The 72,089-nt window shown below is 35.7% G+C and overlaps 1 protein-coding gene across 1 annotated transcript; it reads right to left on the reverse strand.

Annotated features, from left to right (window-relative positions):
- Window positions 1–28,111: 28,111 nt before the first annotated feature.
- LPL (lipoprotein lipase) lies at window positions 28,112–54,026 on the reverse strand. The gene is made up of 10 exons (XM_025933075.2): window positions 53,732–54,026; window positions 46,313–46,482; window positions 41,685–41,864; window positions 40,075–40,186; window positions 39,084–39,317; window positions 37,611–37,853; window positions 35,518–35,638; window positions 34,136–34,318; window positions 32,003–32,107; window positions 28,112–29,634 (listed from the first exon to the last, which is right to left on the reverse strand). Coding segments are annotated over exons 1-10 (1,437 nt in total). The 5' UTR covers window positions 53,820–54,026; the 3' UTR covers window positions 28,112–29,633.
- Window positions 54,027–72,089: the final 18,063 nt, after the last annotated feature.

The raw sequence follows: 72,089 nt of genomic DNA on the forward strand, positions 1-72,089 counted from the left end.
CCTATTTATCAGTCACAAAAATCGTCTGAGGCCTTTTGCTTTTATTGTCATGTTTTACTTGAAAAAAATTTTATTTTATTTTTGTTTGTTTTTTAAACCTGCCAGGAAATAGTTAAGCTTATGGTCCAGTTTTATTCTATGAGCTGAATGAACTTGAAGCAATTGCATTTACATTTTTATCAATTAAGGAACTGATATTTTTTGAACACCTATAATCTATTATGAGAGTGATTCCAAAGAAATGTCAGACTTCTCTCTTCCTTAGCTCTAGTGTCTGAGCAAATAAGATACACAAGGAAGTGTTTTGAAGCTATACAAAACTGAGACTTTCAGGGCCAAATGAGTGATGGAACAATAACTATTTGAGTTTAGGAAAAAGTAAGAATCTGGTCTTGGTCTGAAGCCTGAGGGAGGAAATATGCCTTAAGGCCTTACATGCTGGGTGGAATTTGTTTGGCTACAGAAGCCAAGAAATCAGATCATCCTGCTAAAGGGAGATTTGGAATCTGGAATAGGATAGCTGGCCAAAATAGTTCATATTTGGGAATAACATTTAGGCAGTCCAAGTTATTGGATGAGTTATCTTTTTTTACAGTATTTTTCACACACACACACACACACACACACACACACAGACAGAGACAGAGACAGAGAAGAACAGGGAAGCAAATGTCATCTTTTCAAGGTGTTTAGTGTATTAGTCATATTCTCATTGAACATATTCTCTTTTGTCCAGAAGAAGTAAAAGGAAGTTATTACATTCATTTACTCATTTACAAGCTCCTCCTGATACCTTCTGAAGATCAATAACATGAAAACAAACTCATAGGTCAATTTTGCCTCAATTCAATGCTGCTTCACCTTCAAAAAGAGCAGATATCATATTTACTAATTATGTCCGTCATTTGTACACTACATGACAAATTCTAGTTTTAAGAGGAAAAAAAAAATGTGTATTTTTTTTAACATCTTTTGCTTCACTTTCTACCACCAGCAACTAGTACAGCTTTTGCCAAATTTGGCTGTACTGTATTCCCAAAAGACAGTTAACAGAGTTTCACCATTGTCAACCTCAGAAGAAAATCAAGCTCAGAATTAAGCATGCAAAGACCACTGTGTGGACATGAAAAGTCAGACATAAAGTGAACAAATAATATACTTATTTTTAGGGATCTTGAGACTAATAAATGTTATGTACTGAGTTGTGCATAGGTGTAGATTTCTGGGAAGAAAAAAGAAAGTTAAACTGGTATTTTTCAACTCTCTCCACTGATCCCCTCTACCTTCCTCTATTCCTCATGAATTTTCAAAACTGTAGGCTTGGGGACGATTCCTTATTTTTGTACATTTGTAAAACTATTCAATGTCTTCCACTGATTTGGGTAAAGTCTATTGGTACACAGTTCATGTGTGGCTTTGCCCCTGCCCTGGGCACCAACCTCCTCTTGTGCCCCTTAGGCTCCATAAACACTGACTTTCTCTTTGTTCTTTATTCTCCTAACATTCTCCTAATTCTACCTGTCTGAGAACTTTGAATATACTGTTCCCACCACCTAGAATACTCTCCCTTTCCTATCCCAGTTTTTGCTTGAGTAACTTTTATTTATCTTTCAAATCTCAATTTAAATCAACCTTCTTCAGGGAAGTCGTTCTTGGCCCCCAGAAGAGGTTGGCATCCTTGGTAAATGCTCTGAGGACACACTGTCCTCTTCACTCTTGGCACATTATCTATGATTATAATTAATTAAATGCCTATCTCTCCATTAGACCTTTAGTTTCTTGAGAGACAGGGATCTATTTTATTCACATTAAATCCCCAGCACCTAGCATAGACTTTGGCTCATACCAGGTAATTAAATACCCGTTAAATTAATGACTGCATTAATAACTGAATGAATAAAACTTGATATATATTTCAAGCAGAAATGCAAGTAGCTAAACTTTGAGAAATTTTGATAAAACCATTGTTTTCCCAACCACACTTTTAACTATTTATCACTTAATAGTGTCTTTCACATTAAAAAAAAAATTTTAATAGTCTGCAATCAGAATAATATACAGTGCTGCTAAGTCACAAAAGCAACTAAATCCTGGATTTTAGATTCTAGACCTTCCTATGGTAAATTATCTTACGAATTAGCCAGCTTCAGATTTCACAAATAGATATTATAAACAGTAAGCATTGTTTATGTTTTGTCCTCACTACAGCTTCCTATGTATGGAAGATGGGGAATCTAGGGTGCCATCCTGCCTTTGAGAAAAGTACAACTATCTCCAACTACTATTGGAATTCTGGAGCTGCCACAGGCTAAGGCAGCTTTTCTGACAAGTTTATGAAGTAGAGAAGAAGGAAGAAGCTTTAATATAGGGGGTAGGGAGTGGTTGCCCAAGGCCTCTCATTTCTAGGGACAAGTGGCTGCAACAAATTCAAAGAAGTATAATAATCAAAGACAGTTAGCTTTAGGAATAGAAATGCCTCTCAGTTTTATCTTGCTCTTTTGTACTTTGTAACATGGTTTCTTCCTTTTATAAAGACTTTCTTCAAAGGTCATTGTAACCAAACTTCTCCTGGATAAACCATATAAGGAGAAGCACTGTGATGTCATCTGCTACAAGAATCAATTTTCTAATAATAGTCCTGGTCTCTCTAAAGGCAATTGATATAACATTTCTCTTCCATTACTTGGATCTTAAGACCTGACATTTCCCACCAGCCTCTGGCCTACCTCTTCCCTTCTTGTGAGAGTCATGGACAATCCTTCCTCCAGTTTTCAACAGCAACAATAATCTGTGCAGATACAACCATCCTCATGAGCATCATGCACTTTTGGTGCTTTCCTGGTCTCTTGGGAGAGGGTGTGTATTTGAGTATGCACTGCAATTTGTTTAGCCCATTTTAAAGTGTATGTGTGTGTGTGTGTGTGTGTGTGTGTGTGAGAGAGAGAGAGAGAGAGAGAGAGACACAGTACTGAATTATTTTAAATAAACCATCTTTGTATGATTTCATTTTGGACAGTAATCCCAAAGGAATAATTTTCTAGTACACTAGCAAAAAGTTTATGTTTATTATCACTATTATTATTGTTATTTATTATTATTATTATTATTATTATTATGCAGTGCTTCGGTGTATGTTATTATATAAAACTGTACCTTGTGCTTGATAAGAAAGAACAATTGATACATTCATTATTTAAAATCCCATTAAACCTTCTGTTATAAAGGATGATTATTTGTTTTACTCAAAATATTGTGCTTTGATGAAGGCATACTGAGACAATGAAACATGATTGGATATTTGTCTTTAGTTCTCTTTCTATTTTTTTTTTTTTTTTACTTTATGAATAGGCAGTTGAGTAAAATAGTTCAAAAAGTGAAACATCATTGAAAAGATATATTAGAGGAGTACTCTAATTCTACAAAATCCAGTTATTTACCCTTTACTACCATGGGTAAAAACATTTACTATTTATTTTGTATCCTTCCAGGGTTCCTTTATGCTTATAATTTTGTTTATATAGCATCCTGCAGGAATGTCATAGGAGAGGAAAGAATTCACCCTATGCTTTATAAACTACCCTCTTTAATGAAAGCCAAAGATTTAAAGTTAAATTAATAAATTATTACTTTCATAAGAGAACTAAAGTAATAAGTGTTTGTGATATGATTTATTTCATTCCTTATTCTTTTTTATAAGTTTTTATTTCAATTCCAGTTCATTAACATACAGCTTGTATTAGTTTCAGGTGTAAGATATAGTGATTCAACACTTACATACAACACCCTGTGCTCATCACAACAAGCCAATTCCTAAATCCATTACCTATTTAACCCATCTCCACACCCAATTTCCTTCTGGAAATAATCAGTTTGTTCTCTATAGTTAAGAATCTGTTTCTTCCTTGCCTCTTTCTCTTGTTTTTTTCCCCTTTGCTAGTTTATTTTGTTTTCTAAATTCTAAATATGTGTAAAATCCTATGGTATTTGTTTCTCTGACTGATTTATTTTGCTTAGCATAAACTCTCTAGCTCCATCTTGCAAATGGCAAGATTTCATTCTTTTTTTCTGGCTGAGTGATATTCCATTGTAGATGCCTCCCTGTCTGCTTTTATCTTATTTTATTTTTCCTTCCCTTTTGCTATATTCATCTGTTTTGTTTCTTAAATTCTGTATATGAGTGAGGTCATATGGTATTTGTCTTTCTCTGATTGACTTTTATCATTTAACATGATACCCTGTAGCTCCATCAGTGTTATTGCAAATGCCAAGACTTTATTCTTTTTTACGGCTGAGTAATATTCCATCGTGTGTATATACCACATCTTCTTTATCTATTCATCAGTTGATGGACATTTGGGCTGTTTCCATAGTTAGGCTATTGTAGATAATGCTGCTATAAATACAGGGGTGCATGTATCCCTTTGAATTGGTATTTTTATATTCTTTAAGTAGACACCTAGTAATGAAATTGCTGGCTGGTAGGGCAGTTCTATTTTTAACTTTTTAAAGAAACTCCATACTGTTTTCCAGAGTGGCTGTACCTCTTTTCATTCCCACTTGCAAGAGGGTTCCCCTTTCTCCACATCCTTGACAACACCTGTTGTTTCTTATATTGTTGATTTTAGCCATACTGACAGTTGTGAATGCATTGCAGTTTTGACTTCTATCTCCCTGATGAGTGATTTTGAGCATGGTTTAATGTGTCTGCTGGATATCTGTATGTCTTCTTTGTTTTTTGTTCTTTTTAAATTTGCACCTAATATCAATTAATTAATTAATTGTATTTGAATTTTAGTTAACATACAATGCAATGTTGGTTTCAGGAGTAGAATTCAGTGATTCATCACTTACAACACCCAGTGATCATCGCAACACCCATCACCCATATAGTCCATATCCCACCCACCATCCTCCATTAGCCCTCAGTTTGTTCTCTATCATTAAGAATCTTTTGTGGTTAGGGGCACCTGGGTGGCTCAGTTAAGTGTTCGACCTTGGCTCAGGTCATGATCTCGCGGTTTGTGAGTTCGAGCCCCACGGCGGGCTCTGTTCTGACAGCCCAGAGCCTGGAGCTTGCTTCAGATTCTGTGCCTCCTTCTCTCTCTCTGCCCCTCCCCCACTTGTGCTTTGTCTCTATCAAAAATAAATAAATGTAGAAAAAAATTAAAAAAAAGAATCTCTTGTAGTTGGTTTCCCTCTCCTCTTCCCCCTTCTTCCCATATGCTCATCTGTTTTGTTTCTTCAGTTCTGCATGAATGCAATCATATGGGATTTGTCCTTCTTATTTTGCTTTGCATAATACTTTCCATCTCCATCCATGTCATCGCAAATGGTAAGATTTCATTCTTTTTGATGGCTGAGTAATATTCCATTGTATATATATACTACATCTTTATCTATTCATTAGTTGATGGACATTTGGCCTCTTTCCATAGTTTGGCTATTGTTGATAATGACGCTATAAACATTGGGGTGCATGTACCCCTTTGAATTAGTATTTGTTTATTCTTTGGGTAGATACCTAGTAGTGCAATTGCTGGATCATGGGGTAGTTATATTTTTTACTCTTTGAGGAACTTCCATATTGTTTTAGAGAGTGGCTGCACCAGCTTGCATTCCCACCAACAATGAAAGAAGGTGCCCCCTTCTTCACATCCTCACCAATACCTATTATTTCTTGTGATGTTACTTTTGGCAATTGTGAAAGGTGTGAAGTGATATCTCATTATAGTTTTGATTTGATGTTGACCATGTTTTCATGTACCTGTTGGTCATCTGGATATCTTCTTTGGAAAAATGTCTATTTATGTCTTCTGCCCATTTTCAATTGGATTGTGTGTGTGTGTGTGTGTGTGTGTGTGTTCCTAATTGTTAGATATACCATTCTGTTAGATATACCATCCCTCCCTCTCAAAAGAGACCTAATGTCAATCTCATTCCTGAGAACAGACATTGTCTCATTCAGCTGGATACTGAGAACTGAAACCACACTAGGTTGTCTACATAAACATGGCTTTGTGAAATTACCCTGTATTCATTAGCATGACTGTATTCTTACAGGAGTCTCCTGTCCATGCAATTTGCTCCTTGTAGAAACTTTCCAAAGGATTCAATTCTTCAATGAAAAACATCAACAAACAATATACACCTCAGGAGAGGATTAAGAGGGCAGAGGAGTAGGGCAACCCTAGGCTTGCCTCCTCCCCCAAACAGCTAGATAAATATCAAATCATTCTCAACACCCAAGAAATTGATCAGAAGTCTTAGAGAATGCTGAACACCCAAGCAATTGACCAGAAGTTTTAGAGAACATAGCTGCATGTATACAAAGAGAAAAAATGACTGGTGGAAGGTAGCAACTGTAGAGAGTTGATTTGTGGGAGAAAAAAGCAGTGGGTGTTACAGTGGGGAAGAATCCTTGATCATGGAATGAGTAGGTAGAGAGAAAGAGAGAGAGGAACAGTGAAGAAAAAAAGAGTAAAAGCACCTGCAAAGGACTGCATAAAAAAAACTGTTCCCCAAAAACAATTGATAGGAGAAAAGGAGAGGATTTCAATACTGCTTTTTTGCAATACTGCTTTTTTCAATACTGTTTTTAAAAACAGTGAAGCACAGAGTCTGAAGTTTCAGAGTTCAGCACCCGGTGGTGCTCTTGCATGAGAACCCAGAGCAGAGCCCCAGAAACAGGCAGCAAGGTCTAAGGACCCCCTGGGTCACATGTGGAGAAGCAGTTCTGCTGCTTGGAGTGCATTTGGTAAAGGTGATACTACCTCTCTGTGGGTAAAAGACCCAGCAGTTATCATAGAGCTGCCCTTTTCACCAGTATAGAAACAAAGATACCAGCTGAGGGCAGTGAACCCTCATGCTGTCTGTGTGTTACAATTTATCATAAATTGAACCACTGCCACTAGGGGGTGACATGACAATTTTCTGGGACAAGCCACCACCAGCTACAGTGGGGTGAGACCCTCCCCCAGAGATCAGCATGGGTTGCAGCCATGGAGGTCTCTGAAGTAAGGGTTTTTGAAACATAGCCACACCTAAAATTAAATCCAGGAGGGCAGTGTCACCTGGCAGGCAGACAACTCAGACATAGGGTGAAGGCAGGGAAGCCATGGAAATAGGGGTGATTGATTGTACATCTATGAGGGTACAAACTTCCTGCTCCACAGACTAGAGAGTGGGGTGAAGCCATATTATCTCTAGACCACCAACACTGATCCAACTCAGTGAGCTAAATAGTGCCACCACGTAGAGAACCAAGCCACTACCCCCAGCTGTGCTACCCTGCACCCTGTAGGCATACTTCCACTAGTGCAATTGCACCTGAGAATCAGAGCAGCAGGCTCCTCCTCCAGAAGACCAGCACAAACCCCTCACCCACACCAAGTCTACTGATCATAGAGTGTTGCAAAGCTTCAGCTCTAGGGAAAAAAGGATTTAGCTTCCTTTGGGGTTATTTGTTTGTTGTTTCTTTGTTTCCTTTTTTTTTTTTTTTTTTTTGGTCTTTGTTTTTGTTTTTTTTTTCTTTATTTTTTTTTATACAGAAAGAATATTTTTTTATTTTATTATTTTTAAAATTATATATATATTTAATTTTTCAAATTTTTCTAGTTTTCTTTTTATTTTCCACCTTTTTTTCTATCAAACTTCTCACAGCAAATAGACCAGAACACATCTAGGATCTGGCTTCCTTTATGGATTTTATTTTATTTATTTTTTCTTAGATTTTTAAATTCCTATTTTCTTTTATTTTGCTTTTTTGGTTTTTTTCCTCTTTCTCTCCAAAATGACAAGACAGAGAAATTCACCCCAAAAGAAATAACCGGAAGAAATGAAAGCCAGAGATTTAATCAGAGATAAAGTAAGATGTCTGAACTAGATTTTAAACAACAGTTATAAAGATATTAGCTGGGTTTGAAAAAACCATAGAAGACACTAGAGAATCCCTTACTGCAGAGATAAAAGAGCTAAAATCTAGTCAGACCAAAATTAAAATTTCTAAAACTGAGATAAAATCCCAAATGGAGGCCATAAAAATGAAGATGGAGAAAACGGAGGAGCAAATCAGAGATATGGGAGTCAAATTATGGAAAATAATGAAGCTGAAAAGAAGAGAAAAAGAAAGGTCATGGACCATGAAGGCCAACTTAGGGAGCTCAGTAACTTATAAAAATGTAGTATCATTCATATCAAAAGGATCCTAGAAGAAGAAGAGAGAGAAAAAGGGGCAGAAGATTTATTTGCACAAATTATAGCTGAAAACTTCCCTAATCTGGGGAAGGACACAGACATTCAAATCCAAGAAGCACTAAATTCAACAAAAGCCAATCATTGCTAAGACATATCATAGTCAAATTCACAAAATACACAGAGAAAGAATCATGAAAGGATTGAGGTTAAAAAAAAAAAAAGTCCTTAACCTAGAAGAGACGACAGATCAGGTTCACAGCAGACCTGTCCACAGAAACATGGCAAGCTAGAAAGGAGTGGCAAGATATATTCAACATGCTGAATGGGAAAAATATGCAGCCAAGAATTCTTTATCTAGCAAGATTATCATTCAGAATAGAAGGAGAGGTAAAGATCTTCCCCAAGAAAAACTAAAGGAGTTCATGACCACTAAACCAGATCTGCAGGAAATTATAAGGGGAGGGGGGCAGTCTCTGAGTCGAGCAAAACAAAGACGAAAGCAACAAAGACTGCAAATGACTAGAGAACATCACCAAAAACACCAACTCTACAGGTAACACAATGGCACTAAATTCATATCTTTCCAATAATCATTCTGAATGTATATGGACTAAATGCTCCAATCAAAAGACATAGAGTACCAAAATAGATAAAAGAAAATATTCATCTATATAATGCCAACAAGAGACTCAATTTAGACTTAAAGAAACGTGCAGATTGAAAATGAGGAGATGGAGAACATCTGTTACCCTAAAGAACATCAAAAGAAAGCTGAGGTAGCCACACTTATATCAGACAAACTAGATTTATTTTATTTTATTTTATTTTATTTTATTCTTTTATTAAAGTTTGTTTACTTATTTTTAGAGAGACAGCAAGGGAGTGGCAGAGATAGAGAGAGAGAATCCCAAGCAGGCTCTGCACTGTCAGCCCAGAGCCCAATGCAGGCTTAAACTCATGAACCATGACCATGACCTGAGCCAAAACCGAGAGGTGAATACTTAATCAACTGAGTTACACAGGTGCCCCTGACAAACTAGACTTTAAACCAATGACTGTCATGAGAGATGAAGAAGGGCATTACATCATAATCAAGGGGACAATCCGCCAGGAAGATCTAACAATTACAAACGTTTATGCCCTCAACTTGAAAGAACCCAAATACATAAATCAATTAATAACAAATATAAAGTAACTCATCGATAATAATACAATTAGGAGACTTTAACACTCCAGTTACAACAATGGACAGATAATCTAAGCAGAAAATCAACAAGAAAACACTGACTTTGAATGACACACTGGACCAAATAGACTTAACAGATATATTCAGAACATTTCATCCTAAAGCAGCAAAATAAATATTCTTCATGAGTGCACCTGGAACATTTTCTAGAATAGATTTCATACTGGGTCACAAATCAGCCCTCAACAAGTACAAAAAGATCAAGATCATACCATGCACATTTTCACATTACAACACTATGAAATCACAAGAAAAAATGTGGAAAGACGTCATATATATGGAAGTTAAAGAACATCCTATTAAAGAATGAATGGGTTAACCAGGAAACTAGAGAAGAAATTTAAAAATACATGGAAGCAAATGAAAATGAAAACACGACAGTCCAAAACCTTTGGGATACAGCCAACACAGTCTTAAGGGGGAAGTATATTGCATTTCAAGCCTATGTCAAGAAGCAAGAAAGGTCCCAAATACACAACCTAACCTTACACTTAAAGGAGCTAGAAAAGGAATGGCAATTAAAGCTTAAAGCCAGCAGAAGGGAAATAATAAAAATTACAGCAGAAATAAACAATATAGAATCAATCAAACAAACAAAACATAGAACAGATCAACAGAACTAAGAACTGATTCTTTGAATGAATTAACAAAATTGATCAACCCCTAGTTAGATTTATCCAAAAAGAAAAAAGAAAGGACCAAAATAGATAAAATCATGAAAGAAAGAGATTACAATCAACACCACAAAAATACAAACAATTATAAGAGAATACTATGAAAAATTATATGCCAACAAATTTGGCAATCTGGAAGAAATGGACAAAGTCCTAGAAACTCACAAACTACCAAAACTGAAACAGGAAGAAATAAAAAATTTTACAGACCCAAAACCAGGAAAGAAATTGAATCAATAATCAAAAACCTCCCAACAAATAAGAATCTTGGGCCAGAGGGCTTCCCAGGGGAATTCTACCAGATATTTAAAGAAGAGTTAATATCTATTCTTTTTAAACAATTCCAAAAAATAGAAATGGAAAGAAAACTTCCAAACTCATTCTATGAAGCCAGCATTAGTTGGTGTTTTGTTTTATTTTGTTTTGTATTAAATATAATTTATTGTCAAATTGGGGGAATTCTACCAGACATTTAAAGCAGAGATAATACCTAAACTTCTCAAGCTGTTCCAAAAATAGAAAGGGAAGGAAAACTTCCAGACTCATTCTATGAAGCCAGCATTACTTTGATTCCCAAACCTAACAGAGACCCCCCAAAAAAAGAGAACTACAAGCCAGTATCCCTGATTAATATGGATGCAAAAAGTCTCGACAAGATACTAGCAACCCGAATTCAACAGCATATAAAAAGAATTATTCACCACGATCCAGTGGGATTCATTCCCGGGCTGCAGGCCTGGCTCAATATTCGCAAATCAATCAATGTGATACATCACATTAATAAAAGAAATGATAAGAACCATATGATCCTCTCAGTCAATGCAGAAAAAGCATTTGACAAAGTACAGCATCCTTTCTTAATAAAAACCCTCGAGAAAGTCGGGATAGAAGGAACATACTTAAACATCATAAAAGCCATATATGAAAAGCCTACAGCTAATATAATCCTCAGTGGGAAAAACTTGAGAGCTTTCCCCCGGAGATCAGGAACACAACAGGGATGTCCACTCTCACCAGTGTTGTTTAACGTAGTGTTGGAAGTCCTAGCATAAGCAATCAGACAACAAAATGAAATAATAAAAGGCATCAAAATTGGCAAAGATGAAGCCAAACTTTCAAGTTTTGCAGATGACATGATACTGTACATGGAAAACTCGAAAGACTCCACCAAATGTCTGCTAGAATTGACACATGATTTCAGCAAAGTTGCAGGATACAAAATTAATGTACAGAAATCGGTTGCATTTTTATACACCAATAATGAAGCAACAAAAAGAGAAATAAAGAAACTGATCCCATTCACAATTGCACCAGGAATCATAAAATACCTAGGAATAAACCTAACCAAAGATGTAAAAGATCTGTATGCTGAAAACTATAGAAAGCTTATGAAATAAATTGAAGAAGATACAAAGATATGGAAAAACATTCCATGCTCATGAATTGGAAGAATAAATATTGTCAAAATGTCAATACTACCCAAAGCAATCTACACATTCAATGCAATCCCAATCAAAATTGCACCAGCATTCTTCTCTAAGCTAGAACAAGCAATCCCAAAATTTGTATAGAACCACAAAAGACTCTGAATAGCCAAAGCAATATTGAAGAAGAAAACCAAAGTGGGAGGCATCACAATCCCTCCAAAGCAGTAATCTACTACAAAGCAGTAATCTACTACAAAACAGTAATCATCAAGACAGTAGGGTATTATCACAAAAACAGACACATAGACCATTGGAAAAGAAGAGAGACTCCAGAATTGGACACAAAAATGTATGGCCAACTAATCTTTGACAAAGCAGGAAAGAATATCCAATGGAAAAAAGACAGTCTTTTTAACAAATGGTGCTGGGAGAACTGGACAACATGCAGAAGAATTAAACTAAACCACTTTCTTACACCATACACAAAAATAAACTCAAAATGGATGAAGGACCTGAATGTGAGACAGGAAACCATCAACCCTAGAGAAGAAAGAAGGAAAAAACCTCTTTGACCTCAGCTGTAACAGTTTCTTAGCTGACACATCTCCAAAGGCAAGGGAATTAAAAGCAAAAATGATCTATTGGGACCTCATCAAGATAAAAATCCAGCATTACTTTGATCCCAAAACAGACACAGACCCCAATAAAAAAGAGAATTATAGGCCAATATCTCTGATGAACATGAATGCAAAAATTCTCAACAAGTTACTAACAAACCAAATCCAATAGTACATTAAAAGAATTATTCACCACGATCATTGGGTTTTATGGGCTGCTGAGTTCATTCAATATTCACAAATCCATCAATGTGACACACCACATTAATAAAGGAAAGGAGGGGCACCTGTGTCTCAGTTGGCTAGGCATCCAACTTTGGCTTAGCTCATGATCTCTCAGTTTTTGAGTTTGAGCCCTGCATTGGGCTAGCTGCTATCAACGTAGAGGGTGCTTTGTATCCTCCATTCCCCTCTCTCTCTGCCCCTCCTTGTTTATTCTATTTCTCTCTCTTTCTCTAAAAATAAAATAAACACTTAAAAAATTAAAGGATAACCATATGATCTTTTCAATAGATGCAGAAAAAGCATCTGACAAAATACAGTGTACATTCTTCATAAAAATCTTCAACTGGGGCACCTGGGTGGCTCAGTTGGTTGAGCATCTAACTCTTGATTTCAGCCCTGGTCATGATCTCACAGTTTATGACATCCAGCCCCACATTGGGCCCTGCACTTACAGTGCAGAGCCTGCTTGAAATTCTCTCTCTCCCTCTCTCTCTGCCCCACCTCCAGTTAAATGCGCATGTGCTCTCTCTCTCTCTCAAAATAAATAAACTTTAAAAAAAAATCCTCAAAAAAGTAGGACAGATGGAAAATAGCTCGACATCATAAAGGCCATATACGAAAGACCAACAGCTAATATCATCCTCAGTAGGGAAAAACTGAGAGCCTTTCTCCTACACTCAGGAACAAGACAAGGATATTCACTCTCACCATTACTATTTAACATGATACTGAAAGTCTTGGCCTCAGCAATCAGACAACAAAAAGAAATTTAAAAACATCCGAATTGGCAAGGATGAAGTCAAACTTTCACTATTTGCAAACAACATGATACTCTAGTAGAAAACCCGAAAGACCCACAAAAAATTGCTAGAACTAATACCTGAATTCAGGAAAGTTGCAGGATATAAAATCAATGTGCAAAAATCTGTTGCATTTCTGTACACCAATAATGAAGCAACAGGAAAAGAAATCAAGGAATCAATCCCTTTTACAACTGAACCAAAAACAATAAAATACTTAGAAATAAACTTAACCAAAGATGTAAAAGATCTGTATGCTGAAAACTGTAGAAAGCTTAGGAAATAAATTGAAGAAGATACAAAGATATTGAAAAACATTCCATACTCAAGGGTTGGAAGCACAAATATTGTTAAAATGTCTATACTACACAAAGCAATCCACATATTTAATGCAATCCTTATCAAAATACCACCAGCATTTTTCATAGACTTAGAATAAACAATCCCAAAAATTGTGTGGAATAACAAAAGACTCCGAATAGCCAAAGCAATCCTGAAAAAGAAAAACAAAACTGGAGACATGACAATTCTGGGTTTAAAGCTATCTTTTAAAGTTTTAGTCATCAAGACAGTATAGTACTGGCACAAAAACAGACACACAGATTAATGGAACAGAATAGAAAACCCAGAAATGGACCCACAACTATATGGTCAATTAATCTTTGGCAAAGCAGGAAAGAATATTCAACGGAAAAAACACAGTCTCTTTCTTTAACAAATGGTGTTGGGAAAACTGGACAACAACCTGCAGAAGAATGAAACTGGATCACTTTCTTACACCATAAACAACGATAAATTCAAAATGGTTGAAAGACCTAAATGTGAGACCTGAAACCACAAAAATCCTAAAAGAGAACACAGGCAGTAATTTCTCTGACATTGGTCATAGGTTTGTCTAGGTTTGTCTCCTGGCAAAGGAAGCAAAAGCAAAATAAACTATTGGGATTACATCAAAATAAAAAGTTTCTGCACAATGAAGAAAACAATCAACAAAACTAAATGGCAATTTCTTGAATGGTATAAGATATTTGAAAATTGCATATCTGATAAATGATTAGTATCTAAAATATATAAAGAATTTATACAATTCAACAGACAAAAACAAATAATCAAATTAAAAATGGGTGAAGACATGAACAGACATTTCTCCAAGGAAGATTTCCAGATGGGCAACAGACACATGAAAAGTTGCTCACCATCAGTCATCATCAGGGAAATGCAAGTCAAAACTACAACGAGATAATACCTCACACCTATCAGAATGGCCAAAATGAAAAACAGGAAAAACAATAGGCATTGGCAAGGATTTAGAGAAAAACGAATCCTTAATGCTTAATGGGAGTGCAAACATGTGCAGCCACTCTGGAAAACAGCATGGAGTTTCCTCAAAAAGTTAAAAATAGGACTATGCTAAAATCTAGTAATCATACTACTGGGTATTTATGCAACTAATACAAACTACTCATTTAAAGGTATACATGCACCCCTATGTTTATTGCAGCATTATTTACAGTAGGCAAATTACGGAAACAACCCAAGTGTCCACCATTGATAGATGAATGGATAAAGAAGATGTGGTATGTATGTATGTATGCTATCTATGTGTGTGTGTGTGTGTGTGTGTGTGTGTGTGTGTGTGTGTATAATAGAATATTACTCAGAAATTAAAAAGAATAAAATCTTGCCATTTGGAATGACATGAATAGAGCTAGAGAATATAAAGCTATGCAAAATAAGTCAGAGAAAGACAAATACAGTATGATTTCACTCATACGTGGAATTTAAAAAACAAAACAGAGGAGCATAGAAAGAAAAGGAGAGACACACCAAGAAACATACTCTAGATCATAGAGAACAAACTGATGGTTACCAGAGGAGAGGAGATTGGGAGATGGGTAAAATAGGCTATGGAGATTAAGGAGTGCAGTTGTTGTGATGAGCATTTGGTGATGTATAGAATTATTAAATCACTATATTGTACACCCCAACACTAATATAACATTGTTAATTAACTATACTAGAATTTAAAATAAAAAATAATAAATAAAATAAAAAGATGCACAGATTGTTAAACATTGTTTCTGGGTGTGTCTGTGAGAGTGTCCTCAGACAGTGTCAGTAAAGAAAATGACTTTTACCCATGCTGGTGAGCATCATTCAATATGATATGTGTTAATTGTTGTGTGTCTCAATAGAACCAAAAGGAAGACCTATATGCTTGACCTGAGACATTCATCTTCTGCCCCAGAATCCCTGGTTCTTGGGCTTTCAAATTCAGATCAAGACTTACACCATTGGTCCCCAGTTTTCAAGCCTTTGGACTTGGAATAACTTCTATCACCTGTTTTCTAGGTTCTCTTAGAGAACCCTGACTAATACAGTGCTCTTCAAATTGAGAATATACCCTTCTATTTCTAATTTTTGGAGAGTTTTATCATGAATGGATACCAAATTTTGACAAATGATTTTTCATCCTCAATTTTTTTATGGTTGCAAATAGTTTCAATTAATGGACATACGTGTTGTTCACAAATTTGCTATTAAAAACAAAACTGTGATGAGTGGCACTATGCTAATATCTTTTTGCAGATGTGAATCTTCAATATAAAATTCTTAGAAGCAGGGATACTGGAAAAGGATATGCATTTATAATTTTGATAGGAATTACCAATTGCCCTCCATGAGAATTGTACCAATGCACTGTCTTGCCACAAATGTAAGAGAGTTCTTATTTCCTTTCAGGGTTGCTAACAAAGTGTATCTTTAAACTTTATAATTTTCCCAATATAAGTTCATATAAAGTGGCTTTTTGGTTTTTTTCTTTGTTTGTTTATCTCTAAGTATGAGATACTATCTTTCCATCTGTTTGAGGGTCTTTTTACATTTACTTTTCTGTTCCCATTTTTTGCCCCTTTTCCCTCTTTGCGTGTGTGTGTGTGTGTGTGATTTAATTGATTTTTAGAAACTTGTTTTTTACTATCAATTTTTTTCAGCAATTTGTTATCTTTTGGTTTTTCTTTTGGTATGTGTGAAATTCATATTTCAGCTAATCTTAAATGGGTCACATTTTTTCCATTATTTTTATGATAAGATTTTATAAATGTAACATGAGAAAATACGGAAAACATTGTAATTTATCAATTCCTTTGAAAAATCATCTTGTGGAAAGATGTCCACTTATAATAATAGTGATCTATTCCTAATTTCTTTCATAACAAATATTCAATATAGCTTGAGTGTGTCTTCTTTCACCGGTATGAATAAAAAGGTATCATCCTCATTCACTCACATCATACCTTTAAGGTTACAGGAGCGGTAAAGATCAAGGAGTAGACTGATACTGTTTGTTTGTGTATTTAATTTACTTATTTTGAGCGAGAGCACAAGTGGGGGAGGGTCAGAAAGAAGTAGAGACAGAATCCCAAACAGGCTGTGCAACATCAGTGCAGAGCCCGTTGTGGAGCTTGAACTCACAAACTGTGAGATCATGACATGAGCTGAGATCAAGAGCCAGATGCTTAACCGACTGTGCCACCCAGACTGATACTATTTCATGTATATGGAGCTCAAATGTGCCCTTAGAGTCATGATCACCTTAAAATGATTAGTGCTCTAGTTTCAAATAGAATGCTTCATACCTCTGATAATATGCTTGTCATTGGCATCTTAGCCCAAATTCACATATAGAGGAATCCAAGGACCTCGTTTTATAACCCAGACTCTCCAACGTGGGGCTACTGAGAGATTAATTTTCTAGCCCTTAGATAACAAAGTGCTGAGTTCACAATGATGACCTCTTTATTTAATCTCTACTGTCATTGCTCTTGGGTATGACACTATCTCACATGATGTTGGCACACACAGAAAATAAAGTTATTTTTTTCTTTTAAAATTAACATTAACTATAAAGTGTTAAGATATGAATATTTTCCTTCCTTCTTTCTAACTTCTGCTTTCTATTTTTTTTAACCCCAACTCAATTCACCCTATCTTTATTAAGCTTTTTTAGGTCAGCGTCTCAGTTCCTTTTTGTTTTCTTCTTAGGAAATATGGGGAAATCTTTTCCTGAAGCTAATTATGTTCATGTTTGTTACATTCTTGAAAATATATTTTTTTAGTGAAGGAAAAGCTTATGTTTATTTCAGTGTAAAAACAATGTAAAAAACAAAAAAAGCAAAATCTAAAACTACAGCATCATGAGAAATACATTTTAATAAATTAAAGAATATATTTTTAGAACATCCTAAATGCCCTGTTCCCAGAAAGAATGAATACTGGTCAATTTCTTTTTTTTTTTTTTATTTATTTTGAGAGAAAGAGAGACCATGAGAGGGGCAGAGGAGTGAAGAGGGAGAGAATCCCAAGCACTGTCCACACTGTGCAGAGCCCACTGCAGGGCTTGAACTCATGAACCACAAGATCATATAACCTGAGCTGAAATCAAGAGTCAGATGATTAACTGACTGAGCCACCCAAGCACCCCAAATGCTGGTCAATTTCAATTATACCCATTACTTGTAGAAACCTATAGAGGTAGAGATAGGGTGAAGTGAAGAGTCTCATTCATTTAAGCTACTAGTCAGAGTTTGAAAAGTTCTTATTCCTTTGCTCATTTGTTTTGTTTCTTAAATGAGAGACAAGCCAAGAAACAGACTTTTAACTATTGATAACAAACTGATGGTTACCACAAAGGAGGTGTATGGGGGATGGGTGAAATAGGTAATGGAAATTAATGAGTCCACTTGTCATGATGAGCACTGGGTAATGTATGGAATTGTTGAATCACTATATAATATACCTGAAACTAATATAACTCTGTATGTTAACTATACTGGAATTAAAATTTAAAAAATAAAGAAAAAAGTATTCACGATAGTCACCATCCATTTATTTGTGCAACTATTTAACAAAGAGTTGTTAATATAAATGTAAGTATATTTATTTGTATACTCTGAGGGTTTTTTTAAGTAGATATATAATGTAATCATTATTATTAAAGAAGCCCAGTATCCATCTCAGAAGGCAAGACAAACTATGTAAATTCATTTCTGGGAAAATAGAATGATGGAGGCAACATAGAGCCAGAGCACAAATATAACAGCATTTTCTAGCCCCTACTTCATAGCCAGATACCTCCCACATCTTTAAATCTTACCTAATTTTGGTGAAGGACAAGGCAGTAAGTAAAGTCAGTGCTAACATGTACAGTGCCTTTAAATGAATTACCAAAAAAAAAAATGCCCACTGTGGGCAGCTGAACTAAAAAAAGGCATCCACTTCTGGGCACTCGAAGCATATGAAGATCCATGTCACACATAGCTTTCCTATCTACTCCCATAAGCCTGCTAAAACTTGCCATAGGTACTATGATCCTAGCACCTTACAAATTGCCTGCACGTAGGAGATGCCTACTAAAATTTGTCAGCCTGAAGTGACTCTACACTTTCCTTCCTCTGTACCTCCAGCTGTTAACAATATCATTTGTTACAGCTCAACACCAATGAATTATTTAAGTGACAGAGATGTCAAGGTTTTCTGATTGAGTCCCCACTGAAACCAGTGAAGCTTTCAAAAAACACCAGAGACTCCTGTGCACTAAACTTTACTGGGAAAATGTTTGGCCAAAGGTGCTACGAGACACCACACTATGAATGCTAAATTTAGCCAACCACAGATTAATCCCTTCTCCCTATATCTCAGGAATACCTCCATAGGGGCTGAGGTGCAAGATAATAGGAGAAACAGACACATGGCAGAACTCAAACGTCTCTCTTTTCCATCCTGATCCCTCATCTATGAGTTGTTATTGTGTATTCAAGCCTTTTTTTCCCTTAGGAGAATTTTTTCCTGCCAATATATTTCTGGTGGACCATTCTTATGTGCACTGACATGCTCAAACAGGCTTAAAACTTAGAAGGAAAACGATGACTTTGAAGCCAGACATGGGTTTGAATGCCAACTTGTCCACTTACTAGCTATGAGTCTCTAATTTCTAAGTTACTTAATTTCTCTTCTTCTCAATGTACTCATCAATAAAGGGGAGATTAAAATACCTTTCTTAGAGGACTTTTGTGATAATAAAACAAAGTGACTTGCACAGTGTGTGGCACATAGATGATGCAGAGAAAATGGTATCTACTATTTTTATTAAAGCAATATCTGAACAAATACATGCTACATTTATGCTGACTGATCTTAGTGGTAATGTGGTAATGGAAGAAAAAAGATTGAGGGAGGGAGTTCAGAACAGTGAATGTAGTCATTAAAGATACAGAGAAGATACGGTGGTTATTCTAGGCAGGGAGAGCCACATGAGCAAAAATGTGTAAGTTACAGTAAGAAGCTTTGTTTGGAGAAAGATTAAGAGCCCATGCTGTCTCGGGCAGAGCTTCCATATTAAATTAATGAAGAATTACTTGGCTGAATTAGAAAAGTATAGGAAATAAAATAATTTATTATCTCTCTACTTATCCACTTCCCTTGACTTGCAGTTTGGACCATTATATACCATTAAGGGGCTTAAAGAACTCCTAATTTCGATTTAGCTCAGCCTGATTCTGGAGATGGTCTTGGGATTACACCTCCTGGCAGCCACATTCTGGTAGTGTGAGCCTGGACTTTATGCATAACATTTCCTCAGCTATAATGGGGCAATGATACCAATATCAAGGATTATTATAAGGATTAGAAAATAAGATGCATGTGAGGGCCTAGAATCATAACTTCTAGATCTCAGGTGCAGATCATATGCCAACTCTCAGAATCTCATCTATGACATGATTTATGCCACCATACTATCCCCTTATAAGAAAACTAAGACTGTAAGGAAAATTTCACCATTCTTGGCTTACGAAGTCAAATCATTAATTTTATTACTGATCTTATTCCCGTAAACAATTTCTTCTGTTTTGTCCTAAGAATGAGTTTCATTTTTATTGTGAAATATTTGTGTATTACCTTTCACTAAATAATTGCCTTAATTTAGCAATTAAAAGATTTCTAAGCCTAAAAAAGAGTCTCTCTAGACTCTTTTGGAACCCTGTCAAAGGAATGGGAAAGGTCAGAGGAAGAATTTAGGTTTAGGTACTACCCTTAATCTCACATCTTAGGCAGATTTCCATAGTAGGTCCAGAAGCCTGGGATGAGAAGGTAAAACAAAAACAAAAACAAAAACAAAAACAAAAACAAAACAAAACAAAATCTTGAGCCATGATAAAATAAGGAAATCTCCACATGAGAACTTTTGTGCAGGTTTTCTGAGTTTAGCCTGTTCAGAGTCCAAATATGCCAAAAAATCAATCATTATGAGTAAATAATCTGTGAGGATCATAGAACAGATTTGCCAATGTGACTTGATGCAGAAAGGGCAGTCATTACAACAAATACTGTTGGAACAATTTGACTATGTTAAATAAAAGAGCAATCACCACCATAACAACAACAAAAATCTCTATCCATAGTTTGCACTGTATATAAAAATTAACTAGAAGTGGGCTAAATGTAAAATGGAACAAATTGCATATACACATATGTGCATGCACATACCTGCACACATATTTGTTCACATAAGGCAATAACAATTTAAAGTTTTGTTGTTAGTAGAGAGATTAAGTTTTGAGTAGAGGAATGGGATGTTATACTATATTCTGAAAAGTTCATGTGGTTGTTATATTATTACTATATCAATGGGTAACCAAGGCAATTGCAGAGAAAGGGAAGACTATTGCAATAATCCAGGTAAAACTTGATAGTGATTGCATTAACAAGAGTAAAAAATGGTCAGATTCTGGATATACTTTGAAACAGAGTTGGTAGGATTTCTTGACTTATTGACTATATCTGTGGGGGAAAAAAAGGATTCAAGATTAAATTCCAAGGTGTTCTTTCTGAAGAACAGGAGGAAGGAATTTGCCATTAACTAGGTGTGAAAAAATAGGAAATTAGTAGGTTTTATAATCAGTAGTTATGTTTTTAACATGTTAGATTTTAAATGCCTATTAGAAAGCCAAGTGGAGACATTTATTTATTTTTAACTTTATTAAGGAATAATTGACAAATATATATCTTTAAAGTCTGCAATGTGATAATTTGATGTACATATACATTATAGAATAATTACCAAGATCAAGATAATTAACACACCGTCACCTCAAACAGATAACACAGTTAACTCTGTGTGTGTGTGTGTGTGTGTATATGTGTGTGTTGAGAATGCTTAAGATGTACTCTCAGTAACTTTCAAGTACACAATACCATATTTTTAACTATAGTCACTATGCTGTGTACTAGATCCCTAGAACTTCTTATAACTGAGTTTCCAACTGGGGATTTTTAAATTTTTTTTAATGTTTATTTATTTTTGAGAGAGAGAGAGACAGCATGAGCAGGGGAGGGGCAGAAAGAGAGAGGGAGACACAGAATCTGAAGCAGGCTCCACGCTCTGAGCTTTCAGCACAGAGCCTGACACAGGGCTTGAACTCACAGACCATGAAATCATGATCTGAGCTGAAGCCAGAAGCTTAACCAAATGAGCTACCCAGGTGCTCCCCCCCGTCTACCCCCCTACCCCCCCTCCGCCCCCCACCAACTGGAGATATTTAATTAGCAATTGGGTATATGCAAGTATGGAATTTAGAAAAGAGATATAGGTTGAAGATATAAGTTTTGGATTCATCATCAGACACATGGTGATTAAAGCTATGGAACTAAATTAGGATCATTTTGAAGAAAGGGCTGAGGACTGAACACTGGCACACTCAAACTTACAAAGGTAAGGAAGATGAGCAGGAACAATCTCATTGAGGAAATTGAGAATGAGTAGATAATTAGAGAGGAGGATAATAAATAGTTCCAGAGATTAATGAAAAAGTGTTTCAAGGAAAGAGCAACTAGATGGATCAAATTATGCTGGGAAATCAAGTAAGCAAGAGGAGAATTACCATTGGGTTTAGCATCATGGTAATCTTAATAAGAGTAAGGTTGGTAGAATAAAAGTGACATTTTGATTAGACTTTGAAAAAGGAAAGGGGGAGTAGAAAAAGTGAGTAAAGACAAATCAGACAGTTTTGTCTTAAAGGAAGACATAGAAATAGAGATGGACTGGGATCAAAGAAATTTTGTTTTGTTTTTAAGCAGAAACTTTTATAGTTTGCTTTTGTGCTGACAAAATGATTTAGCAGAGAAGCAAAAACTGAGAGGCAGAAAAGAACAGGGACAACATTAGAGCAATGTCTGGGTAGGAGATACACAGGAATATACAATGAATATACACAGGAGATACAATGCAGGAATTGGCCTTAGATAGGGATAGGGAAAACATCTTATATCAGGAGAGAAAGCAGAGTACATGGACATAGTAGCAGGGAGATTGGTAGATTGAGGAGTGGAATACATGGAAGTTCTCCTTATGATTGCATCTGTATCTTCAGTAAAATAAGAAGCTAAGCCATCAGCTGTGAGTGAAAAGAAGTGAGGAGCTATTGAGGGTTGAGATGAAATAATCATCCGGGAGAGTAAAAAGAATGTTTGTAAACGTAGTAGAATTACTGAGCAGTCATAAGGGACATTTTAAATGACATGGTGACAAATTTAAAGTGAGATAGTGACCAGAGATGTGTGTGTGTGTGTCTATGTGTGCCTGCACACATGCACTCTCATGTACATATTTGTGTGTTTCCAGTCACACTCTGCTGTTCAGATGCAGTCATTGAGAAAGTGATAATTTGGATTTATTCAGGGTTTGCATTTTGCTGTAAGAAATTCTATTCAGGGACAGAATGGCAAGGACCTTGGAAGTTTGGGTAGTAGAGCAAAAGTGACCTTGGGCCTTAAAATCTGAGTAAGGATCAAAGTGAGAATATGTAAGGAAGCAAGAGATGGATAAATCAATGAACTGGAGGTTCAAAAACATTTGAAGAATTGTTGGGGTGGGAACAGTAGATTGATTAGATAGAAAGACAGGAAGTAGTGGTCAAAGACGGGAGAACTTGAAATGGAATATATAATCACTAATCAACATCCTGTCATTATAGATTAATTTGAAATTACCAGAATTTTAGATAAATGAAATAATACAGTATGTACTCTTACCTGGCTTCTTTCACACAGCCATAATTATTTTCAGATTCATTCATGTTTTTGAGTGTATCAGTAGTTCACAATTTTTTTTTTACACATTCACATGTTGATAATTACTGGGCAGCTTCCAGTTTCCAGCTAGTACATATAGATCTGTTAAGAACATTCCTATCAAGTCTGTATGAACGTATGCTCTCATTTGTCTTTGGTAAATTCTAGGAGTAGATAGGCTGAACTATATGGTAGGCATTTGTTTAGCTTTTTAAGAATTTGCAAAATTGTTTTCCAGCATCCATCTGTTTCCTTCTGTTTTCCAAAAGTCTTTCCCTAATGAACAAAAGAGAGGTTATGTCTGGAACATTTGTAACTATCTGTCTCTAAATATCTTAGGAGGTTACAGATTGTATAAAACCATACTTATTTTAGTTTAAGGTAACTATGAAAGCAAAATATATGACCCATATCACTTAATTTTTTAATTTTAAATTTTTTTAATGAAAGATCAATACAACTGACAAACCTCTACAAAAACTGACAAAGAAAAGAAGACACAACTAGAAATATCAGAAATGAAACAGAGAATATCACTAAGGACATAAAAGATATCAAAAGAATAATAAATACTATAAGTAACATGAAACACAATATTTTTATTGAATTACAGTTGACATGCAATGTTACATTAGTTTCAGGTGTACAGCATAGTGATTGGACAAGCATATGTATTATACTATGTTCACCATCAATGTAGTGACCATCAGTTACCATGCAACACTAGTACAATACCAATAACTATATTCTCTGTGCTGTACCTTTTATTCCCCTGACTTTATTTATTTCATAAGTGGAAGTCTATACCTCCAGTTTCCCTTCACCTACTTTGTTTATCTCTCTATCCTCCTCCCCTCTGGCAACAATCAATCTGTTCTCTGTATTTATGAATAAGTTTCTACTTTTTGTTTGTTTATTCATTTGTTTTGGTTTTAGATTCTGGATATATGTGAATCATATGGTATTTGTCTTTCTCTATCTGACTTACTTCACTTAGCACAATATGCTTAGTCCATCCATATGGTTGCAAACAGCAAGATCTCATCCTTTTTATGGTTTCCAGTGTGTGTGTGTGTGTGTGTGTGTGTGTGTGTGTGTGTATGTGTGTATTCTCTCTCTCTCTCTCTCTATATATATATATATATATACATATATACATACAGTATATATGTATATATATAGTATAGTATAGTATATATATATAGTATAGTATACATATAGTATATACATATAGTATATATAGTATATATATAGTATAGTATATATAGTATAGTGTATATATAGTATATATATACTATATATAGTATATATATATAGTATATATACATATAGATATATATATATATATACAGTATATATACATATAGATATATATATGGTAGATATATATGGTTGTGTATATATAGTATACATATATGGTGTGTGTGTGAATATATATATATATATATATCTTCTTTATGCATACACACACACACACACATATATATATATACATTTTATTTATCCATTTATTTATTGGTAGGCACATGGGCTTCCATATCTTGGCTATTGTAAATAATTTTGCAATGGCATAGAGGTGAATATATCTTTTCAAATTAGTGTTTTTGGCTTTTTTGGATAAATACCCATTTGGGGTACCATTGGATCATACGGTATTTCTATATTTATTATTTTGAGGACTCTCCATACTGCTTTCCACAGTGGCTGTACCAACTTATATTCCCACTAAGAGTGCACGAAGCTTCATTTCTCTCTAAATCCTCACCAGCACTTGTTTTTCTTGTCTGTTTAATTCTAGCCATTCTGACAGGTGTAAGGTGATATCTCACTGTGGTTTTGATTTGCACTTTCCTGATGATTAGTGGTGTTCATCTTTTCATGTGTCTGTTGGCCATATGTATGTCTTCCAAGTTTATTCTTGTGGATGCTGAGAAGAGGTGTTAGTCTTTCACTACAATAGGCTTCTCCATAGGGACACTCACAACATGGTTTCCTCCAGAGTGAGTGACCCAAGAGCAGAGACAGCACGAGAGAACAACCAAAACAGAGCTTGTGCTTTTATAGCCATCACTTTTAGAAATGACGTACCTTTTCCAACTGTTACTGTTCACATAGGTCAACGTGGGAGGTGACTACCCAAGGATGGGAATATCAAAGCATGGGAATTTTGAGGGCCAATTTAATGGCTAATTGCTACCCTATTCCAGTTGTTCTATATATGTGTTTGATCTGCAGACACATAGTTCTATGCGTACAATACTGTGATAACAAAATAAAGAATTGAGGTGTAATTAACTACTGGTATCCATGGTAGAGAGTGTGCTTAGTGGGAAGCTTCACCATTACATGCATGCTGTGTCAATAGTCACAAAAGGTGTGATGGGATTAATGTAAATCCATCTTATCCTAGTAGAAGTCCCAGAATGTATCTTCTAATGGTAAATTAACTGTGCTCTGTATATGAGGCAAATTTAAACCTAAGCACATATTTTTAATGTATTTGGGAGGCCAGATAATGTAAACATAAGTTATTAACCAGTAAAAATCCATTCTAGTTTCATGTGTGTATACTTGCAGTATAACATCAGGCAAATCACTTAACCTCTCTGAGCTGATTATATCAACTAAAAAATGAGAATATTGTATTAAGTGATTTCTAAAAAGATGCTACTTGTAAAAATGTGTATTTGATGACATTCTAAATATAGGAAATTCCCAATAAGATTCATTTAGAGGATGGTTATCTTTATGACAGCATTTCTACAGTATGATCAATGCATCATAAATGGGCCCATTTATGTCTAACTGAATCAGGGCTAAGATAAAACATCTTTAATAGAACAAGGATATGGCAGTGTTTACTTATAACAAACTGCCATGTGTTGGGCCTCTGGATAAACAAGGCTGGTGTTAGAGGATACTAGATAAACACTGAAGATTCCTTCTGTAACGGCAAAAGGGGAGTGCCCCTAAATTATAGTTTTCATAGGTTATATATGTAAAGTGGTTGTGTCTATCCCCACAGTTCTATGCATATACATTTTTAAGACCTTTATTGAGGCATGCTATAAAAGTCACCTACTTTAAGTGTATAATATAATATTTTTTAGTGAAGTACAGAGTTGTGCACTCATCACCACCATCTAATTTTCATCATCCCAAAAAAGATCCTTTATATCCATTTGTAGTCAATTGTTCTTCTAACTCCCATTCCCAAGCAACAGCTAAATCTACTTTTTGTCTCTATAAATTTGCCTTTTCTGGATTTCATACAAATGAAATCATACAATATGGAGTCTTTCATATCTGGTCCTTTCATACAGCAAAAGTGTTTGAGATGCACCCAATTTGTAGCAGATATCAGCAGTTTGTTCTTTTACTTTTCAACAATATTCCTTTGTATGAACATACCACATTTTCTTTATGTCTTCACCCATTGATGGATGTTTGGGTTCCTTCCCATTTGGAGCTCTTATGAATAATGCTGCTATGAATATTTTGTGTTAAAGCTTTGTGGAGATATGGTTCACTCCTCTTGGGTGTATACCTAGTAGTGGGATCAGTGGGTCATATGGGTTAAACTCTATAATTAATTTTTCAAAACACTGCCAAACTATTTTCCACATCGGCCACACCACTTTACATTCCCCTCAGCAATATATGCAGGCTTACATTTCTCCGCAGCCTCACCAACTTCTGTTATTATTTGTCTTTTTGGTTATATCAATATGCATTGATGGGCTGTGAGCAAAATTCAAACTGGAGAGTCTCTTCCTGTCAGGGAGACCCCAGTCCAGAAGGTCTTATGCCTAACTAACCATGAAATTTTGGGTCAGTGGCCAATGAAACAATTGTTCTGTAGATTAAATTCTTCCTGATTGTACTAAGAAGCAATCCCTACGTAGATGCATATATGGCTGTATGTTATTCTTTTCCCCAAAAAAAGTTTATAAAAAATTCACCTTCCAAAATCAAATAGTTGATTTTATCACACAAACTCACTTTGTAGGTAATAATTAGACCTCAGAAATAAAAATAATTCATTCTAGAAAATGGTCAAAAATTTTTAAATTAATCTAATATTTTACTACTTAAAAAGTAAGTGTAGACAAGTAAAATTCATGTATTTTATTTAGGGAAAAAATCTGTATTATTTTCTTTTATAGTTGGTTTAAAGGATCTCTAAGGCTTTGTACAAATGTAAATATAAAAATAAAACACAATGTGCACTGTAATTCTTAGAAGCTATATTTTTTTCACCAAGCATAGTAATTTTACTCAGCAAATTTTACTCAGTAAAAAATATGCTGAATGAATCTTTCCTAAGAATAAATATCTATTTAGGGGACTAAAACAATACAAAATAATGACTTAGTGTTAAAATAACATTTTGTCAATTTTATTAAAAGCAGATTCCATTTCTGAACATAGTTAATTAAGTTTCCTTAAAGAAAAAAGAAGCCTACTTTATGGTATTATTTCATCAGAGTAAGTTGGCTCATTGAGACTATCACTGATAAAGACATGTACAAAAGTTAGCACCACCTGTCTATAAACGCAGATAGTCACAGCCATTCCAATATATATAATCTCCCTTTACTTATACACACATATATTTACAGCTAATAAATAACATTTAAAGCCAAAGCATTGTTAATATACACATATAGTGAAGTCTGCAAAAGTCAGAGTTCCTAGGCCCATACACTGATTTGATCCATATTTTTTCAAGTTTATGTATCCTTGTTCAAAACCCAAATCCAGGAAATTAATGAATTAGCAATAAAGGGGGAAGACAACAACAAATCTCCAACATTTTATTTTTAGAGAAAATTCATTCCAAGTTGGCTGACATTAATCACAGTGTTTGTATTACTTTATATAGGCATAACTATATTTCTCAAAAGAAAGGCTGAAGTTTTGGCATCTCTGGAATAATTTCTACTCCGATATGTCCCAATACTATATCTCTTGATTTTTTACTTTCCAAGCTATGCTGAATAATAAACACATATGCAGGGCTTCATATGTGAATATATGTTAAGATATCCACACATGTTTACAGTTTGGATTCCCAGCAAGAGCCTTTGAGATATTTTACTTCTTTATCAATTCATATTAATATAGAGAAAATCATTCTGAAAGTATGATACCTAATTTATAAATAACTGTTCACTCACTATTGACTAGTTGTTAAAAACAATAACTCTCATGGCATTTCATGTAACTATGGCGATTGAGGATTCTTTTAATTGCCCACAATGGTTTTAACCACTGTTTATGGAAATACACTTTTTCATCTCCTAACTTAGTAAAATGGTCCTTGTCTAAAACTTGCATGATTCAAAATTTGATCTTGAACACATATTTTCTTATCAAAACCAGGGAAGAAAGAGACATCCTCAAAGTATGACTAAAGCATGACTGAGATAAACCTAAAATTTAATAGGGCTTATAAGATATTAAATGACCCCAAACTGATGAAAACACTTTCAGAAATCTGATAATGAAATTGTGGTATCATTTTCTTTCCCCATGTTTAAAATTATGTGTGAGCTGGCAATAGCAGGCTCATAGAAGATGCTGTTAAAATACAATCTTGAGACAAAGGAGGGGGAGAGATTAAACTATAAAGCCTATTAAGACTGAATTGATCTAAATTTTATATTTCTTTTAATTAGTAACTTAGAAATGATGCAACCAACTGCAGGGATGTTTTAAAGTTTCAGTGATTTATCAACTTCATCTTCTATTCCTCTCTCCAAGTCACTAGTCCCTGGTTAAATCCTGGAAAACACAGAAACAAAAAAAAAAACAAAAAACAAAAAAAAAAAACATATTTTGCACTAATGGGTGCAACTCATGCCACCAAAAAAAAATCATTTTCTATATTCAGACTTGGAGAAAACTTTGAGAAGGTATCAGTCCAGAAAATGCAGAATTTCAAATAAAATATGAAATTCTACTCAACTTTAGGCTATTGACTAAACTTACTATATAAAGAAGGTTTATTATTTTACCATGGGCCCAAATGGCTCTCAATTCTTTCTCAAAGGACAAAACAGTGATTTTCAAATCTGCTATCTTTTGATGTTGGAGGATGTGCTATTTGGCCACTATACCCTTCAAATTGAATTAGTCACTTTTTTTTTTTTTTTTTTTTTGTATTTGAGATTATATCCTAAAATAACAAAGCAGAGCTGGGATTAATACTCAGGGAACTTGTCTTTGAAACATCCAAAGCACTGGGCATCTGATGTAAAAGTTACTCCATTCTTCATGGAATTCGTGTTCTGTTCTTCCTTCTGTAGATTTGCCCAGTTTCTGAGAAAAAGCAGAAGAGGAGGAGCAATTTATTACCTTTTTAGTGTTCTACAATCATCCCTCCTCCCACCTTCATGATATAAAAGCATTCAACTGGAAGCTCAGTACAAAGGTTGTGAATATATACCCAGGAAGATGTGGACGATGGATCACATGTGGATAATGGCAGGTTTGTAGGAATGAAAGACACTCTAATACCTACTTAGCTATATCCCAATAAGGACTATCATTTTCAGAGGACTGAACCAAATGATTTCAAACAAGATATGATTTAAGATTTCTTAATTCTAAAACTTGCCAAATGAAATGGCTGATTATTTTCTTTTCCTGAGGAATGAAACTTCTGAAGAGTTTTATCAGAAGAAAAGAGACAGAGAAATTTTGATTGATATAGTCACAGAAGAGAAAAACTGCAGAATGTTACAAGCCTTGTTCATAATTACTTCCGCATAAAGTTCAGATGTATAAAAACAGCTGCCTAAATATCTGTGGTCTCAGTAATCTTATTATCAGATAAGGAATGTACCCTTAGATTTTCTCAGATATATTATTGTGACTTATATAAATAGTATGACCAGAAATACTTTTAAAATAGCTGGAGATATTTCCTAATCTTTCAGGTTTTGCTTTTACATTTACACAGAGATTTAAAGTTGTATTTGATTTGGGGAGAACATATAAGTATATGTGATTTTGTGTATGTTTGTATGTGACATAAATGCATGTTTAAAGCTTCATATAGTATTCCTTTTCTAAAAGTTAAAGTAAATGTGAAATTGTCTCAGATTTTTGATGAGGGAAAACAAAGCAATGAGCCTCTGAGTAGAACAGTCTCCACTTAGGTAAATATTCAGTTATTCTGCCTGGCTGAATACCATTAACTAACTACTCTATTTCAAATTTATCTTGAGTGCTCTTACGTTAATGTTTTTCATAAAGTGGCTTCATCTTATCATTCAAAGTATGTCATAATTCTATTTTTGTAAAATATGAAAAAAATATATAAATATTATATATACATAGAGAAGGTCTAAAACAATATACATTTAATGTTAATTGGGAGTTGTCCCTGGAGGAGAGAGTCAGAGTGATTGTATTTTCTTTTTGCCTATTTTTTCCTAATCTATATATAATCCATAATTACCCATGGATAAATTACATCATAAAATAGAAATTTACAATAATAGAGATATTCCCTATAGGGTTTTTAATATGATTTTCTGATTAGGAAATTCTTATTCTGTACTTTTGTCTATAAATGTAACTGAGAGAAGACAAATCAGAAGTAAGTGTTTTTCCTACATCAGGATTATGTTGTGCCTAGCCTTTCCCCTCTTTTCTTGTGCCACTGGTTTGTATGACATGATCAAAGTTTTCCTCCCCTTTTACTTTAACCCATTAGTACTCAGAATCTGGCAGGAGAATGAGCAGAGAAATGTGAGAATTCAGGAGGGGCTGGGAAAGGTCACATGTGAATCTCCACTTAATATTACACTCTAGAAAGATTTGGCTGACAACTGTCATGTGGATTAGTCTTAAAGATCATGTAGGTAAGGGCCAGGGGATTGTTTTGAGATAGAAAAGAGAGCCGTCTCCTGAATTCTAACTCCATTAGCTCCCCATCTTCGGTGATTTTGAGATGGGTACTTGATGGCTGCCCTTTTGGCTCTCTGTCCTAGAGTCTGCTGCCACTTGGAGCATCAAGAAGGACTATGTGAGGGCACCTGGGTGGCTCAGTTGACTAAGCATCTGATTCTTGATTTCGGCTCAGGTCATGATCTCAGGGTTTATGAGTTCAAGCCCCACATGGGGCTCCATGCTAACAGCATATGGAGCTCTGTGTTGTCAGCACAGAGATTCTCTCTCTCCCTCTGTCTCTGACCCTACCCCACTTTTTCTTGCATGTGCATGCATGCACATACTCTCTCTCTCTCTCTCTCTCAAAATAAAAATAAATAAACTTAAAAAAAAGAAGGACTATGTATTGCAGCTGATGTTTGCTCCCCTGGGTACATCTGGGGAGGGGCTACACCCTCAGCCATGATTATAACTATTGTGTCATATGCTCTGTATACGGGATCCATAAAGTTAGCAGAGATACAATACAGAAAATGCAGCAGTGAAGATTTTGTGGCAGCCCAAAAAGTAAAATAAAAGAACAGAAAGAGGAAGAAAAAAGAGGAAGTATTGAGAAAAGTAAATGGGTAAGTCTGATGTGTAAATATGGAAGGGCTAAGAAAGACCACCTGAAGATTCTAACAAGAATCGGTGCAAGTCTTTAGTCATAAGATGAAGAGCAATATATGAAGCAGTGTCCCTCAGAGGGCAAGCTCAGGATGTCCAGAGAGCTTTAGTCCATAATGCTCACCAGCCAGACTTTTTATTCAGGGACTTGTCATGGCATTTCACAAATACCACAGATGCCTTTCCTTTCTGCAGATGAGATACTTTCTCCCTGGAACAGAAGATTACCCTGTAGAATAAAATGGATGTAAACATATAAGAGAAAATAGAAACAACTGTTCACAAATATATGGTTTGGTCAAGGATCTTTAAATCCTACATGATCAGTCTGATTAATTGTTTTGATATTTCTAATAGCTCACTGTTTAAAGTTAAGTCATTCTGGTCAGCAATACATCTGAATCATAGGGTTATTTGAGGGCCTAATCACAGTTCAGCAATAAAGGTAGTCAATCTGGACAGCTTGGAGCAACCTTAAAATCACAAGGCTTTCACCATGAGATAATACAAGATCCACTTTACCACTTCTTTGTATCTACATTAAGGAATTCACAAATCATCCTTCAACTGGCCCTGTTAGAGAAACAAATGCTCTGCAGAGCCTCTCCATCCACAACCTCCTTTTTGTTTGTTTTGTTTTGTTTGTTATAAAAGAAAATGACCAGAGGGAAATAATTTATCAATCCTAATTTAAAGAGTCATTTTTATATGAAATTTATTGTCAAATTGGTTACAACACCCAGTGCTCATCCCAACAGGTGCCCTACTCAATGCCCATCACCCACTTTCCCCTCTTTCCCACCCCCCCCATCAACCCTCAGTTTATTCTCAGTTGTTTTTTTTTTAATTTTTTTTTTCAACGTTTATTTATTTTTGGGACAGAGAGAGACAGAGCATGAACGGGGGAGGGGCAGAGAGAGAGGGAGACACAGAATCGGAAACAGGCTCCAGGCTCTGAGCCGTCAGCCCAGAGCCCGACGCGGGGCTCAAACTCCCGGACCGCGAGATCGTGACCTGGCTGAAGTCGGACGCTCAACCGACTGCGCCACCCAGGCGCCCCTATTCTCAGTTTTTAAGAGTCTCTTATGCTTTGGCTCCCTCCCTCGCTAACTTTTTTTTTTCTTCCCCTCCCCCATGGTTTCTGTTAAGTTTCTCAGGATCCACATAAGAGTGAAAACATATGGTATCTGTCTTTCTCTGTATGACTTATTTCACTAAGAGTCATTTTTATTACCAATAATGGAACACTATAGTTTGCAAAAATCCCTATAAATTTAGTGTACAAGTTTTCAAATCCCTGGGGCTCTGTATTCAATTTCTTTATAGATATATGGGAGGTGGGGTTGGGGAGATGGATGAAGATACCTTGGAATCTCATTCTTCTTGAAGATGTTGGTTTTAATCTTTGAATGTCAAAGTGACATCTCTAAGGTTCTTTCCACAACTGTTTTGTACTTGCAAGAAACAGTGCTAAAATAGGGGCATTTGTACCCCAATGTTTATAGCAGCACTCTCAATAATAGCCAAATTATGGAAACAGCCTAAATGTCCATCAACTGATGAGTGCATAAAGAAATTGTGGTTTATATACACAATGGAGTACTATGTGGCAATGAGAAAGAATGAAATATGGCCCTTTGTAGCAACGTGGATGGAACTGGAGAGTGTTATGCTAAGTTAAATAAGCCATACAGAGGAAGACAGATACCATATGTTTTCACTCTTATGTGGATCCTGAGAAACTTAACAGAAACCCATGGGGGAGGGGAAGGAAAAAAAAAGAGGTTAGAGTGGGAGAGAGCCAAAGCATAAGAGACTCTTAAAAACTGAGAATAAACTGAGGGTTGATGGGGGGTGGGAGGGAGGGAGGGTGGGTGATGGGTATTGAGGAGGGCACCTTTTGGGATGAGCACTGGGTGTTGTATGGAAACCAATTTGACAATAAATTTCATACATTGAAAAAAAGAAACAGTGCTAAAATAGAAGCTGAGATCCTCATCTCAGCTCTCAGTCAATAATCGTGACCAGTTCAGGGCTTATGTTTTCTTTCATGAAATTCAGAAATACTATTACTTCCCTAGTAATGATAATAAAAGAACACTCCTCCCCCAAATTATAGGTGTAATTATCTAGATGATATAGTTTTAAATACAAAGCTTACTAAAGTTCCACCTGAACGTTGAAGGCTCCAAGAGTACCCTCCCAAGGTAATGACAGGGTAAGCCTAACGTGAATGGAAAGAAATTGATTTAATTACTTTTTTTGAGTCTCTCCTGCTTTTACTCTGATCTTCTCAATAGTAAACCCAGGGCTGCTCCACCAGTCTGACCAGCTGAAGTATGAATCGCTCTTCCATTTGAGTTTCAACATTAGCAGTTCCCCAATATCCACCTCCGTGTAAATTAGAAAGGAGTATGTCTTATTCGCAGAAATTTCAGGCCTGAATAAAAAATCAGCATATTTGGTTAGTTCTGTGTGTTTTTTTTTTTTTGGGGGGGGGGGGTTGTTTTTGTTTTTTTTGTTTTTTTGTTTTGTTTTGTTTTGGGTTTTTTTGCTTTTTTCTTTTTCATTTTTCTTCCTCCCAAGGCATAAATAGCTTTGTTGTTTGGGAGATATCTTAAAAATACAAAAAGTGTCCAAAAAAATATTCCAGATGAAGATCAATGGCATTTAGTGACTTTTAAAAGACATCTACACCCTTTTAATCTATTCTAACTTTTACACTAAAAGTGTGAACTATTTAATACAATTCTTAAGAAAAAATCCATAAATGAATCATTCAGAGACATTATATTCATTTTCATATATCCCCTTTCAATCTGTACTGCTATGTGAACATTTTTACTTTGTTACAATCATAGCATACATACAATTCTCTATTCTTTCTTTGTTTACTTCATATTTTACCTTCCATTTTTCACCATGTTTTACCTGTTTTTCTATAATTATAGGTTTTAGAAACTAGATAGATTTTAGTGACTTATTAAACCACAATTAACCATTGCCTCAATGTTGGGTACTTATTTATTTCTAATTTATGCTATTGTATGCACAATGTGAATATCTTTTGTCATAGTTTTTTTTTTAATTTTTTAATGTTTATTTTATTTTTGAGAGAGAGACAGAACATGAGTAGGGGAGGGGCAGACACACAGAATCTGAAGCAGGCTCCAGGCTCTGAGCTGTCAGCACAGAGCCCAACGCAGGGCTCGAACTCACGAACCGCGGGATCATGACCTGAGCCGAAGGCAGACGCTTAACCGAATGAGCCACCCAGGTGTCTCCATAAAGCTTTTTTTTTTAAAAAACTTCTGTTGTGGGGCGCCTGGGTGGTTTAGTTGGTTAAGCATCTGACTTTTGATTTTGGCTCAGGTCATGATCTCACAGTTTGTGAGATTGAGCCCTGTGTCAGGTTCTGTACTGGCAGTGTATAGCCTGCTTGGGATTCTCTCTCTCCTTCTCTCTCTGTCTCTCCCCTGCTCATGCTCTTTCTCTCTCTCAAATTGCATAAATAAAACACTTTTTAAAAATTCTGTTGAATATCTCTTTTTCTACTCTTCTTCTGTTCAAGGGACCAAAGGCAGTTAGCAGGGCCATGATAAACCCACATGCTGGAGGTAATGCCAAGTGGTTACTCACAGGGTGAAAGGAATGTTCTCACTCTCAGCCACAGTGCCATACAGAGAAATCTCAAAGACCTGGTTGGTCTGTGTATCACTCTCAGTCCCAGAAAAATGTATCTTTACTTGGTAATGGAAGACTATAAGGAAAAAATTGGAACAAGTGCTAATCAGTTTTTATGGAAACATCACAGCCCCCAAATAAGCAGGCAATTCAGAACCACAGACTACCTCACTAGTGATTAAATAAGAAGTGCTCGCACACAACCATCACTGTGGCTTGGAAAGATTTCTTCATGTCTGTACAGTGTTTGTTACTCAAATTATCAGACCTTGAATTCCACTCCTTTTTAGAAAAGTGTGATTTCAGTGCATAGGAAGAATCTAGGTATATCTGAATTGTCAAGCAGCCCTAGATTGTAGTCATCTTTGATTGGGTACAAGGGAAATCAAATCAAGAAACCAAACTACACATGATTCTTTCTTCATGAACTATACCCTTCCTTGGCCATCTTGTCCCTGAATATCTGTATAAAGCATATTTGGCATTTGTTAATGGAACACTGTGATTGTGTTTTTTCATGCTTTATGAGTATGTCTGACACTCTACCCTATGTGTAAATTCCTTCAGGTCAGAGGATCATGTTTATCCTTTTTATCCCCCCATCATCTAGCACAGAGTAGATATTATAGCAGGCTCACAATAAAACTTATTCATTGAATCATCAGTGAAGCTATAAAGACTGCCAGTTCTTAAAGTGTTTGGGAGAGCTTCTGGAAGCAAGTACTTGAACTTCTACATCATCTCCTCCCTGTTCTCTCTATCTCTACTAAAACCCCTGTGTAGATGGAATGGAGGGAGGTTAAGGAGATAAGAAACACAGCAGGCTTAACACACAGCTACTAACGAGTAGAAGAGAAACTGTTTCTCTTCAGTGGAGCCCTTGCAGGACTCACCATAGACCAGAGCAGGAGAAGTTGATACTGCTGCAGTGACCCCAAGAACAGTGATAGAGCACTGCATGGCACTGAGCAGGATGCCTGGGGATGAGTAATACCCACCAGGTCTCCAAAAGATTCCACCCTCCTCTCTACCTCACACACATTTTCTCATTCTGAAAAGTCAGGGAAACTAAGGGTTTCCTCGTTGCTTAAAAGGTTTCCTTGAACTATTGCTGCTCTAAACCTCTGGGCAACCAAATGCACCTCTACAGAAGTTCTAACACACTTTACAAGTGGGTGCCTCTATCAGATACATTTTTACCTTGGAAAACTGTATTTCAGTATCATCCCTTCCCCTGGACTTCTCCCTGGACTCCACATAAATTAGCTTTTCTGGATTAGTTCCTCTTGCTAGATTTACCTAATTATCTCCTTTCTTGTCTCCCCTCAATCTGTATAAATCTTGCTCTAAATAAGCTGCCAAGTTTGAAATTCACCTGGGAACAAATTAATGACAAAATGGAAATATCTTACAGGTTTGGTATATTCTCTCTCCCAGGAATAGTTGAATTTTAAAATACAGATAGCTCTTGCCTAAAGCAAACTTTAGGAGTTGGCAAACCTTTTCTGTGAGGGGCCAGATGGTAAATAATTTAGGCTTTGTGGGCCATACAGTCTCTGTCCCAATTACTTAACTGTGGTAGCACAAAATCACCCTTAGTCAATTAAAAACAAAAAATGAATGTGTGTAGTTGTGTTCTAATAAAACTTTATTTACAAAAGCAGGTAAGGGGCTAGATTTGGCCTCCTGGGCCTTGGTTTTCTGGCCCTGGATAGACAGATGGTTTCAAATGAGCTCTGAGCCTGGTTCTAATGGGCTAGCCCATGCTAATGGTCACAATTACAGAGAAGGGTGGCAAGCAAGACTATTACAGAGGTTAATGCAGGTTGTACCCTGGGCCTTACTGGCAATGTGAATTGAGAGCTTCAGTAAAATGGACCAGTACAACTCCCTCTCTAGCAACAGAAATACAGTGAGGGTTCAGGGTTTAATAAAATCATTGCACTACTTCTGTTGTAATGGACAGACTCAGTACATGTGATGCAATGAGTGTGATAAAAAAATATGATCAAACTGATTTTCCTCATTTACAACATTCTCCAGCCTACCTTTGTAAGGCATCTGAGACCGAGTCTTCAGGTACATTTTGCTGCTTCTTTTGGCTCTGACCTTATTGATCTCATAACCCAAATTGTTGCAACGGTTTTTTCTACAACTCAGGCAAAGCCCTTTCTCAAAGGCTTCCTTTGAATTGCACCGGTAGGCCTTACTCGGGTTTTCTTCATTCAACAGAGAATCAATAAAGAGATGAATGGAGCGCTCATGGGAACACTTCACTAGCTGGTCCACATCTGGAGAACAAGAGACAAAAAGAAAATTTAATTCCATGAAAGTCCACAATGAGTGTTTCATCTCACATGTCTAAACTAGTTAAATGTGGTGTCAGAATAAAATTACCTAAGAATCTAGTCCTATGACTCCTTGATGTAAGTCCTATTTAAGGAGGTACTCTTGATGGGAGTTTCTTACCTATCTCTAAGAGTGTTAAAATTGCAAATTTGCAGAGAATTTTTGACTTTCTGCTGTCTTATATTTGTATGTTTATGAGGATCTAAGTAAGAGACATTCAAGGCAGAAGTTGACTTCCCCCAGTTTGTCACATCCTTCTCTTATATTGAAAACATAAAATACTTCTACATGGACCTAGAAACAATATCACAAAAGGCAGAATTATTAAATGAATAGTATTTTAACATAGATTCTATGTATAATTGGAGGTTGTGTCACTACTGATTTTTGCATTAAATGAATCACAGAAATAATCAGTAATGTAATAAAAGTGTATCTATTACCATAAGCTTCTATAACAATTAAAAATAGTAGCATTATGCTGTAAGTCCTATAACATGTGCACAAAAGACCTATAGTCAATATCTACAGGTAAGTTTAATTGCCCACAAAGGATGCAAAGATCCCTTAAAACAAATTACAAATTTAACACAAACATGATTATTCAAGTAAATATTAGGACAATATTAAATTATATTTTCTTCTTTAAATTTTGGAATATTTATTTTTAGAGAATGGCGATTTGTTTCCTATTTTTACTTTCTCTCTAAAAGGCTAACAAAATTAATTTGGACTAATTAACATGCCCTTTATTTTCAATCAATTCAAAATAAACCTTATGGTTTCACAACTATATTCAGAATATAACAACATGTGCCAGAAGTCATTTTATGCTGCTATTATCCAAGGCAATGGAGTTTTCTTGTATAGATCTCACCTTTCTTTTCTTTTATCTCTGGAAGCTCAGTACTCACTCACTCAGTATTGTACTCTATAATATAATACATAAAAGAAAAAAAAATGTTTGTCTATCTGATCAAAGGAAGTACTAAGGTATAAAGGCGATTATGCTGAATATGATAGCTTCTTCAGAAATTATCTTGGCTAAATGTGTATACTTTAATATACACATTTGCATACACATTGCATACTTGTGGGGAATGGGTAGAAGACTGGGTCAATAAGAATTAAGAACAACACTTATGTTTAATTAACTTCTAAATCATATTTACCTCCAAGGCCTCTCTCTGCAATCACACGGATAGCTTCCCCAATGTTACATCCTGGTTGAAAAGTGCCTCCATTAGGATAAATGTCAACATGTCCTACTGGTTTCTGGATTCCAATACTTCGGCCAGGTGACCCTCTGGTGAATGTGTGTAAGACATCTACAAAATCTGCATCATCAGGAGAAAGGCGACTTGGAGCTTCTGCATATTCAAAGTTAGGTCCAGCTGGATCTAGTCCTTAATGAGGGGGAAAAAAAAAGACTTCACATATTTTTTAATTCCCATTAATTTTAGTCTCCATTAGCATTAGACAATGCTAATGTCACCTTGGCATTCGATTGTTCATCATTTGAATGTAACTGGCAGCCACATAGATTTTTATTAGCTCCTTATCCTAGTGATTGGATCATTAAGTTACTGAGAGTCATAGAAGTAGGCTTAGCTCTTTCTGAAAGGAATTTGAGTCTCTGCAACTTGCTATTAAATAGCAATTTCATTCAGAACAGCTAGATCTCCTTTTGTAAATTACTTTTGAACCTGTTGAGAAGGACTTCAAAGAGTGGTGAGTTCGTTCTTTTTCTTTATGCATGCCAAATCATCTACTACCTTTGCCCTGGTTGACTGCCTTCTTTTTTCCAAACAGGCTCTGGTGTTGGTCCTTTTTCATTTATCCCAGTACTGATGTGAAATGTGACATACATAACACCAAAGCACAGAGCCCGGGAGGATGGAAATGAGCTTCCCAGAGACCACTGGGCTTTTTGTGCTTAACTCTGCTCTTTCTTCTGACAGTAGGTGGTATGTCTAGGACAGCTAGTGCCCATATTCTCTCCTTCTCCAGAAAAAAAGTGCTCCCATAATATAATCAAATGGCTTGGCAAGCAGAGAGGAACACCACACACATATAGATATATTTGACAAACATTTTTATTCTATTTCCAAAGGACAGGCATCTCGACTCTTCTGTGATAGACTACTGGCACTGCTTTCTTACCAGTAATTCTATTGACCTTCTTATTGGTCAGACTTCCTGCAATGCCAGCAGCATGGGCTCCAAGGCTGTATCCCAAGAGATGGACATTGTCCAGAGGATAGTGAAATTCCTCCTTTGGAAGAGAAAAAGAAAAAAGGGGTTCTTACAGTTCTGTACAAAAGATCAAAACTAAATGAAAAATATTGTTTTGGAAATGCAGGCTATACTGAAAATTAATTCTACTTATTTAAATTTTGTGGTATAGATCAAAGAAACACTTTAGTGTTGAGATTTTCTCTTTCTTTAACAACATATTTAAGTTACAAACTTTTTCCATACATCTGATATTGAAATGTATGGAAATGTGAATTTTCATTTATCTGAAAATATATGTATGCATGTACATGTGTATGTATAGCTGTATATTTATATGTAGATATATGTATATGTGTGTGTATCTATATGTAGATACACACATATATTAAATATATATTTAACTTTAAGCCAGTATTCCCTACTCTAAATACCCTACATCACTTTATTCTTTAAGTTAGCCAGGAAATGTCTTAAAACCAGAAAATATTATAGCAGGAATGGATCGCAGACACATATAGTCCATCCTCTTTATTCAATAGATAATAAGCCTGAGGTCGAGGCAGGTGATCTGATTTCCCCAGGTTCACTTTCCTGATAGGCAAAAGAGTCAAGAAAAGAGCTTTAATCTTCTTTTTTCTTTAGTTTTAGAGACAGGGAGTGTGCTCAAGTTGGGGAGAGGGGGAGAGAGAGAGAGAGAAGGAATCTCTAGCAGGCTCCACACTCAGGGCAAGAGCCCAATGCAGGGCTCAATCCCACAACCCTGGGCCCATGACCTGAGCTACAATCAAGAGTTGGACACTCAACCGACTGAACCACACAGGTACCCCAAGAACTTTTATCTTCTAACAGTCAGTCCAATAAACACAGCTTATTTTTTACCTCCACATATCTGGCTTAAATATTTTGGCCCTGTCAGAGTATTAGCTTCCTTTCAACCAATGCCAAGATACATTTCAAAGATAATTTTCAGAGGATGACCTCAGGAAAAAAGTGAATAAAAGTGGCAGCTAAGTCAGAAGTCCTGACCCTTAGCCATCTCATATCTACAGACTTTTCTTGCCAGTTTCTTCCCAGCTCAAATCCATCACTCCCCTAACCCTCAACAAAAATCTGGATCTTTAATCTACACTAAGCAATAGGTATTATTAATACTTTCATGAAAGAGATTGGTATTCTAATGGGTCAAAGCCAAGATAACATTTCCATGTGCCAGTCAACTGGGAAGGAAGGATTTGGCTGAACCTGACATCTTCCCTTTGCCCTGAAATAACAAGCTTTTGTCTGTTTTGCCCAGTCACTTCTTGGTCTCACCAGATCCATTCACTATGAGAATATCGATAGGGAAGGGCAGGACTATGCTTTGGCTTTACAGTTTTATCATTCTTATCATAATACTGCTTTCTGGCTGAAAAATAACCATGCTTATTCTGAAGATTTGAATTTCCCCAGATGAAAAGTAACAAAGACCAGCCATTTGTCCCACTCTGGCCAAGAGATCTGTTTTGGACATGTAAGGCTTCTTCCCCCAATCTTACCGCCATCCAGTTGATAAACTTGGCCACATCCTTTCCCACCAGCTTGGTGTATCCCGCAGACACTGGATAATGCTGCTGGGCCCGTGACAGCCAGTCCACCACAATGACATTGGAATCTGGTTCCCTCTTGTACAGGGCAGCCACAAGTTTTGGCACCCAACTCTCATACATTCCTGTCACCTGAAAAGGATGATGCAAGCTTTCTTAAAATACCCACATACAACTTGTTATAGATATGACAGCCTAATATACTTACGCTGAATGGAAAGAAAACAAACAAATCTGAAAGGTTGTCCATTAACTCAGGAAGAAAACTCAAACTATGCAAAACAGTGTTCAGAGACTTGTGACTCCCCTTTATGAGGCAAATTTGAGTATGCCAAAGAAGGGTGTTGAGGTGAGGAATGGCAGACTAGGGTTCACACCACCAATTTTTAAAAGCTTGGTTTATGAATTCTGTAAAACCAGTAATTTATATGAAAGATCAATCTGAATAAGTTAAAATTTTGCACTGGAGCTATAGACTATTTTATAATAATTTAATTAAATTACTTTCAACTAGGCTAATAACTTATTCCCAACAAAATTAGTTTGGAGGATGTGAATGCACTTTTTTTTTCTTAAGAGTCATTTATTTACATACAACATTTGATGTGCTGATGAAAAAAAGTTTTAAGCACGCTAATTCTAACAGAAGGTAAATTTATTTATCAATCTGTTTGTTAATACATAAGAAAATGATCAGTTTCAGTTCAGATTTTTTTTTACAGTTCTCTCAAATTCTTAATTTTCAGAGTGGAAATTAATGAGGTTTAATAGTCACATTTCTCAAATTAGATTGGCTCTGGAGATAAGGATACTGCCAACTGTAATTCTTTACCTCTTGTTTAAGAAAGCCCCAAAATTCAAAGTCAAAAGAACTATAGAGTTCTCACATTAACTTTTTTTATGTAAAATTTTAATTTATGCTTTCAGAGAGGACATCAGACACTTCTGCAAAGATGCACACTTTAAAATAATCAAAACACATTTTTAAAAAAGCACATTATAAAATTCTCCACCATCGTTCCATGAGCCTGCATGTAGCAGTAACTTGATTCAAATCCCCAAATCTCCCCACCTCTACCATGACCTGATAGAAATCATATTGTAGCCATAGTAAAAGTTACTCAAATACGTACTCAACAAAGAAGGTTCTGAAATATATGTTTAAGGCAGCTTTTGAAGGGAGATCTATAAAACCTATATTCTTCTTAGAATAATTCCAAAAGCAAATATAGGAGTCTTGAATTCCCAAACCAGTGGGCTTCATTTGGAACTTTGATCTTATATGGTGGATTCTTTCAGATTTATGCTTCCATTTTGTTTACTTTATTCTCTAGACTAAAACTATCAAAACCTGAGTTCTTGTTTCACTCCTGACACTAACAACTGCACAATTTTTCACCTCATTGCTGTGGTAGGAAAAAGCAAGCCTGAAACTCAGGAGATCTTGGTTCCAGTCCCAGCTCTTCCAATAATTACTTCTATGAATGTAGGCACTGTTTTAACCTTTTAGGACACCTACAAAACAAAGGAGTTGGATTCAGATGATCTTGAAGTTACCCACCACCTAATAAATGTCTTCTTGCAACCATTCTGACTTCCAATCTACCTGCAGTGATATAATTAAAGCTATTGCCATTTCAAGCATAAAGAGAAAAAGAAAAAAAAAAAGAAAAAAAAGGTACAAAGGTGACGTTGGCTCATTAGAAACTCATTTAATAAACCTTCTTTGAACATGTTTCGGTGAGGCTGCTTTAAGTCTAAGCACAGTCTGGGTCTTTGAGGAAACAGGCTAGAACACCGACCTAGCCTCAAATTCCTGTGAATTGGTCCTGTCTTCTCTTCTCCTCTCTTAGTGGTTGGGGGTTTGCCACACTTTTCAACTGCCTTTCAAGAGAGGATGATGTCAGTTCTTCAGAATGAAACATTAACCACTCCTCCTTTCAGCTGGCGTGAGGGCCTCCTACCACAATGAGAACTCTGTGCTTAGTGCACTGGTCTATGAAACCTAAGCAGGTGGCAAAGCTCCAGGACAGCTGTGTCTAAACAGCTTTCTGGGATGTGCCCTAAGCATACTACATGCTAAGCATTCTTTTGGATTTTCCATGGCAAAACTAAAGAATTTCCCCATTTCCCTTAGTCTTATGACCTTGAGTTGCTGAACAGCTTACCTCAGATAAGGCAGAAAAATCTTGCTTGCTCTAAGCTCCTATTATAAGTTTTTCCATACTATCACTGTTTCCAAGTTAAGCAATCTATCAAAGAGCAAAAAACCCAACTTATTTCTACAGTGACTGATACTTTTATTAACTGTCTAAAAATGAATCTACTCCTTTCTCTTTTTTTAATCATAGGAAGAACTTTATTTTTTGTATTATTTTATTTTATTTATTTATTTTTTAATAAGAGATTTATTGTCAAATTGGTTTCCATACAACACTCAGTGCTCATCCCAACAGATACTCCTTTCTTTTTTAATTCAACATAAAATACTGCTGTAAGTACCCCTGAACAAAGGGGTGTAAAAGAAACCTTCTTTAACTCTAAAAAGTTTTTCTAGGGTTTTTTTCTAAGGTTCCTTAAATCAGCACAAAGTTTTTAAATCTTTGATTCTCAGATTCACAGTTGAACTGAAGCCTTTCTATGGCTAGATTAGTTCCTGAATAGACCAACCAGCTAGCTTTTTATGATGAAAGTCAGTCCCACAGCCAATGGCCTAGCCTCTGAGCTCAGGCATTCAAAATATCAGGACACATGATATGAAGAATATGATGGGTTTAGTGGGCAGAAGGACCCATAATAGAAATTGGCACTATATACTGATACTGGGTTAGTTATGTCATCTTTGCATGAGAAGGAACTATGCTTTTTAAAAATTCTTAACGCATCAAGTTCTCTCAGGGGATAAGAATGTGAGGTCTGAGACATTCAATTTATTGTGCCATATAAAATGTTTATTAAGCTTATTATACTTTTTACAAAGGTATTAAAACTCTATATACAATCAAAACATCTCTAAAACTACCAACAATTACTTTTTCTTTTTGAATCTCTTAAATATAAAAAGATCCATGTTAATAATTTGAATATATAATTTTATCATAAGATATGTAATTTATGTTAACTTAGTAAATAGATGTTTAAAAAATAAACATCCATCTAAATTCTGTTAGTAGTCACCTTCATCTCCATAAAGTTATAGCAATTATCCTATATTGTTAATAAGAATGGTACTTAAGTTACACAGGAAAATAAGTCAAGACTAGAAGTCTATCAATCCTTCTCTAATTCATCTCATTAGAATATATTTAGTATCTTTACTATATTCACAAGCTCCGACATAATGGAAAGATAATTTCTCTTTAACGTCCCATTTTATATAACTCCTTTTTATATAAAAGATGAAATCTGCTAACTGGGGTTTTAAAATATTAAAAACCAACTGAAGTAGTTAAGTAAGAACTGAACCATGTAAAGTGACTGCCACATATTTAGAGAGTACTACTTTATTCACATTCTTTATTTTGTTGTTTTTGTTTTCTTTTTTTTAAGAGTTAATTTCCAGTTACTTAACATACAATGTAATATTAGTTTCATGTGTAAAATTTAGTGATTCAACATTTCCATACAACATCTGGTGCTCATCACAAGTGCACTCCTTAATCCACATCACCTATTCACATTCTTTAAATGTAACCACAGTTTTCACCTTTTCTAATCATTTTGCATGACACTTCCCTGGCTAGCCCTCTGTCATCTATAAAAAAGTTCCCTAAAGTTTACAATTGGAGAATGTTGGAAGTAGAGGGACAACTAGTCTAACCTCTTTGTCTTACACATCAGTCAACTGAGGCCCAGAGATAAGAAGTAGCATCAGTCACTTCACAGAGCTGGAGAATGGCAAAGCCAGAGCCAGAATCAATACTTCCTCACTCCACTCTAACCCTCTCCTCCCTCTGACAGGTTGTTTCCTTTAGGAAAGCATGTGCTTTGGCAATGTGCTACATGAATCAGGATCATACCAGGTGTGTACTGGTTTCCTAAACTGAAAATGTACATTCTGCTCTGTAGGTGAGCAAAGCCTTGTTTTCCCAACTCACAAGAATGGCTGATTCAAGGGCACCAACTAGGGACTGTGGTAAAATGAAGGTAGGCACTATCTGGGGGAAAATACTCATGAACCTGTGATTTTAGATTCCATAATCCCACCCTGAGCCAGAATTGCCTGTACTCAAGTTTAAAGTAAAGCCATAGGAGGGGCGCTTGGGTGGCTCAGGTCATGATCTCACGGTCCATGGGTTTGTGCCCCGCACCAGGCTCTGTGCTAACAGCCCAGAGCCTGGAGCCTGCTTTGGATTCTGTGTCTCCCTCTCCCTCTGCCCCTCCCCCACTCATGCTCTGTCTCTCAAAAAGTGAATAAACATTAAAAAAAAATTTTTTTTTTAATAAAAATGAAGTAAGGCCATAGGAAAGCAAGCAGAAGTACAGGATATATGAAGACTCATCACAGGGTTCCCAACAACTCATCACGGGGTCAAGATGCCTGGGTCACCCCAATCTCTTTTCTAAAAAGACTGTCTTACCGTCCAGCCATGGATCACCACAAAGGTTTTGCTGGTGTGGTTGAAGTGGCAGTTAGCCACAGATTCTGTCACTCCAGGAATGAGGTGGCAAGTATCTTCAGCTATGTCTTCAGGGGTCCTTAGAGCAAATTTACTTTCGATATCTATAAAATCTCTTCCTCCTGTAATTCCTGAAAAGGAAAAATTGGATAGGTGGCTAATTGGAGGGTTGTTTGTTTTATTTGTTGTTATGGTATGTTTTAGGTTTATAAGCAACTACCACCAATGACATTTTTATTTCTATTTTTTTTAATAAATGTAGATTGAAAGAGAATGACTTGGGGTGCCTGGGTGGCTCAGTCAGTTAAGCAAGAGAATGACTAATTCTCCATTAGTAATAGAAGTTGACAGAGACCAGAATCCAGGTCTCTTGGTTACAATTCAAAACTCATTCTTCTAAAGAACATTGGCTCATGACTCTTGCATTGTAAAATTCCACTTATTTCATATATTATTTTTCACCCTCTTTCAATATTGGATTATATCAACATAATGCTTTTCCCAAAATGTTGTATAATAGGCTTGAGAAAAGGTTGTTTCCTTTGCAATAACATAACTTTAAAAAATAATAGCAGTAACAAAATTTGGAAGCTTGAGGAAGTTTTTATATGAAGTTGTTCTCACCCCCATAGCAAGGTACCTCAGTTAAAAATATTTTTGAAAAATCATTTAGTGGGTTGTTCAAAAATGCATATACTATGTGTGAACTGGTTAATACTTTACCCAAATATTTTTTTCTATTATTTCTTATGTCTTTACTGTCTTTTACACAAAGTCATAGCTTATAGCTTTGTAGTTACAAAACTACAGCAAAGCAGGTTTGGGAAAGAATCCACTTTGATTCTTCATAGTCAATCCCAAAGTGAATAAGGAGAGAAATAAACTTCAGCCTACCATTTGAATCTCTTGACAATAACTCTAAATTTTGATAAACCTTCATCTAATACCACAGTGAATGCTTGAAATAAATTTTGCTGCAAATAAAATCAAACTCTTCTACAAAGCAAACACAATCAAAGGGAAGTTATATTAGGGGAAATTATTTACTTTCTTGTCAAGAAAAAAATTAAAAATTATTTACTATAAAATGGTAATAATTTGTAGATTTTAGATTCCTCTACTTAAAACTCAGATGATAAATAATTGGTACTTCTAATTTCTTAATCTAAATTTACTCTTTTCACAATTCAAATGCTGAAAATCTGTAATTTCAAATAACATTGAAAAAGCCAGGCCAAAATAAAAACAAGAATGATATGGTATAATGAATATACAGGTATTCATGTAGCTAGCTGAGTACTGGTCAACTTTTTCCTTTTTAATTATTTTCTAAAATTCCTAAAGCAATATTGTGGCTACTTGCTAAGTCATTCATTATAGGTGACAAGTTGATATCTCTCTCTCTCTCTCTCCTTCTCTCTCTCTCATCTCTAGCACCTGAACATTCTAAGATAATTTATTCAAATAAGAGAGTGTGGTAAACTATTGCTATTTAAGGCTTTTTTAATTTACAGATAGTAAAATTGCACTTGAAAGCCATTCACCCATCAAAAATACACTTGGCCTTCCATCTTATTTGAAGATGCAGGTCTTCCTTTTCCTTCCTAACCAGGTAGTACTCTGATGGCCTTATTATTTGCCTGATAGTAGAAAAAAAATGTAGATTTTTAAATCTTATTCTGCTCTAAATACCCAAGAAGGTTTTTTTTTAATTGTTAGGAAGCGCTTTAGAAAATTTCAAACTAAATTAGTTTCACCTTGTCTCATCTCTCCACATCAAATAACTCATCCTTCCTCAATAATCTTATTTTAACATATTTGATTATCAATCTTTTCAAAGTAGAAATCATCCAAGTGACCTGGCAGACATATCCCACCCACCACCTATTTGTTAAACTGTTATTTAAGACTACTGCTTTACATAGCTCCAGAGGATGCCACTCACTTTGGTCTATTTTCCCCTAGAGTTATGCAACATGATGGCCCTAGAGTTGCTGGTGGTTTTGAAATAACTAAGGATATTCTCAGAAATTATTAAGGCTAGCTTTGTGAATTTCCATGAAAAAAAGTCTATTAAATTCATAGATTCTATACAGATTATCTGCATAGCCCATTGAGAGGTCCAATTTTCCACTACCAACATTTCCTGTTCGGTACATAACTTCTACATTTAAAAAAAAAAGGAAATTCCTACATTCTCAAACAAATTTGTATTTGGAGACTTTTATTTCACTTCTCAAGGAGATTAGTTTTTATTTTAAGTTACAGAAAGCATAATGAAGCATTTGACAGGAAGATTGCACCACTCTATATGCTATGTGCTGTTTTCAATTCTATGTCAGTTCTATACATGATCATAAATGGTATTAGTGTTTAGTCAGTTTTTCTTTCTCTTTGGCATGCTGACAGAAATGTTCACACTGCTGGTGTTTGTAAGAGTGTCTCAGCATCCTAAAGATGAATGTACTTTCCAAGCCTATCTTTTCACACAATTGATATGGGCCAGCTGTTACTTTTAGTTGTTCCAATATATACTAGAATTGCTCTTGCCAGACATATGAAGTGATTTGACTCAATTGTTACTAAGGGAATTACTGATTTCCATACATGAAAATGATATTGACTGCACTTATCTTTCTAAGGGGATAAAGATCTTTTTTATCAGATCCCCTTAGAAATTAAAGCTACCTTAGGGTAGTCGGAAGGGGGCTGCCTAAGGTATATTCCTTTATAAGTGCTTCCATCCTGAATTCAACTTATCATAGCAACGTAACCACTCTGACTTGTTCCCATCAGATGGCCTTATTCAGCACTAAGGTAGGACTTGGATACCAGGCAAGTTACAAGTTAATGTATTTCTTGACTATGTAATCTTTATTTCTAACTTCTTAAATAGCTAAAATTCTAAGTGTATAAACAAAGACAAGGTATTTACTTAACATGGATAATAACTCACAGAGATGAAATTAGATTGAGAGGTGAAAGCGCTTTAAAGGTAAATTTATGGAGGGTATGTTATTGTTCCTAGGAAAGAAGAAATATTGAGCATCCCAGAAAATATATTCTTTTTTCTTTAATTCTATTTTTTTTTTAATTTACATCCAAATTAGCTTATACTGTAACAATGATTTCAGGAGTAGATTCCTTAATGTCCCTTACCCATTTAGCCCATCCCCCTTCCAACAACCCCTCGAGTAACCCTCTGTTTGTTCTCCATATTTAAGAGTATCTATGTTTTGTCCCCCTACCCTGTTCTTATATTATTTTTACTTCCCTTTCCTTGTGTTCATCTGTTCTGTGTCTTAAAGCCCTCATATGAGTGAAGTCATATGATATTTGTCTTTCTCTGACTGACTAATTTCACTTAGCATAATCCGTTTTAGTTCCATCCACCAGCATTCTTCACAGAGCTAGAACGAACAATCCTAAAACTTGTATGGAGCCAGAAAATACCCCAAATAGCCAAAGCAGTCTTGAAAAAGAAAACCAAAGCAGGAGGCATCACAATCCCAGACTTCAAGCTGTAATACAAAAGTGTAATCATCAAGACAGTATGGTACAGGCATAAAAACAGATACTCAGATCAATGGAACAAAATAGAGACTCAAGAATTGGACCCACAAATGTATGGCCAATTAATCTTTGACAAAGCAGGAAAGAATATCCAATGGAAAAAAGACAGTTTCTTCAGCAAGTGGTGCTGGGAAAACTGGGCAGCGACATGCAGAAGAATGAACCTGGAGACCACTTTCTTATACCATACACAAAAATAAACACAAAATGGATGAAAGACCTAAATGTAAGACAGAAAGCCTCAAAATCCTCAAGGATAAAGCAGGCAAAAACCTCTTTGATCTTGGCCACAGCAACTTCTAACTCAACGCATCTCCAGAGGCAAGGGAAACAAAATAAAAAATAAACTACTGGGACCTCATCAAAATAAAAAGCTTCTGCACAGCGAAGGAAACAATCAGCACAACTAAAAGGCAATGAGAGAGGATATTTACAAATCCTCTCATTACAAAAAGGAATGAGAGAAGATATTTACAAATGACATATCAGATAAAGGGTTAGTATCCAAAATATAAAGAACTTACCAAACTCGACACCCAAAAAACAAAGAATCCGGTGAAGAAATGGGCAAAAGACATGAATAGACACTTCTCCAGAAAAGATATTCTAAAGGCAGTTCACAGTTACCAGATGGATAGGATAAGCATGCATTTGAAGATGAGGTACAAGAGTTCAATTACAATGCAATTCCCTTTAAGTTTCTAATCACCCCCCCCACCCTCAACACACACACACACACACACACACACACACACGCACACCTAAAGGACTTCATCAGTAATTCACCTTCTCTCTGAAACTGATAGTCATACTTACTGACTCAGGCAGCTTCTGCAGAGTGCCAAAAACCAAATTGAATGGGTAAAAAAAAAAAAAAAAAAGTTTGGTGAGGGGAAAAAAAGTCAACATCCTATTTGACGGAATTGATTAGTCTTTTCCAATGTAGACACCTAACAGATTTGCTTTTCATTTGTATGGAAAAGATGTTTGTGAAAACAGAAGCAGTAAACTAGATAGCCCAATTTCTCCTCCCAAAATAAAGCAAAGAAGGAAGGCTAAGCTAAAAGTACACTGCCTGAAAGAAAGTGAAAATTTCCCCATTGTTAACTCTTCCCCTGTGTCTCACTCCCACCTTTCAATACTACTATTCATCCATCCCTCCAGTGCTGAGCTCTATTTATGTGGAATCTGCTATTTTGCTGTCATCACCCATCACATTTAATTCACATGTTAGCCTGGAAATTCACTATGGCAGGTCAAATAGAAGTGCAGTTACTGAGCACTGACCCATATGCTCCTTGCTTAGCTCTTCAAGTTTCCTAATGAGGCTCTGCAGAGACTGAGGTGGCTCCAAGAACAAAGAGCCGAGGACAGTGCCTCATATCCTTACTTTCATCTTAGAAAAAAATCAAGAATAAGTAAAGTCAGAGCCCAGAGAAGGTGCTGCTTACCATTCTCTCACACTTGTATCCTTTGGCTATGAAATTCTTACATTCCTAGATGAATTCATTTGGAGGAGAAAAGGGGTAGAAATTTGCTGTGATGGGAAAGGCATAATATAAAAGGTGGGGGGTGGTGGATTGAGAGTGGGAGGGAAGGATAGGAGGGATTAATTTCAAGTGTACTTAAAAATGATTCTTCCCTTAATACATTTACAGCCAGGAAAAGCACGTGTTGGTTAAAATCCAATTTAATTCATCAATCACAAAGTGTCTACTTAAATCAAAGAGTATGAATTAGAGGCACTTACAAGAATTGTTTTTCAAGATTTTATTTATTTTCTTAAGTGATCTCTACACATAATGTGGGGCTCAAACTCACAACCCAGAGATCAAGAGTTGCATGTTCCATTGGCTGAGCCAGCCAGGCACCCCAGCCTAAGAGAATTTTGAGTGCAGTCTGAACTCCTCATTTTAGAGTTAGGAATCTAAAAACCAGAAAGGTGACACTGACTAGACCAGGAATTTAGGGTCATGAATTGCTAAGGAGCCAGCAAAAACAAACTGTGGACAACACATATTCGGGTGTTTATGGTAAAAGGAACATCACACCATCGTGTATTTTCTTAAATAAGAATTTGGAGTTTGTTCCTACCATTTTCTTGGAACTATGAAGGGAACATGACACTATATAAGATATTTAAGACTTTCTAATTGAACCTCCAATATTCTTAAACTGATCTGACAGAAAAGATACTTTTTTTATTCAATCATATTAATGAAATCTACTTTTTTTTAAATAACCTTAACAAAAATGTTCTATCACAACACACTGCTGAAATAAACTTTCAACTGAAAAGTCATGGACAAACTTAACTATAACTTGAACGTCTGTGGACATGCCACCTGAGAGCACATCCAAGTGACACTGACCTAACTGCAATTTTACCAGGGAAGAGAGAAAAAAATGTTGCCTCCTTTTATAACTTGCTTCAGTTGGTTTTTGGTTGTTGTTGTATATTAGATGAACCAAAGTTCAAGGGCAGGCCTGCTGCCTCCATAGTGGAAGGGTCTGGAGCTGGGCCTGTGTGTTCCCTACAATAAAGAAATTCACATCTCTCCTGTAGCACCTTAACCCTAGCAAGCCAGGGGCTCCAGGGTGGTGACTGAGGTTCAAGGGTAAACTCCCTGAAGCCCCACTGCTAGCAGCTGCTTCTCAGGTCAGAGCAGGACTGAGTTCCCAGGACATTAAGGGTAGCCAATTGCAAAACCCGTAACCCCCAAGTCAGTGGTGACAGACAGCTAGTCCCTGCGACACGTTATCAGGAGGGTCAACTCTTCCCTAGGTTTTCTGGGTGCTAAGAAAAGTTGCATCTGCAAGAATGGAAGCTAGGGAGGGGTGCCTGGGTGTCTCAGTCCCCTCAGGTCATGATCTCAAAGTTCCTGAGTTCAGCCCAGCGTGGGGCTCTAAGCTGAAAGGGACTTGCTTGGGATTCTACGTCTCCTCTCTCTGCCCCTCCCCGACTCATGCACGCTCTCTCCCTCTTCAATAAAAGAAAGAAAGAAAGAAAGAAAGAAAGAAAGAAAGAAAGAAAGAGGAAGAGAAAGGAAGAAAGAAAGAAAGAAGAAAGAGAAAGAAAGAAAGAGAAAGAAGAAAGAAAGAAAGAAAGAAAGAAGAAAGAAAGAAAGAAAGAAAGAAAGAAAGAAAGAAAGAAAGAAAGGAAGGAAGGAAACTGGCGAGCTTCCCAGCTCCGGAAGGGGTGCAGGGTGCTGGCACAGCAGGACTCGCTGCCACCTACGCGACTCGGTCCCCCACTACGCTGTCAAGGCAGAGAGCTGGTGCCCGGTGCTTCTAAGATACCCACAACGCTTCTTCCCCTCCTCTTCGTGGCCTTCTCTTACAGAAGCCGCCACTCTGTCGGTGCTCACGAAGGCCGGAGCCCGGGTCGCGGCTGCGCCAGGGTCACCTTGACCCGCGCGCCTTTCATTCCAGAGCCCGCATGCGAGAGAGTTATTATGGATCTCCACCATTTAAGTCCTTCCTCCGACCTCTCTTTGTCCGCCCCTCATGCTACCCGCTACTCTTCTCTGAGCCTACGTACCCGGAAATATGGCCTCAGCCAGATCGGAAGGATCAACGAGGGAAAGACTCCAGCAAGACTCTAGCAAGATCGGAGGGAGAATTCCCTCCCTGCCCCTCCCGGATCCCAGCCCAGTGACTCTTCTCCCGGCCTGGCGCTCTGGCTAGGAAAGTTTCCAGGGTGCCTCTGCAACCCCTTTCAGTTTCCTCCTTCCCATCCTTGTAACTTGTGGAAGTGGCCACAGAGTGAAGTCTGCAGGTGGAGGGGAGTGTACACGCAAAACTTACTGTCGTCGGCAGCCACCCATCCACGGGTAGTGGTCAGACTCTGGAGCCATATGCCCAGAGCCATCAGGAACAGGGTTTTGCTCTCCATCTCCGGGCAGGGCTCTCTGTAGGAGCTACAGGGCTCTGGCAGGAGCGCGAACAGTGTTGGACCAGCTGAGCCTGAGACGGGAGCAGGCTGGAGGCGCGGTTCAGCGTGAGGCAAGTTGCCCTTTAAAACGGAGGGCAGGGCAGTTAGAAGTGGCAGGTTCCCTCTGAGGAGGAGAAGGGAGAATGGAGTCTGACACTGTTTCCACTGCACGGCTGCTTATGTGACTGGAAATATGCAAATAAACCTCATCATCTATTGGCTTTAAAATCAGAAGTTGGGGGGAGGGCTCTAAATTCTCTTCCAAGTATTTGAGCAAACTGTAATGAGTATCAACCCTGCCAGAGAAAAGAGGGGGAAAGGGCAGAAGGGAGAATTTACTTTCTCTGTAAAGTTCCTATTTGCTTTTCCTAAGGATTCTAGCTCAGAAAGGCCCCCTATCCACGAAACACAAATTTATGTGGATTTATGTTAAATACTCTGCAATCACCAGTTTTCCGAAGATGGGAAATTAAACTGTTAAACTACATTTCATAAGTATTTAAACTACACTTGTCTTTTAATGGATCCTGTTTGTGACTTGCAGTGTTTTTGTTGTTGTTTGTTTTCCCCCAAAATTCTCCTGGACAATGTCAGTTTAGGGATCCATGGACACACATTGTTCCGTGGCTCATGCTTGCACAATCTTGTATATTAACATTGGCAAAATGGATTAACATACCTGGCGCAGAAAAGCCCTCTTGCTTTAACCAGTTTTTAAGTTTTCTGTCATGAAAATTGTACCCAATCCTCAAACTCATAAAAGAATTCAAGGATGACATTTTATCCTCACAGACAGAATATTGAGGTCAAACAACTTAAAACTAGATTGTCGTGTGAACTGAAAGAAGCCCATTTAAAAAAAAAAGAAAAACACATATTGTATGTGTTTATAGAAAACACATTTATATAAAATATCCACAAATAGGCAAATCTTAGAAACAAAGTAGATTAGTGTTTGCCTGGAGATGGGGAAGAGTGGAGGAGTTTTGGGGGGAAGGTGATAAATAATATTCTAAAATTACATTATGGTTTTAGTTAAATATACTAAAAACATTGACTTGTTTATGTACCTAAATTTATGGTACCTAAATTACATCTTAATAAAACTATTTAAAATGTTCTATTGGGGCACCTGGGTGGCTTAGTCAGTTAAGCATCCCACTTGTGCTCAGGTCATGATCCCATGGTTCCAGAGTTCCAACCCCACGTTTGGGGCTGACAGCTCAGAGCCTGGAGCCTGATTTGGATTCTGTGTTCTCCCTCTCTGTCTGCCCATCCCCCCGCCTCTGAAAAATAAACAGACATTTAAAAAATGTTGTATTGAGGTATGCAAGTAAAATAAGAATAATGAAATCACATTGCATATTTTTTTCACCAAAATGTTCATAATACTTTCAAATATCTTTCTATATGTAAAGAATTTGCATTAGCATATGGGTTAGTGCTCAGTAGCTGCACTTCTATTTGACCTGCCATAGTGAGTTTCCAGGCTAACATGTGAATTAAATGTGATGGGTGATGACAGCAAAATAGCAGATTCCACATAAATAGAGTAGAGCTCAGCACTGGAGGGATGGATGAATAGTAGTATTGAAAGGTGGGAGTGAGACACAGGGGAAGAGTTAACAATGGGAAATTTTCACTTTCTTTCAGGCAGTGTACTTTTAGCTTAGCCTTCCTTCTTTGCTTTATTTTGGGAGGAGAAATTGGGCTATCTAGTTTACTGCTTCTGTTTTCACAAACATCTTTTCCATACAAATGAAAAGCAAATCTGTTAGGTGTCTACATTGGAAAAGACTAATCAATTCCGTCAAATAGGATGTTGACTTTTTTTCCCCTCACCAAACTTTTTTTTTTTTTTTTTACCCATTCAATTTGGTTTTTGGCACTCTGCAGAAGCTGCCTGAGTCAGTAAGTATGACTATCAGTTTCAGAGAGAAGGTGAATTACTGATGAAGTCCTTTAGGCATGTGTGTGTGTGTGTGTGTGTGTGTTGAGGGTGGGGGGGTGGTTAGAAACTTAAAAGGGAATTGCATTGTAATTGAACTCTTGTACCTCATCTTCAGATGCACGCTTATGCTATCCATCTGGTAACTGTGAACTGCCTTTAGAATATCTTTCCTGGGATGCTCAATATTTCTCTTTTCCTAGGAACAATAACATGCCCTCCATAAATTTACCTTTAAAGCGAAATAAGTCATACAGAGAAAGACAGATACCATATGTTTTCACTCTTATGTGGATCCTGAGAAACTTACCAGAAGACCATGGGGGAGGGGAAGGAAAAAAAATAAAAAGGAAAGAATAAATAAATGAAGTGCTTTCACCTCTCAATCTATACTTTAAAAAAAATAAGTAAATAAAATAATAAAATAAAATAAAATAAAATAAACATGACACCAGATTTGGAGCTGCCTGTGCTGTTATGCTGCATGTCTACAAGAGTTGCAGAGATTTCCAGGAAGAATGAACTCATAGCAATTCAGCCTGGTAAAAAAGGAGACAGTTGGCTCCAATCAGTGGACAAGCAGTGGACAGGTGGGTGTGGTGGCAACGCGCTCTCCTGATTGGCTGTTCTCAAGGCCTGAGTTGTTCTGAGGAGGCCCAAGTTGGTCTCCACATGTTAGCAAAGTGCCTCAGTGAAATGCCTAGTCCAAACGTCAGCAAAGTTATTTGATTACCCATAGCATGACGCATGACTGTTTCCATAATTGGCATTTCCTTTATAACAGATTTTAAAAGCTTCAGATTAAAAAAGCTAAACTTTTTATAAACGTTTGACAAACCAGCACTCAACAGCACGACGCTTGCTCCTAGTATAAGTTTAAAATAATGTAAATAAAAAGTTCAATGGGCATACCTAAAAAAAGGACCAGAAACTCCAGTAGTGAAGTTCTGTCTGCATATCCTCTATTATTTAGATTAAGGGACTATTTGCACACACTGAGCATTTTACAACCCTTTCTGTGTTTAATCACTACAAAAAAATACCCTGGACTTAATAATATTCCCATTGCACAGTTGAGGGAAGATGAAACTCAAGGAAGAATAAATAACAGTAACCACAAGTCATAAAATACGTTTTTTTCTTTGGCAATCCCAAGAAAGAAAAAAATGTATTTGATGGTTATATGTTAATCATGCTGCAATTATAAGCTAGGAAAGGCTGAGAAGCAGATGTGTGTTGTACATGCATAATTTAAGGCATATATTTTTTGCATATTTTTTTGTTACATTAAAATATGATGGAATGTCTAGGGTCTAAAAGAACATCTGTACTGAAGTAGATCTGGTCTCTATCACAAAAATTACATTTAATGTAGAAAAGAACTTGGTTAATGAAAATAAATATATATAAATATATTTAAATAAATAAATATATATAAACATAAACTTATAAATACAAAAAGTACTTGAAGTCTACTGACTTTTAATAAGAAAAAATAAAACCAAAATGTTAACCAAAAATGGTCATAAAAGACTTTTCCAGTGCCACTTAACCATTAAATTGTAGACAGGGAGGAGTACAAGTTGCATCTGTCAAGGATGGTGATGTGACAGTGAGAGTGAGGATGAAGTTGAGATCATAGGTCTGGGATGTGGTGCCTGAGACTGGAGTTGTCCTACTGGGCAGTTGTTAAGTGGGGATGCTGGTCTTGTAGACTTCTTTTATTTATTACCTAGCAAAGCTATTTTGAAGAAATTCCAAGTAGCAGTTCAAAAGATGGCTAAATTCAGAGAGTATAGCTCTCCATTGGTAAAGTGGATGTTGTATTTTCAAAAATATAAACTACAAATAAATATTATATTTAGCCAATTTGCTACTGTCTCCTTCCTTTACCATGTTTGAATAAAGGAACCAGTGTTACTTTCTTTGCTTTGGGGTAAAGGAATTGTGGAGTGTGGAAAGAATTGCTTCAAACAATAGAAGTATGGTGTTAAATAATCCAGACACAGTTTAAGGATTTTAGTTTTCTTGAGTTGGGGATATTCTACCCTTCCCTTATTCTAAAAACAAAAGAAAGCAAACAAACAAAAAAATAAAATAAAATAAAAATAAAAATAAATAAATCATTAAAATCATTAATGCTTTAACATTAGCATTAAAAGATTTTTCTAAATAAAGTTCAGAAGAGAAATAAAAGATAATTTTTAAAAGAAAGAGAGAACAACAATAACAAAAGCCAATGCATTTCAATGGCATGTCTTGGAACAAGGCCTTATGTTGAGGGAGACACATCAGAACATACCAGATAGATGCTGTCACAGCAGAACTGTGACTGGCTGAAGGGGAGAAGGATGTAAGTCTTTTCTAGAAGACAGGTCATAAAAACAAAAAAGGAATGTCCCCACAAATAACCTACTGGACTTATAATCCATGTTCATTTATAAGTAGTTTTATTTTAAATTTTTTTCAAAAAAAGAAAACTTAAAATTTAAATCCATGTAGGAAATAAAAGAACACTTTTTTTGAGACTTAGTTCATGACTTGAATATGTAAGACCATCAGTGTTTTTCGCTTAGGGCTTCACATTCTGAGGTAACTTCAGACAAAACATCAAAGCCCTAAGCTGAAAGTGAGCTAAGTCAGACTCAGCACAAGATATGTTTGAAGTGCCCCCTGCTGACTTCCTGGTGACACTAACATCTCCAAAAAGCTTTTTCAAGGGCCTTCAGACAGAATTGACTTGAGTAATCATTAGGCTCTTTTATTACTTGAGGTTTTCTTGTTTATTTTGTTAAATTATATGTAACATGAAGGAAAGTATTATTCTTGTTACCTCTGTGGTACTTCCCACAGCACCAAACTGCGCTGGGAAGTTAAGAGGTTCTTGGTCAATAGTTGTTGGGTGAATTAATAACACTGAGTAAAAGATAATACAGTGCTAAATGGGGGCGACAACAAGATTTTTTTTTATTTTTAATTTTTACTGAATTTTGTAGTTATGAAACTTGTTGTCATAATCTAGTCTAGTTAAGCCAAATTATTTGCGTTAGAGAAATGAAGGACAACTTTTTTCTGACTGGAGCTTTCTGCTGGCCTCATATATTTTGGTTCTTCCTTTTAATTAGCCTTTTGTTTAAAAATGTAATATATTCTTGACCAAAATAAAACCACAAAAGACAAAAAATTTAAAGCAGTCCAAAAGTGTGTGCAATCAAACAAAAGTCTTTCTCTGACCTCATACTTTCAGTCTTCTAGTCTTTGTCTAGAAGCAACTACCCATAGCAGTTCCCTTTCTTGTTTACCTTTCTAGAAAAGTCTATGCATTTACAAGCATAAATGTGTACATATGTATGTTTTATTCATCTACAAAGTCACATCTTTTTACCGTAATGTGAGCACACCATAACCACTGTTTTGCAATTTTTTTTTATTTAATATGTGACTTATAGATGAGCTTATGAAGAAGAGTTCCCTGTTTGAAAATTTTTATGGCCATATTAAGTTTTTCTTACATAGTTGTACCATCATTTATTAAACCAGGCATTGTTCACAGTTATTTAGATCTTTAGATAATATAAGCTAGGCTATAATGAAAAAAGACAAATTCTTCAAAATTATTGAGTAAAAAAGTATGAATATTTATCATCTTAATAAGTAAAGCAACTTGTCCTTTAATGAAACTGCACAAATTTATATTCCTACCTACAGTGTAGAAGAGTTGAGTGATTGTGGAAATTCCGGCTGTCACTATGTATTACTGAATTACTTAATCTCTAGCAACCTGGAATGTGAAAAATTGTTTCTCATTTTAATTTTTATTTTAAATAATAACAGCTAGTTCTCATGTAGCACTTGCTATATGTGCCATTATAAGAGCTTTTCATATATGACTAATGTAATATAAAATACCTTTATTAAGATATGTCATGTGTCATCCAATGTATCCATTTAGAACATACAATTATATTGTTTTTAGTATGTTCACAGAGTTGTGTGAACATGACCTATTTTAGAACATTTTATTCATGTCCAAATAAGGTCTGTACCAATTAACTGCCATTCCCCTCTTCTCCCTCCCCCAGTCCCAACCCTAAGCTACTTTCTGTGTCTATAGTTTTACCTATTCTAAATATTTTATAAAAATGAAATCACACAATATGTGGTTTTTGTGGCTGGCTTTTTTCATTTAGTATAATATTTTCAAGGTTCATTCATGTTGAAACATGAGTGAGTACTTCATTTCTTTTCATTGGCAAATAATATTTCATTGTATGCATATAACATATGTTATTTATCCATGTATCAATTAATGAATATTTGAGTTATTCACACTTTTTGGCCATCATGAGTAATGCTGCTAATACACATTCATGTACAAGTTTTTGTGTAAGCAGTATGTCTTTAATTCTCTTGGGTATACATGGAGGAGTAGAATTGCTGAGTAATAATGGTAACTAACTCTATTTCTAAGCCTTTGAAGGATGCCAGATTATTAAGTAGCTCTTTATTTACAGAGTCTCCCAGATTTCCCTCTGAGAGTTTGTCATGACCTCCTTTGCTGCAAAATAGTATTCATTTGTTGAGTATTATACATATAATATGATGTTATTTAGTGTCTATTAATTGCATGAGATTATGCCCTCACAAAGTTGAGGATGAAATCTCAATCATAGCTTCTGTTTCCTTAGCATAGAGTTGGGTACCATCATAGGTAATCAAGCATTTATACAAACAAATGATTGAATAGAGAAAGAAAGGAAAGAAAAGTTTAAAAGACAAAAATCAGTACATACTGCAAGGCATTCATATTTATCTTAAAATTTATTTTCTAGTTTCTTTAGAAAAATAGTTAAGTAAAAAATCCATAATTAAAAGGATAAATTAAATAAACCTATGGATTACTGAACATGACAGTGTAATGCCATTCACAAACGAAGTAAAGGGAAATGCAAATCAGAACCAAATCAAGAGGATCTATCTGAGCTTGCACTGTCATAAATATTTGCAATTATATGGTAGTGCTTTCTACTTTTATTACATGACTTAGATACGTTATAGCAACCAATATAATTTTATAAGTGATTTTTTTTCTCCTACTTCTATTGATATTTTAGTATGAAACTAACCTTAAAAAAAAACTAACCTTGCCATTTTTATGATTTTTTTTGTCATCACTAGTAGAGTTAGAGTACTATTTTATCAAAGATTATGTATATGTTTTCCAGTACATACTAGGCATTTATCCAAAGAATACAAAAATGCTGATTCAAAAATGGCACATGCACCCAGTTTTTATAGCGACACTATCAACAATAGCCAAATTATGTAAACAGCCCAAATGTCCATCAACTGACCAATGGATAAAGAAGGTGTATTGTGTGTGTGTGTGTGTGTGTACACACTCACACACACACATGCACACACCTATATATAATGGAATATTACTCAGCAATCAAAAAGAATGAAATCTTGTCATTTGCAACAATGTAGATGGCACTAGAATGTATTATGCTAAGTGAAATAAGTCAGTCAGAGAAAGACAGGTATCATATGATTTCACTCATGTGGAATTTAAGAAACAGATAAACATAGGAGGAGGACACTTGGGATGAGCATTGGGTGTTATATGTAATTGATGAATCACTAAATTCTACTGCTGGAAACCATTATCACACTATATGTTAATTAACCTAGATTTAAATTTTAAAAATTAATTTGAAAAATAAAAAGACCAATAAAAAGACTATAATATAGGGGCATCTGACTGACTCAGTCAGAAGAGCATGTGATTCTTGATTTTGGGGTTGTGAGTTTGGGCCCCATGTTGGGTATAGAGATTACTTTAAAAATAACTTTAAAAAAAGGACTACAATATAATTTATCAGCTATTATTCTATTAGTCTTTAGCTTAGAGTTCCCTTGTTTGTGAAGCTAAAATTACATAAAATTGGGGTAAAAAATATGTATATGTTGTTCAGTATCAATTCTAATACTTTTTGTTCAAGATATGTAAACAATTTAATAATAATACATTGTGAGAAATGTGAACAGTCTTCACTATTATAAAGGCTAAGTCATCATAGTCAGAATTGAGAATTTGCTTAGATCTGGGCAATTCTCAAAGAACCACCAGGAAAGTCAGCACGCAAATTGATCTTTGGAATTATTTCTAAAAGCTTTATTCTCTGACTTCACACACCAATTGCCATATGTCCTCTCACTACATAGAGATTTAATTGACCCTTGCCCAAAATTCTGCACAACCATCCCAAACCAGTGCACATACCTTACTCTAGATGCACTTTTTGGACTATTTTAAGCTACAAGTCAACCCAGTTGACTTATTACCTAATAGCATTGAAAGAGGGGTATAAATCTGCCAGGACCTTGAGTCCACATTATTAAGGGCTTTCTCTAGAGGCCATGAACCCAGTTTGTCTGCTTGACTGGCCAGGAGAAAATAGGCAATCTCATCATCTCAATCCTGCCTGAATGCAGACTTTTCCATCTTGGACTTAGCTGTAGTAGATTTAGTGAAAAATTCCAAGGAAAGCAAATCTCATTGGATCTTGATAGAGAAGATTGAGACTAGGTGGCGAAGTCCACAGTGAAAGGAGAGGAGATCACAAAAGTGGGAACTCTGGGCCTATTCCTGGTTGCTAGGATCCTGGCACAGGGATCACTGGCATCAGCAGTCTCAGCTGGAATGCTCTATTCACTCAAGAACTGTGAATCCTTATCTGTAATGTGCTGAAACAGACTTATATCAGCTTGCTAAAGCTGATTGTTAAATCTTTAGGAATTATGTAAGTAGGTTGATGGCATTTGTAGCTTTAAATAAGCCACTAAAGGAGTATTTACACCACAGAAATTGGCAAATAGTACACAGTTTTTTTGTTTTTTTGTTTTGTTTTGTTTTTTTCACCAAGAGAGTAGGCTAAATATTTACCAGTACAGCATTTATTCCTACCCTTTAAAACCATGTAATGCACAGGTTCTCCGGGTGCCCGAGTGGCTCGGTCAGTTAAGCCTCAGACTTCGGCTCAGGTCATGGTCTCTGAATTCAATCTCCCAGTAGGGCTCTGTGCTGACAGTTTAGAGCCTGGAACCTGCTTCAGATTCTGTGTCTCCTTTCCTCTCTGCCCCCCCCCCCCCCCACCCCGCTGTCTCTCTCACTCTCTCAAAAATAAACACACACACACACACACACACACACACACACACACACAAAATAGGTTCTCAACCAAGAGTGATTTTGGCCCACAGGCAACATTTGGTAATGTATGGGGACATTTTTGTTTGTCAAGAAAGCTGGCTGGGGCGGTGTTACTGCCATCTAGTGGGTAGAAGCCAGAAATGCTGCTAAACATCTTTATACAACTCAACATAGCAAAGAATTATCCAGCCCAAAATGTCAATAATTTTGACACTGAGAAACCTGGTGTAAACCTTAAGAAAATAGAGCTTCCAGATATAATATGCTCATCATCATGCTCATTAAGACTCTACCTAGTGGTAGAACAGACTAGGATATTCCTGTATTCTCTCTCATTTAAAGTCTCATGGGTCCACCTTCAATCATTGCTAGTGATGGTTAAGTTTAAAATTTAAACTTGCAGGTGCTTCACACCTGAAATGTTGTCTCTTCTGCATCATTCATACCTACCGTATGGCAGCCCTGCCCACCTCCCAATGACTTGTATCTCATTGCTTTTTTCTACCTATCCTGGTAACGTTCTGCTACCTGTAACCACCCTTCCTACTATCTTAAAAAAAAAAAAGATACAGCTTTTTTGAGATATAATTTACATACCACGCAATTTACCTATTTAAAGTAATAATTGAATGTCTTTTAGTATATTCACAGAGTTCCATGACTATTACCACAGTTTTAGAACATTTCCATCATCTAAAACCCAAACCTCAAACCTATAAGCAGTCAATCCCAATTTCCCCCAAGCTCCTCATCCCTAGGCAGTCACAAATATACTTTTGATTTCTATAGATTTTCCTATTCTCAGTATTTAATATGAATGGAATGATATAACATATGGTTTTGTCATCATGTTGAATCATGTGTCAGTACTTCATTCCTTTTTTATGGCAGATAATATTCCATTGTGTGGATATACCACATTTTATCCATTTTTCAGTTAATGGGCACTTGGATTGTTCCAACTTTTTTTGGCTATTTTGAATAATGCTGCTATAAACATCCATGGATACAAGTTTTTGTATGGACATGCATGTGTTTTTACCTAGGAGTAGAATTGTTGAGTCAAATGGTAACCCTGTGTTTAATTAGTTGAGGAATTGCCAGATAACTTCCTAAAGTAACTGTACCATTGTACATTCCTACCAGCTGTGTATAAGGGTTCTAATTTCTCTATATCCTCACACTCATTATTATCTGTTTTTTTATTATAGACATCTAAGTTAGTGTGAAGTGTTATTGTAGTTTTGATTTACATGTACCTAATAGCTAATGATGTTGAGGATCATTTTGCGTGCGTACTAGCCATCTGTATATCTTCTTTGGAGAAATGTGCATTCAGATCTATTGCCCATTTTTCAATTGGATCATTTGTCTTTTATTATTGAGGTATAAGAGTTTTTTCATGTATTCTACATATAAATTCTTTATCACATATATAATTTGTGATTTTTTTCCCAGTTCTGTGGATTGTCTCCTCACATTCCTGATGGTGTCCTTTGAAGCACATATTTTTGTTGTTGTTGTTGTTTTTAATATTGATGAACTCCAATTTATGTATTTTTTATCTTCTATAATGTGTGCTTTTGTTGTCATATCTAAGAAACCGTTGTCTACTCCAAGTTTGCAAGAATTTATCCCTGTTTTTTCTAAGAGTTTTATTGTTTTAGCTCTTACATTTTGATCTGTAATCGATTTTGAATTAATTTTTATGTATGCTGTCATATAGAGGCCCCAGCTTATTGTTTTGACCATGGATATCCCATGCTCCACAACATTTGTTGGAAAGACTATTCTTTCCCCCCAAACCTATTTAAAAATATCATTTGACCACAAATGTGAAGATTTATTTCTGGACTCTTGATTCTATTTCACTGATTATATCTCTGTCTTCTAGTCTGTACTATATTGTCTTGATTGTTATGATTTTAGAGTAAGTTTGAAAGCAGGAAATGTGAATCATCTAACTTTATTGTGTATTTTAACCTTGGTATGGTTATTCTAGGTTCTTTGAATTTCCATATGTTATTTATTTCTAATTTCATCCCACTGTGGTCAGAGAACATACTTTGTATAATTTAAATTCTTTTAAATTTACTGAGACTTATTTTATGGTGTAGCATATGGTATATCCTATTCCATGTTCACTTAAGGAGAATGAATATTCTGCCACTGCTAAGTGAAATGTTCGGTAAGTGTCTGTATCATATATATTTTTAATTTTCTGTGTATTATGATGTTTGGGCATCTTAATATTTCTGGCTGAGGAGAGACTGCCCCTCACTGGGATAGCCAATTCTTAGAAATAGCAAAAGACCCAGCTGGGGACATGCCTTTGATAATGCAAACTAACCAATCTAGAGCCATATTTCCTCCATCTAGCCTGGTACCCAGGAGGCAATATTCCTCTGTCTTAATCATTCCCAGGCCATACACTAGGCAACTAGAGATCATGCTTAAAGCTCAAAGCCCACCAAAATTACTCAATGAGTTTTTTTAATTGTGGTGAAATACATATAACATGAAATTCACAGTTATAAGCATTGTAAAGTGTACAATCCAGCGGTATTAAGTACATTCATATTGTTGTGCAATCCTCACCGCTAAGAATCTCCAGAGCTTTTTCATCATCCCAAATCAAAACTTTGTACTTATTAAATTATAACTCTCAATTTATTCTTCTCCCCCGCCCCTGGTAACCACTACTATAATTTATTTCTCTGTGATTTTGACTATTGTAGGTCCTTCATATTAGTGGAATCATATAATATTTATCTTTTTATGGCTAATTTCTTTTAACACAATGCTTTCAAGGTTCATCCATGCTGTAGCATGTGTCAGAATTTCTGTCCTTTTTAAGGCTGGATAATATTCCATTGTATGCATATACAACATTTTTTTCATGCATATTTCCATCAATGAACATTTGGGTTGTTTCAACTTGTTGGAGTATAGATATCTATTTGAGTCCTTACCTTCAATTCTTCTGAATATATACATACCTTTAAGTAGAATTGCTAAATAACACAGTAGTCCTATAATTTTTTTTGAAGAACTGTCATGCTGTTTTCACAGAAACTGCATCATTTTACATTCCCACCAACAATGCACAGGGTACTGATTTCTCATACCCTCACCAAGTAGTGTTATTTTCTGTTTGGGATTAGTTTAGTTTAATTTTAGTTTATAATAGCCATCGTAATAGGTATCAAGTCTTACCTCATATTTTCTTCTTGGATGTTCTATTGTTGTGCATTTATCCATAATCCCTTTCCCCAGGTGTCTGTGAGTCTTAGTCTTCCTAAAATATTACTGACGCTTGTCCCTACCTGAGATTTGAGTTAGGAGAAACTGAAACTAGTCCTTCGTGAAACCGTCTGGTTAGAATATAACAAGATCTTCTTTGCTTCCTTTGGTTCAAAGGAGGGATTGGGAACTGGGCTGCTGCATTCAGTGGTCTACCATAGGTCTTCATCTGTAATCTCTTGCCCCAGGCATCTGGGTTTAAGTCTCCCATTAGTTTTCCTGAGCCTTCTGCCTGAGATATGAGTGAAGAAAGAGAGAGCAGTTCTTCAGACTGCCCCCATATAGGTTAGAATCTTCCAAATATGGTCTGCTTTACTCCTTTCACTTCAAGGGAGGAAACTGGGAATTGGACTGCTTCCTCCTCTACACCAAGCCTGTCCACATGGAACGTGTGGAAGAGGAGATAGGGAAAAGGCAAGCAAAACATCACAAAATTTCCTACTAATTTAAATGTGTCTTTTTTCTTGAGTATTCACTTGGTTGCTATAGACTTGTAACTATTTTTCAGAGTTCCTATTAGTTTCTTTTAGCAAGGTTTTGATTGTATCTTGATGTCTTCATGGAAGTACAAGGACTCAGAGTTTCCTCCTGTGCCATTTTGCTGATGTCACTCTTCTCCAATAGGTTTTGACCACCCTAATCAAGATATAGAATATTTTTATCACAGCAGAGAGTTGTCTCAAACGTTGTACAATTTTATATAAAGGAAATCAGAGTATACACTCTATCATGTCTGTTTCTTTCAGTCAAACTAATATTTTTGAGATTCATGCATATTATTTTGTATATGAGTAGTTTGTTCCTTGTTATTGCTGAGTAATATTTCACTGTAGAAATATGAATTCATGTTTATCTAATCACCTGTTGGTAGATATTTGGATTATTTCCACGGTTTTGCTATTACACATAAGGCTTTTATGAATATTTATATATGTTCATATGTGTATATATATATATATATATATACACACACACACACACACACACACACACACATATATATATTCTCTTGGGTATATAACTAGTAAATAACTAGATCATAGGGAAGTTTGTTTAAGAAACTGTCAAACTATTTTCCAATATAGTTGTACCATTTTGGACTGCCAGCAGCTAGTTATGAGAATTCCAATTCCTCCATATTCTCATGCTTTATGTATTTGGTCTTTTAAGCTTTAGACATTCAAGTGTACAGAGTGATGTGACATAGTTGTATTCTACATTCTCTGATAATTAATGATTTTGAGCATGTTTTTCATGTGCTTATTGACAATTGGTTATCCTTTGTTCATGCATTTTGCCTAATTTAAAATTGTGTTGATCTTTTTTATTATTGAATTAAATTGATATATTCTGACTAGGTGTTTATCAGATATACTTACTACAAATATTTTCTCTCAGTTTGTGGTGTGCCTTTTTATATTCTTTACAGTCTTTTTTTTTTTTTTTTTTTGAAGAGCAGAAGGTTTTAACTTTAATGAATTCCAATTTATCTTTCTTTTTCCTTATTTAGTTTTTCTTTTTTTTCTTGAGGAACTCTTTGCCAACTGGAAGTTTACAAAGATATTTTACTATGTAGTTTCATAGAAGGTTCATAGTTTTCACTTTTATATTAATGTCTATAATCTATAATTTTATAAGATAAATATATAGTTTTATTATTTTCCATGTGCATATTAAATTATTGTATCATTTCTTAAATTGTTGCATCATCTGTTAAAAGACTATTCTATCCCCTTTGGCACCTTTTCTGAAAATCAACTGATCTGGTATGTCTGGTTTCTACAAATTGTTGTTTAATTTATTTGTCTACACTTATTCCAAGACTACACTGCCTTTATTGTAAAATTACAGTAAGCTTTGAACTCATGCCACTTAAGAACTCTCTTTTTTTTTTCTGGTAATACTGCTGACTTTCTTGTCAAGTTTATCTCAAAAACTATATTTCAAATGCAACTGATTACAAAAACATTAATAATGATAAAGAAAAAGAAAAATTATTTTTACTTTAATTTAATTATTTTATTTTATTTTTTATTTTTATTTTTTATTTTTTATTTTTATTTTTTTGAAATGACAAATACAATTTTTATTTTTTTATTTTTTTAATATGAGTTTGTTGTCAAACTGGTTTCCATACAACACCCAGTGCTCATCCCAACAGATGCCCTCCTCAATGCCCATCACCCACTTTCCCTGCCCTCCTACCCCCGATCAACCCTCAGTGTATTCTCAGTTTTTAAGAGTCTCTTATGGTTTGCCTCCCTCCCTCTCTAACTTTTTTTTTCCCTTCCCCTCCCCCATGGTCTTCTGTTAAGTTTCTCAAGTTCCACAAATGAGTGAAAACATATGGTATCTTTCTCTGTATGACTTATTTCACTTAGCATAATACCTTCCAGTTCCATCCACGTTGCTGCAATGGCATGATTTCATTCTTTCTCACTGCCAAATAGTATTCCATTGTGTATATAAACCACAATTTCTTTATCCATTCATCAGCTGATGGACATTTAGGCTCTTTCCATAACTTGGCTATTGTTGAAAGTGCTGCTATAAACATTGGGGTACAAGTGCCCCTATGCATCAGCACTCCTCTATCCCTTTAGTGGAGATAAAGCAATTGCAAGTTGGGAGTAGGTAAAGGATTGATAAAGAGCCAAGAAGAACAAGGAGGACGACCAAGTTGAAGGAGTAATGGTGCTCCTGGATGCATTTTTGTAAGTCTTCCAAGAATTTGACTAGATCTCAAAATAATATACTTTAATATACTTTTTTAAATTAAAAAAATATTCCTAGGAATATAAAAAAATATTACAAATTCCTAGGAATTTACACAAGGGATATTTTTTAATTTTTAAAAAAGTTAATATACTTTTTCTAAATTAAAAAATATTCCTAGGAATATAAAAAATATATTAAAAATTCCTAGGATTTTACCCAAGGGATATTTTTTAATTTTAAAAAAAGTGTATTATTTTGAGATCTAGTCTAATTCTTGGAAGACTTACAAAAATGCATCCAGGAGCACCATTACTCCTTCAACTTGGCTGTCTTCCTTGTTCTTCTTGGCTCTTTATCAATCCTTTACTTACTCCCAACTTGCAATTGCTTTATCTCCACATAAGAAACCATGCACTTCTATATGTTACACTCCTCATCCCTAATTCTGAACTTAGAAATGACCCAAAGTTTATCTTGACCAATTATAGAAACTGACAGCCAGTTATAGAAAATGACCCTCTAGATATAGGAATATACACAGTATAATGACAGAACAGTGCCAGAAATATTAAATCATATGTTCAACTCTACCAGTGTGTCTGCATATACCACCACACTATATAGTCGGCAAATGGCATCTGTGAGCATTTTCTTGAGATGCTTTTCAAACATCATCTAAATATCAACTAAAAAAATAAGCTCAGTGAACTCCAAACACTAAAGTCATATGTATATTCTTAAATTTTTACTTTATTCTGTTTTACTTCTTTGAATTTTTTGTGTTGAAAGGATTATAAGAGATTGATATCCTGTCGTAGTTTTTGAATGAGAAAACCAAGCCATCAAGCAGTGTCCTGCCTGTTGCCACCAAACATTCATATCAGAACTACAACTCAAAAGCCCAATGCTTTGCTAATTTTTATTTTTTATTTTTATTTTCAGCAGAAAGTCTCCTTTATTCCTCTTATAAGACATGGTATTTTTAATTTTTAAATAAGCTTATATTTCTTTCTTATATTTTTTATTTTTATTTTCAGCAGAAAGTCTCCTTTATTCCTCTTATAAGACATGGTATTTTTAATTTTTAAATAAGCTTATAAGTTTTGTATATCTAAGACCCAATTTTTCCAAATCTTTTTTCTTCAACATTTTTCTCTGTTTGCTAATACACTTGGTATTTTCAGCCTTGTAATTCCCCAGAGCCCCCTACTCCCACCCCACCTCACACTTGATTTTTATTCCCTCTGGTTCCATCTCTCTCTCTCTCTCTCTCTCTCTGTATCATCAATTCAATTTCAAGAATTCATTTATGTCTTTTTTCCTTCCTCAGCATTTTCTTGTCTCATTCCTATTTTCTCTTTATTCTTTTAAAACTATCTTCACAACCTCGACCTCTTCCTCAGCATTCCTATTCATCTTGTCACAATCCTTATTTTTTCTTCTTTTTTCTAAAAAAATGTTTATTTTGAGAAAGAGAGAGAGAGAGAGAGAGAGAGAAGCAGAGAGAGAGGGAGAGAGAGATCTCACAACCATGAGATCTCACAAACCATGAGATCATGACCTGACCTGAAATCAAGAGTTAGGTGTTTAACCAACTGAGTCACCCGGGCACCCCAGCTGACTTTCCTCCTTTAATTCTGTTTGTATAAGATCATTTTTAGCCCTTTCTTTATATTTTTAATTGAGATATAATTGACTTATAGTATCATATTAGTGTGAAGTATACAACATAAGGATTCGATATTTGTATGTATTATGAGATGGTCACCACAATAAGTCTAGTTAACATCCATAACCACACATAGTTACTAATTTTTTTTCTCATGGTAAGAATTTTAAAATTTATTCTCTTAAAAACTTCCAAATAGACAATACAGTATTATTAAGTACAGTCACCACATTGTACATTATATCCCCAGGACTTATTTATTTTTCATAATTGGAAGTTGGCCACCTTCTGTTCTTTGTATTTATGAATTTAATTTTTTGGTTTATATAAAATCATGCAATATTTGCATTTCTGTTTGATTTATTTCACTTAGCATGATGCCCTCAAGTTTCATTCATTTTGTTGCAAATGACAAGATTTCTTTCACTGTATAGCTGAATAATATTCTGTGTGTATATAAATTTATATATATATATATATATATATATTTGTTAATTATTCATCCGTGGACACTTAAGTTGATTTTATGTCTTGACTATTGTAAATAATGCTGCAATGAACATGAGTGTATACACCTTTTTGAGTTAATGCTTTTGTTTCCTTTAAATAAATACACATAAGTAAAATTGCTGGATCATATATGGTAAATATTTTTAATTTTTCTAGGAACTTTCACCCTGTTTACCATAATGGCTGTATCAAGGCACAGAGGTTCCCTTTTCTCCACATGCTCACCAACATTTGTTATCTCTTGTCTTTTTGATAATAACTATATTAACAGATGTGAGATGATAGCTCATTGTGGTTTTGATTTACATTTACCTGATGATTAGTGATGGTGAACATATTTTCATGCACCTGTTGGTCATCTTTATACCTTCTTTGAAAAACTGTTTATTCAGGTCCCCTGCTCATTTTTAATTGGATTGCTTGCTTTTTTATAATTGTATGAGTTCTCTATATATTTTGTTTATTAATGCCATAATAAACATGTGATTTATAAATACTTTTTTTCCATTCTATAGACTGCTTTTTCATTTTGAAATGTCTTTTTGATTGTGCAGATGGTTTTATTTTGATGTAGTCTCACTTGTTTATTTGCTTTTATTGCCTTTTTTTAATTTTTTTTTTAGTTTCAGGTGTTGAATTTTGTGATTCATCATTTACATACAACCCCAAGTGCTCATCACAACAAATGTCCATCTTAATACCCACCGCCTATTTAACCCACCCACCTCCCCCTCCAGTAACCCTCAGTTTGTTTCCCATAGTTAAAAGTCTGTTTCTTACAGTTCCCCTTCTTAGAGTGAATTTGGAAGAATTGTCACTGGCCTCTCCGGGGACAAAAAGTTGGCAGGTCCCAACATGCTACCCTGT

The sequence above is a fragment of the Puma concolor genome, chromosome B1, assembly GCF_028749965.1.
Source record: "Puma concolor isolate L17-30 chromosome B1, mPumCon1.1.hap2, whole genome shotgun sequence".
Lineage (NCBI taxonomy): Eukaryota > Metazoa > Chordata > Mammalia > Carnivora > Felidae > Puma > Puma concolor.

Bases quoted from the DNA above. Each gene is read 5' to 3' on its own strand.
- LPL (XM_025933075.2), bottom strand. From the start codon at position 53,819: ATGGAGAGCAAAACCCTGTTCCTGATGGCTCTGGGCATATGGCTCCAG. The intron at 34,319-35,517 runs GTGAGTAACCAC...TTTTTTATTCAG, and splicing joins GAGAACATTCCTTTCACCCT to GCCTGAAATTTCTGCGAATA. The intron at 32,108-34,135 runs GTAATTAAATCA...TTTATTCTACAG, and splicing joins GCAGGAGAGACTCAAAAAAA to GGTAATCTTCTGTTCCAGGG.